Consider the following 72,089-nt stretch of genomic DNA (forward strand, 5'->3'; position numbering starts at 1 on the left):
GAGCGCAGAGCCGGAACAGAGCCTGGTGATGAGACCTAGCTGGGGAAAGTGAGTTCACAGCAGGAATTTGAAGGTGGCAAGGTAGGGCAGTAAGAAGGGTCATGTAGTCCCGGTAAGCAAGAATAGCTGGTGTAAATGGGGTTGCAAAGCAGACAAAGTCCCACTTCCCTCGAGAATACCCCCAGCAAAGAGGACTTTTCCAGCAGGCACAAAGATAATTCAGGCAGGTCTGCACCAATCCCCACATGCACTGATGCAGGAGGTGTGTTGGGGGCAGGAAAGAGTGGGCTATGGGAAGAAGGGGGCACAAGTCGGACATCCCAACGATCTACCTATTCTCTGATTGCGAACAGCCCAGTGGATATTACAGCTGGGGCACAAGTTATGGCATCTCTCTGGGCTGCTCCAACCTGCACCAGGGGCCACACTGGCCCCCAGCAGCCCCAGGAAATAGAAGTAGCAAGCCACTCCTCCTCCTTGGCTGTCTCCCACCAGGGCAGAGGATGGGAAAGGCTCTTGAGATGTAAGGGGTTGTATGGAAAGAGACAGAACTGCAAGTGAGAAGAGGAGACAAAGGAGGGGTAAGGTGCCGTGAACACTGCAATCCTGTCCTACAACGTCCTGTATTATTGCAATTCCTACACGCTGCCAGTGTAGCACCCCCTTCACTATTCCATCCCTCATTTCTGACCCTTGGAGTTTCCTTTATGACACCACTCAGAGTAAAGCGGGCACCGTTATCGCTATCTCACCACTAGGCAAGTCCAACAAACTATTACAACCATGATTTCGAACATTTCATTACCAAATGAACATGCAAATGGACAGCTGTTCATTTGCCACAGAATGTGCAACCCCTGTTCCATAAAAGGTCCCTTCTGGCCTGGAATTCATCCACAATCAGCATCAAAAAGGAACTACAGCTGATATTGCTTCTGCAGAATTGCCTTTACAGGCCCAGTCTTGCAAACTACCAGGAAGTAGTCGCATTGGAAGTTACAGGTATGTCTGAGCACCTCTCTATATTTAGCCTAATGAATGTGTTTTAGGTCAGAGCTGGTGCTGTTCTGGTTTCTTTCAGGTACAAAAGACAGAGCTGACACAATATGTGGTCATGTAGTCCCTGTCGACAATAATAATAATAATTAAAATTAATGCCTTTCACTTACATAGGGCTTGATCCTACGCTCAAGGATGCTCAAGGACTTGCATGGTGCAGAATCAGAATGCTTTTCATTCAAAAGACGGCTCGGTAATATTATTCCTATTTGACACAGGGGTAATTGAGCTAGGAGACATTAACTCCTGACTCGCCAAAGATCACAGAGAATGTTAGTAGCAGAGGCAGGAACTGAACTGAACTCAGTTCTCCTGACTCCTAGGCTCCATCCACAGTCCTCTTCCCGAAAGAGACGTCCCCATTGGTCAGTAAATCGGAAACTTCCTTTACCTAGCATAGGCACTGCCAGTGGCTGAAGACGATTTCCTTAGCTTCTCATTTTGTACCTTACACACATCAATGTGGTATGAGATTTCCATGTGGTCTGAAGGCAGACTTCATGTCCAAGACATCATTCCACATGCAGAGGAAGGCAGGAATCTAGACAGTGCAGCGATCCCTTTGGGGTGTGGTGGCAAACAAGAGAAGGCCTCTTCTTTTGTGGTGCAAACATGTAGCACACAGGCCCTGCCCCAAAGAGTTTAGAGCCAAACCAAACAACACATAACAGAGGATGGTTGTGCATAACAATCTTGCTATTTGGCTATACAAGAGCAGCTATTGTGTTCCGTAAGGCGTAATCTGCTACCACTCCTGCACTATTCTTCATTTCTATTGTTCCTCTACTTGATTCCTCCCAACCATTTTTAATCTGTCTGACATTTCTGCATCTGCTCGTTCTGCTGCTTTGCTCAGCTCTCTCTTTGGCTTTTGCTTGTTTGTGTGTCTTCCCCATCTCTCTCAGAATTGACCCCCTCTCGCCTCCTTTTGAAACGTCATCCATCATTCATATTTTAAACTTTCCAGACAGTTCCAGAAATCCTGATACAGGAATAGCGGCGCAGGAGAATTATCTGCCTAATAATCCAGTAAAACACAGTGACTGCAGTGACTGGCCTGGTCCTTTATTTGTATCACACAGACGTGGTTGCCCTGTGCTATTTACGTACTGCGTACAGCCAGCTTTCTGCTAAGTATATAGCACCCTCTTGTGACCTACATGTCAGTGGTCATTATATAGTTAAATTATATCGCTATATTGCACCTATGGCTGATTCTAATGTGCACTTTATATTCTGAGCTTCGTTTCTTCCTCTTCCAAAAACACTCCACAAAATGAAACTACGGGATTTTTAATTCATGCTGTGTCCCTTTCAACTGGCGACTGCTCAGCTGAGCTGCTATAATCAGAGAGGCATAGACTGAAATAGCTCTGCTGCCCATGCGTAATCCCTCCAGCTACGTGGCCTATCCACAGGCTGGATATCACTTACAGATGTGTGCAGAATGGGTGATATGATGAATAAAGGTCTCCCATACACTATAGCGTCTGCTTCCCTGCCAGCAGCCCCGGCTCTATGTGCAAGGAGCCAAAATTCAGGCCCACTGCAAAGCCATGCAACACCAGCCATTGAAGTCAATGGCGCTGCACTTACATTAGGCCTGTTTGGCGCACTGTGGGTAGTTCAATAACTCTCTTGGCCATTTCTTCCAGTAATTAAGACATTAAGGCTTAGATTTGGAAAGTCATCTAGAGATTTGGAGATTTCAGGTAAATGTAGAAGCATCAGATGCTGGGTAAAGCAAAACCTCAGCACTTTTCCTTTGGCCCCAGAGGCCCAGGAGTTGGAAAACAAAATTTCTCCCTCAATGAATATTCCATACTTCTCCAGAGTGTACAGTGTTCAGATGTATTTTCCATTTCTCTCGTGCCTATCCAGCACCTCCCAGCAGGTAAATCCACATTATTAGAAATCTAGCATTTCCAGGGCCAAACTTAAGATCCTCCAATTTTGAAAAACCATGTATTTTCCAGTTAGGTATATGTCATGCAAGAACCAAAGCGGCTCCACTCGACCACATGGTGAGACCGCCCCGCAACTCAAATCATCTTTCAACTTCCAGCCCTTTCAGCTATGCCCCCACTCCCAAGCTCCCCAGATGCCAAGGGGGAAAGATGGGTTTTGCAATGTGCCTGGAAGGTTTCACTTTCTTTGTCAAAGTCCTATCTTTTGAACTCTTTGAGCCAGCGACCATCACTGTTTTACTAATTACAGCATCTAGCACAATGGGGTCCTGATCCCTGATTGGGACGTCTAGGCACGACTGTCATATAATTAATAATTGTACACCAGCCTATGATAAACCAGCATAGCTCCATGCAAGTACTCCATAATAACTAAGGGGGCTATTGTGCCTAGCCCCTGTATGGACAAAAGGAAGGCACAAAGCTCCCCTGACAACCCACTTGCACTGGCTGGGCACAATGGCAGGCCTTGTGCAAGGACATGGGTGCAAATCTGCTTTCCGTGCAAGGGACTGTCAGCAGCAGCAGCATCTCCCAAACTGAACGAGGGAGGGATGAGGCCATCTATCTGTTGGTTTGTCTTGGAGTTTTACACTGCTGCCCATCACCATCTGGATATTGCTAATTTTACACCCTTTCTTCATTGGCCACCCAAGAGAGAGGAGTGGATTTTGCACCTGTGGGGAAGGTGGCATAATTTATGAGGTCCCTCTAGAAGTCAGCAGGCAATTTGCCTGCTTCACTGCCTCCAACAAGTGACTATGCCTTAAAGGTACCAGATCGCCCCAAACAATTTCAGTAACTAGCAGATGAGCAGGTGCCGCCATGTCTCAGTAATGCCTGAAGGAGACAGATATTTCAGCCAAGAGACCAGGATGTATAACAGACTGAAGCGGGGAGCTATCCATCCTAACACAAGTCCGTAAATAGTTAATGGAGAAATCTTTTTCAAGGATGTTGTTATTCCAGGCTTATTATGCTTTATTGGGTTAAAGTATGGGTCATGCCCTGGGGCTGCTATACTAGGTGTATTTGATGATCGCAAACTCCCTTTCTCTTTTTTATCATCCATCAGTAGTGTGTGCTGGGGCCCAAATGTTCAACCGTGGGTGGTCAGTTAAGAACCTAACTTAAATCAATGAATTAATGAAACACTGAAATGAATGATATTTGCAAGTGCGGGACACCTCTGAAAATAAGGCCTCTCTTATTTAATTGCCTAAAATTTTGACCCAAATTCTTCCTTCTGATGACAAAGATTCGCAACAGTTCTGGCCAGGGATCTTTGATGTTAGTAGGAACGCCATTAGACAGTTTTTCTTTTGATTTTACACGTAAAGAAACAATGAAAAAAAAAGGGAGAAAAGGGAATCTTCCGTGTCTCGTATAATTCCTAGGGAATGCTGGAAACTGTGAAGGGAATTGGAGCTTGTATCTACTGCTGCTCTACTGGGAGACAAAACATCTCAGAATTAATCAGCTTCACAATGGCAATAATTGAATTTGAAAACTTCAGACACCACAGTTCAGCAGCCAAACGAGTCCAGTAATCCACATCAGAATAATTCCATCATCTGCTCTGCAGAGAACAGGGGTTAGACGGGCAGGTGGTGACTATGTTATTAGCAAGTCCTTTAAAAGTCATACAGACATTCATGGAACAAGGGAGCCTGTTCTAGTTCCCTACCCCAAAAAGGTGTCGGTACACAACTGCCGACATGTAGTTAGCTGTCCAGCCGCTGTCACCTGAGGCAATTCGACATTCTGACCCAGTATTATCATGGTTTCAAGGGGAATTAAAGACAACTAAAAGTGGCAACTCGCCGACTTATGCGAAACACCGTCTTGGTAGCTAACAGAAATGTACGTGTTTCCCCACTGCACTGTGGTGAGCGAACTGTTGTGTCTCTGGTTACTAAGAGTTCCTTAAATCAGTGAGGTGTAGGATTGTCAGCTTTCCTGTCCATGATGTGCTACACAAGTATCCAAACTGCACTGCCGAAGCTTCCAAAGTCCAGTCCTGGCATGCACATGGCTTAATGAAAAACCTGGGAGGGGTTCCCCAAATATTGCATGACATTTAAAATACTTGTTCTCAAAATGTGGCCAGTGGACCACTGGTGGTTGGAGAAAGTTGACTGGCTTTCTTTCTGATTTCCAGCTACTCAGCTGCATTAGAAGACAGCTAAAAATACATTAAATGTTTCCCTATTGTTACTTTTCCATGTAGTTGCTTCAGAGATGTTTATGTGACTGGGACTGAAAGAGGAAATGACCTTCATGACAGAGAGAGAGAGGGGAGGTATCTATGAGAAACTCTCTCCATTAAAAGGTGCTTCCCACTATGAGAACATTTGAGAATTCCTGCTTTAAAAGGATCACTCACCATCCAGGATTGGTTTGATAAGCAGTTTGGACCATGTTTGGAGTCTGTGTAATTGGCCAGGACACCTCAGAAGAATAGGCCATCTCATGAGATTTGCAGCATCCTACATCTGGTCAAGTTGGCAGTATGGCAAGAGGCGCATTTCTTGGAGGATCGTGGTGCATCCACTTGTAGTCCTGGACATGACTTGGAGTTGCAGAGAATCGCAACCATTCAACATAATGGCCTAGGAGGGGACAAAAGATTAAATTATTTAGAACCTTCAAAAAGGTTTAAGGTTTGGGCTCCGCTCTCAAAACAGCCAAAAGGTTAGCGTGGGAAGAAAATTCTATTTTGTCTGACCCGATTTCTCCAACCTAAACTCGACCCATTGGAAGATAAATCTGGCTCACTTTTCGTCCAGGATAATGCACTCAGTCACTTGTACATCCAAGCATCTGCAGACAAGTTGCAAGAGAGCCCTAGGATGGGTCAGCTTGTAACTCAGCTCTCTGTCTATTCCAGCTGATGGCTATTGCAAGATGTCCAAGTGCCTTACAGAGATAGTTGTTTCAACATGGTTTGGCTTCTTCTACAGCAACAATCAACATTTTTCTGTTCGCTGTTAACGAATGGTTAACTTTGAACATCTCAATTACATTTGTCTGTGAAGTGCACACATATGAATAAATCTTTCCGTTTCTTTCAAGGGTATTTCCATTATTATATTTCACATTGCAGTAGCACCTAAAGATCCCACCCAGAATTGGGGCCCCTTGTGCTGTTCATAGAAGAAAAGACTGTCCTGACCCTATCCCGAAGGGTTTACAATCTGAAAAATAGCTTGCAATGAAGCACCAGTTATCTCTTCTGTTGTTTAAGTTAAAAACAGCTGTGTGAAACTTTGACAACCCAGCCAGGTTCATTGAAGGGCTCATAAAGATTTGAAAGAACGAACCCGGGGTCTAAGCTTATTCAGCAGTCAGGAGATAAATGTTTGAGTAAACCCCATGTGACTTATTATTTTCAGTGGAAAACATCTGAATCTCACTGTTTTTTAAGCAGCAGCTGGGGTAGAGGGTTGCTTTGAGTTCTGAGACTTGTTTGAACCTGAAACTCAAAGTCAATCTCAAATGATAAGAGCTCATGAGACGTAAAATGGAAAAAAAGGTTTGACTGAACCCCTGGGAAGCAAAACCACAGAGTTTCTTGCAGCTCTAGTTAAAAGTTAAATGAAAGGTGATCTGAACCCATTGTTGCCAATATAAATATGTCATGTTTGTTCCAAGCAACAGGATTCTAAGGACTTCGGGCAATCAATTTTCTCCAAGTGTAATCCTTGCCCTCCACATTCATTCTGCCTAACCTTTCTGTAAACCTGGAAACTCTTTTCAGAAGCATTCAGAGACTGACTGTGTCACTGTGATCTGGCTTAGCTACGAGTAATAGAGTATGACAAATTGTATATGTTCGGGGAAGCAGAGGCAGCAAAAAAGCTCTTGGACAAAGGAAAACAAGAAATAAACCTGGAAGATCTGGGAGACGAATTTGAATTGTTTAAGGGGAGGATATCTCATTTTTATTACCTCTCCAAGCAATCTATTCAACATTCTAGATAGGCCTCTGTGCCCTGACTCCATGGGGACTAAGATCAGCCCAGCTTGAAATCCCATTGCTCAGCTGCTGATACATTTATTTGTTTTGATTTATGAGAAAAGCCTGTCACTCTTAGAATGATGCTCCTAGACTTAGACTTTTGGGCCAAAATACTAGGTAATAGTGAAGATGACAACACTAAACTAATATATATTGATTGTTGGAAATGAAATGGAGATCAGGTAGGACAAAACATCAAAATTCCTCATGAAATTAGGTTAAAGAAGCGGATGAAGGATCTCAATGAAAAGAAAGGCTTACAAGATGCCAAAATCCATAGCTATGGGAAAGCACTCTATCACTTTAAAACCATCCTCCTGCCCCCGAGATAGACATGGAATTGTATAATAAAATAAACAAAAGAAGAATGATAAATATATAAGATATAGCAAATCAATGTATCTGTGATAAGTGGGGATGCTATTGCCAAATGTATACTGATGGTTCCAAAGAGGAAAGAACAGGTAGAGTGGGATCACCTTTCTGTGTGCCCACATTCAGACTCAAGAAAGCCATCAGACTAACTAACTTTATCTCCGTCTTTACAGCTAAGCTAACAGGGATATTGCTGACACTAACTTGGACCTTTGAAGCCAACTGCTGTGGCCATCCTGTCTGATTCCTTATCAGAGTTGCCGGCACTATGCAATGGCAAGTCTGAGAGCAGAAATATTACTGCTAATAACCGAATTTGCGCAATTGGATGTGACCACAGTAATAGCCTGGATCCCGGCGCATGAAGGCATGTAGCTGGCGATGAATTGATAGAGAAAGAGACAAACAATGCCATAAAACACAAACAAGTTGACCTAGAGATCCCCTTAAGCAAACTGGAATTTAAATGTTTAATCAAAAAGTGAGTTAAGGAAGGAATGGTGGGAACTGTGGGCACATGAAAGGAAGGGGGAAAAATTCCATGAAGGTTGCCCAACAGTTGAAGATGTTGATATAATCAAAGGCCCTGAGAGGAAGAGTGAAGTGGATCTATTCAAAATTCTAACAGGTCATTGGGAATTAAATAGTAATCTATTTCTAATAAACAAACATAAGGATGGACTGTGTGAAAAATGAAAGGTCCAGGAAACCACTGACCATCTCTTATAGAATTCTAAAGACTGTATCAGTGAAAGGAGATATTTATACAGAGAACTCAGAAGCCTCAGAGTAACAAAATTCTCTTTGCAACACCTATCCGGACTACAAGGAAAAGGGGGCCAATTTAAAAAGCTATTCTGAAATTCCTTAGGCGTACCGGGAAAAGTGACAGACTTTAAGTCATAATCTATCTACAAAGTCCAGTGAATGGCAGACTGACTACTGAAGTGAGTCTGCTGTGCCAGAAAACAGAAGAAGAAGAAAAAGAAGAAGAAAGGGGCTGTGGGGAGGAGAGGAATTTTGTAGTCATTCTTTGGGACTAGAGATGTTGTGAAGAGAAACCTCACGGACAGAGTTGGCCCTGGGATCTTCTCCTGAGTAGGAAAGTCTGACAGGAGGCCAGGAAAGTTGAAGAAGCCACTGAGGATACGTCTACACAGGAATAAAAAATCCACAGCTTGCCCATGGCTGCTGACTCAGGTTTGCTGGGCTCACACTCTGGGGCTGAAAAACTGCTGTGTAGACATTTGGGCTCAGGCTAGAGCCTAAGCTCCATAACCCCATGCTGGATCACTCATAGGACAAGAGATGGGAGCTTTTACCGTGTTAGTGGGAGTTAAGTGATGCCTAGACCTGTGCATTCTACACAGGGATGAATTTCTCCCCATGGTGAATTAAGGCTGAATTGATTTGATCAGAGGATCTGGGACCTCCAACGTCTGGAGAACTTCCAAGATCATTTCTTTTTCAGCACTCCCCTCTCTTTGCATCATTTCATTCAGCACATACCTCAGACCCCTAGGATTGCTCAATTTTTGCGTGATGGAACACTCATAGGACAAGAGATGGGAGTAAATTTTGGGGAAAACAGTAAATTAATTGAACCATGCCGTTTCAGGGCAACTGAAACTATCTGCTAATTCAGGCTGAATTCATCAAACAGCTTCAGCCAAATAAAAAGGAGGTAAACACTTCTAAAAAGTCAAAATGGTTTGTTCTGATTTTTTAAAATGAACTGTTTTGACATTTTGTTTCAGAATGAACTGTTTTGTTTCAAAATGTCATTTGGAATCTACAGTTTGTTTCAAAATGATGATTCCTTTGAGCTGAACAAAATTTTCAATTTTTTATTGCAGTTAGAAAAAACGGGGTGGGGGGCAATTTTTCAGTTTGGCCACCAAACCAAAATATCAATTACTCGCTTAGCTCTACATAGGACCTATCCCTATAAATCTTTAGTCACACAAACAGCCTTTACTCACGTGAGTAGAGTCTTATGGAAGCCAATGAGACTATTGGCAGTGTAGGAACAGGGGCCTGAGGAAATGTTTGCTGGGTGGGGGCCATACTGATTAATTAGTTCAGTTCCTGTTCTCTGGGTTAGTTTGAAATGTATCTGCAGTCCTGTACATGGCATGCTGCACCAGTCACGCAAGTATGTTCACACAATGATCTTTCCATGCTCTGAAGAAGTTTCTCTGGCTCCACAAAAATATAGCACGCCTTAGGGAACGCAATGCATTTTGACTTAATGTTTTTTGACATTTCACTCGCCTTCTTAATAAGATGGGTGAAATGTCAGGAGACATTAAATCAGTGAGTGCAGCAAACCCCCAAAAGGGGAATACTTGGAGTTCTAATACTCCCTCTGGATTTGCTTTTTAAAACATTTTATTACCCATTCCTAATTGTTAAATTACCACTTTTCAAAAATGTTACAAAAAGTACTTATCCCGGTATCTAGCAATCAGTGGTAGCACTCTTGTTCTCAGCAATTTTACATAATGTCCTCTACAGTAACACTACGCATGCACTTGGTGACACTACACTAGCACTTGTTAGTAAAGCTATTCTAATATTTGTCAGAAGTACTATATATATATCTACTGGATGTTACTGTACTATTACTCAGTAGTACTATATTAGTATTTGGTGTTCTGTACTGGTACTCACTAGTCGTCTTTTATTAGTACTTGGTGGTGTCGTATAAGTAAACATTACTAAACCAGTAGATTCTAGGGGGGAGTTCTAGGGTGTTTGTCTATATGTCTTTACTCATGTCTGGATTAACTCCTTTGTGTATCTTTTTCTTGTTGCCTTGATTTTTTTTAAAGGAGGGGCAAATATTGCAGTAGTTGGCTATCTTTACAAATGGAAAAGTAGTCACCAAAAATGGCAGAACTCCAGATTTCCATCCTGAGGAAAGTTTACGAAATTAAAGATCTTTCTCCTGGATTGGAAGCTTCTACAGCATAGTTTTCAGGTACCATCATGGTCTTTCTGGGATCCTCTCACAAGTATGGAGCAAATAAAGCTTTATTTTGGTCCATTAAAAGATATTGCCTCACCCAGCTTATCTCTCTCATATTTTGGGACCAGCACGGCTATAACAACACTGCAAACAGGCATTTAAAAACTCAGTTACCTAGGTCCCTGTCCTACATTAGACAATCCCCAGTAAGATTGCTGAACCTGGGCAAAGCCCCCAAGGAAATCACACTCATGTATGTTTACTTCTTAAGCATCCTGAACCATGCACAAACTTGAAATGTACCACCTCCCTGCTGTTGAGTCCAACTTCCAACTCTGCAAGATTTTTTATTCACACCAGCACCACTGAAGAGAGAAATGTGATCAGAAATCGATAAATTGACCTCTTATCATGTGAGTAAGCAGCAGAATTATTTGTTTGTGCTAGATAGACTGCCATGCTGATGTCAAAAATAGTTACGTAAATACCATGCGAAATGGCATGGAACAGGTGTCAAGGCATCAAACTGTCTGTCGGCTGTGCATTCCTTCCTAGTTGTTGGTCTCCAAGAAATCATAGTTTTAAAAAAGAGTCCTAGTTTGAACTAGTAGCAAAATTTCTTGTTGAATCTGGTCATCCAGGGATGCTGCAACCCAGAGGAACCTTTTGGCAATCTTCTTGTTCCATTTTCTCCATGAAGCCCAAATAACTTCACGTCACAACCTGGGTACAAACTGCATGCCTGCAGCACTGTCTTCTGAGACTGCAACTCCAATGGCTGGACTGTCCCTCCACATTCCCTACATGAGGTTCCTGGCCACTTGATCTACACAAACATACAGAGTCATAGAAATACAGGGCTGGAAAGGACCTTGAGAAGTCAGAGCAGACGTTGCATATTATTCCTCCCTATCTGTCTACCACAGCACTGACAACACTTGAATAACAAAGGAAACAGTCTGGGCTGGGGGAGGGAAAGAATTCAGCCAGTAAGACTGCTAGAGTATGTGGTAAGAGAGACCTTTGCATCGAATTCATTTGGCTTGTTAAGTTAGGCATTAGTTGCATTTTACTTTTATTTTATTGTAACCAATTCTGACTTTTGCGCTTCATTACTTGTAGTCACTTGAAAGTTACCTTTTGTGGTTCGTAAATTTGTTTGATTGTTTTATCTAAACCAGTGTGTTTGGACTGAAGTGTTTGGGAAACTCCATTTGGGCTAACAGGATTTCTGCAGATCATTTTCTATTAATAAAATGATGGCATTTATATGAGCTTGTATTGTCCAGGAGAGAGCTGGGCAGTACAAGACATACATTTCTGTTGGTCCTGCGTTGAGCAGGGGGTTGGACTAGATGACCTCCTGAGGTCCCTTCCAACTCTAATATTCTATGATTCTATGATTTCTGGCAGAAAAGTCTGGGACTGGGAATTCTTGGTGTTGCTCTGCAGTGTAATTCAAGAGTGGCTGACTATATCACTGATACAATATAACTGGGAGTAACTACATACTGGAGGCTGTGTGTGAGCAGACCAGGAGAGGTAATGTTCACTGCAAAGCAGTGTAAAAGACACTCAAGTTGGAGAACTGAGGGGACACAGCTGTTCATCAGTCCAGATTGTACCCTAGGTAATGACACACTGGATGAAAAGGGCATGATTTCAAATCAATCTGCAGAGAAGTCTACTAATTGCTCTAATTTTTGAGTAAGAGGAAATCAGTCACTATAGCTGCAACATGATTCTTTTTCTGCCCTTGAGAAAATCTGTCAAAATTATGAAGTGCAAATGTTAACATAAGTATTCAAGAGAGGCTGACTGATTTTTTCTTTCAATTTGTCTTGAGACTTATCATTGTTCAGGTATCATAGTTCATCTGAACATTGCTATTGATAGTACTATTGACAGGCACCGCTTAGCAGAGCAGAATTTGTTCATTTCTCTGTGGGGTTTTTTATTATTATCTTTAATCTTGATCGTCTCTTAAAATATGTTATCATGGCACAGCCTGCCACTTTTTGAAACATTTGAATACTCAGGCAGGTAAGTGATAGAGGACAAAAAAGCAGAAAGAATCAATCAGATTTCTGGATGCTAAATCTGGACGTTTGCCAGGCATCTATTCTGAGCCCAGGTTTCTTTTTTCTCGCTGAGGTTGACGTCTGTACACTGCACAGATCTGAAGAGCTGTACAACGTGAGTGTGATTTATAGCCTGTTCCTGCTCCCATGGCAGAAGTCCCACTGCGTTCAGTGAGACAGGGTCACTTCTGCAGAGCCCAAGAATAAACCCAAAACCTCCCGATGAAGCCATTGGGAGTTTTATGTGCACAGTTTTACGTGTGATAACATTGGGAAGAAGACATCCTAACTCTAATGCACAGATTAAACTTTCCTGACACATGGTCTGCTGCCAAACTATGAATAGTCAATTTTTAGAAATATCTTGCCATTGCTCATGTTTATATGTTACAACAGCTCTATGCCTCAGTTTCCCTTTTTCTAAAAGGGAAATAAAGCTACCCACATTAAGTACTTTACGGGCTCTGACATCTGATTATTTTTATTTTACAGCGTCCCCAATTATGCTAGGTGCCCCAAAATATAGACAAATTGCATAGGATCCTTGCATTAAGAGCATACAATCTATTTTCTATTCATTAATGTGAAAGGTACTCTATGATTGGAATTGAAAATAATATAAAAATATTCCCTCCAGGCAATTAAAAATTGTCCACATCACTTGTGTTGCACATGGTGTACTGCTGCCTACGCCTACGAATATATGAATCATTATCCCTTCATTCACTTTACTGCACTGATACCAAGGAGAGATTTACAGTCCAGTAAACAAAAAGTTCTTAGCACGCTATCAATATCTAATAAAATTACAGGGCATGGAAATAGTGTGATCCAGTGGACAGGGCCCTGGACTGGGCGTATGGAAACTTGGGTTCTATTCCTAGCTCTACCAATGATCATCTGCATGACCCTCACCTTTCTGTGCCTCAGTTTCCAAGTACCTAAAATGGGGATAAGATCTTTGTTTGTAGTGTGCTTGGAAGCTTACAGATGAAAAGTGATTTTTAAGAGCTAAATATTATTGTGAATAGACTAAATTGCCCAATCTTGCCCATCTGCCCCATGGAGGTCAGCAGGAAATTGGCTATTGTCATAGAGCAGGACTGAGCCCTATGTCAAGATGAAACCTGTTTCCATGTAGTTATTCAAAAACCCACCAGTATTTCCATTTTGAAATTCATAGACCCTTAAATATTTACATTTTGTCATTGCAACAATGCCTGGGTCTCGAGCCGATTTGGTGTGGCATGGGCTATTAAAATACAGCACCACTCTCAAAAGGAGCAGCTGACTGGCCCTCCTTAGTGTCCTTGAATTGGTTTACGCAAGACAGGTCTCGCTTGTAAATACAGGGCAAAGCACAAAGCATTTATTCGTTAATTTAAGCTTGATTTAGCTTACCCCATTGCTATAGAAATCCTGCATTTGAACTGCATTTCCATCCCTCCCTCAAGTTGCTGCTGACAAGATATTATCATATTAAATGATCACAGCAAAAGACTTTACTAATGTAAAGAGGTCTCTCTCAGTGAATATTCCACTGAGCCTTAATTGTGCCACCCCATGTCCACCCTCCAGAACAGGGAACCATCAAGTGATCCAGCCCGTCGCCCATTCCCAGCTTCTGGCAAGTTTTGGTTGGATGTGAAGCATGCTTTGCCTTTAAAAATCCTCAGATTGCTATTAACTGTTAAATTTGTTGCAGGCCCCCATTCACTCAGCATCACTACCGCAGTTGTCATTTCAGAAAAAACACAATTGTTTCCACTGTTGCCTTTTATCCACTTTTCACGGAGGCCTGTGATGTTTCATTCCCGTTCCAAAGTTCCTACATCCCGGGGTAGGAGGGGGGAGAACCATTGGTGTCTGAAGACGTGGTACAGAAGCTGCAGCCCATGAGTCTAGTTTGTTTAGAGCGTATTTGTCTGCTAGAGTGTCTTGGTGGGCTTGAGAAAACAGTATAAATAGTATAGTATAGAGAACAGTAATAGTATAGAGAAAACAAATCAATAGTGACTGCATTTTAAAATGTGCAATATCAGTAAAGATGCACCTCCCTCTAGTGGTCACAGCATGACAAACATTTATAGGCCCCCTTGTTGCTCATCCATTTAAAAAGTAGTTTGGAAATACATTGAGTCAAGTCGAATTCTACTGGTATGGAGTGTGTTGCAAAACCAGGGAAAGACACTTTAATTACCGCTCTGTGAGCACCCTTTCCTTACTGTCAAAGCTTTGCAGCTCTCTGGTCCTACATACATCATGGCTGTCATGTCTTCCTTGCCTCTCACATTTGTTCCAGCCACCTCTCACTCCTAGCTGCTCCTTTCTCACCCTCCTTTCATGTTCATCTTTGCACCTTCTTCTATGATGGCATTTATCCTGAAACATTCTTTGAATCATGGAAGGAAAAGAATCCACCATCTCTGTGTCATTTCCCTGCTTAGAAATGCCCGAGTGAAGTCAATGTTGGTTTTGCCATTGCCTTCCGTGGGGCCAGAATTTCACACACCACCTTCTTCTGCCCAAAGAGGGACTAGTGCTTAGTGATTTACAAAAAAAAAACAGCTGCTCCACTATGCACCATCTCCCAGCGACCCTGCGTGAATTTTACCCCATGCAGATGAAACGGAAAGAGCCTATGCAAAGGACATAGTAGAACTTAAATGGTGTCTCGACCTTATGCTGACTCTGCACAGGGGTGAATTACAACCCCAGTGATTTATATCTGACTGGCTTCCTCTTATATGCCTCTGTCTGTACACTGTCAGCATTCAGCACATACCAATTAATAACAAGAATGAAGATGCCCAAAGTCCTAATGACAGACCTTTGCTTTAATACTTTCTACTCACTTTAAAACACTGAAATTGTATAAAAAGAACAAGCATGTACTGATCCATTCTGTACATAATAGCTCTGATGAGGGTGAATACATAGGATATGTGTCTGGCGTCTTCTTTTTTTTGTTCCCTTGCTACGCTGCTTTCCATATTTAACTGCCCTAGTTAAATAATCACCCATGGCCTAGGAGAAGCTATGTCAACATTGTAATTTTTGGTTAAATACATGATGGTCATCCACAGATTTAAAATTAGCAAAGTAAAGTAAGGCGTGAGCTTTCCATATTTAATTCTGAGTCAAACTATTGTATGTCACATAAAGCTAACTGCTGGCAAATGCTGGAAAGACATTTTTTTCTGGATAAAGTGGCAAAACCAATTAATGTGCATCCTATTGTGCATTGAGCAAGTCCTCACTCCTGGTAACAGTCGTTACCGAACATAGTCCTATTAATTTCAACGTGACTAATGTTTGCAGGAACGAGCCCTAAGAAAGAAGAATAAACATCCGCATAAACTCTATTTTATTTTCTAATGTAAAAAGGGAATTAGGGGAAACAATGAACAATGACATTGCACAGTCAGTGGGACTCCTTTGGTGAATAATTTGAACTGGGTTTCCTTGACAAAAGATAATCACATCTCAGACCTCAGGATACAAAAATGATTGTCACAACTGATCCTTTCTGACCCCTCGATACATTTCATGACTGGCTTCATGCAGTCTTTTCCCCTTAGTCTAAAATATCAGGTATTGGCCACCGTGATAGCAGGATATTGGACTGGATGAAATGATGGGTGGATCCTCTACAGTAGTGTGCATCATATCTCCCCCTCTGCTGCAGAGGCTAGACCTCATGGAGTTACCAGACAAGTTATCAGTAATTGGTCCATAGGGTCAAGAGGTCCATGCTTTGGTACAGAAGTTCCCAGATTCAAACCCTGCTTCTGGCAAGGACCCTACAGTAAGGAATAGGAAGAACCCAGGCTTGGAAATACCAAAAGCAGGAGATAAAGTCACATTAATGTCATAATTTGCTTTTGAAACACCATATCCAAGATCAGAATCTTTTATCAGGTCAACAAATTGGTGGATAAAGCTGCTGTGTGTTCATCCCCTCCAGAATGGACTACTGCTGGATGTGAGGGCAACATGGAAAGTCCAGCTTGTGCAGATTGCAGCCACGCACCTTCCTAGCATGCAACTACACAGACACTCATCGCTGAGTCTAGTTCACTTTGAGTGTCAATTCAAGGCCCTGAGCCCTCAGAGGGTTGAAATCTGGCTACTTCAGAGATTGTCTCTCCATTAACAACCCACCAAGACTGCTGTTAGTCCAGAGATAATGCAGCTGACAGTGGTCAAATCTTCATTGCAAAGCTAGCCTGAGAGATCGACATCTGGGTCTGAGCAGCTGGGTTATATTAGCGTGGTGTGCGCACCCCACTACAAAACCTTGCCTGTGTTACTTTGTCTGCTCTGTTTCTGGACACATATAGCAATTTGTGTACATGTGTGTGTGTGTGTGTGTGCGTGTGCCGAGATGCTGTAGGCCTCTTTCTCAGTCAATTGGGTCAATTATGGGAGAACTTCTCTCTCCTTCAGGGAGCATTGTGGGAAGGCATTGGAGGACTATCTGAACTTGAGTGATAGAGCCTACTTCCTCAGTGCAAAGTGGGTAGGTTCCAGCCTGAGTTAAAGCAAAGCACAGGCTCTAACCTACAACTTCAGCTGGGTAAGCTAAATCATCTCCATACCCGAGTAAAAGGTTTTTGTGTGTGGACAGCAGAGGGGGTTGGATTAACTCCTAGGTAAGTGAACACATATACTGAAGGGAAAACATACACTCAAATGTTTGCCTGAATATAGTCTCATGAAGGGAGTCTCAGAGACTGCAGTCCTTCTTTTATCCCCACATCTGGTCTGACACAAATTAGTGCGTGCTTCCCCCCAACACACTTTCACTTGACCAAGAGGACCACCTCCATGGCCCGTTCAATCCTTGGACTTTGGATTGAGATACACCAAACTTACCTTATACAGTCTACCAAAAAGCTACTGGCTTAGGCTAAAAGATGATATAACCCATCATAAACCTCCTTAACCATCTTCTTCTTGTCTCTTGGGGTTTGCCAAGATAAAGGAGGTACGTTTTCTCTGGCACTTTCCTTCCAGTTTACCCTGTTGGTTTTCCTCTCAACTCATCTGAAATACAAGGGAAAAATGTATTACACATCTTGACTTCAGACCCTGCAGAGTTCATAGCTGAATTCCTGTAGAAGCTTCGTACTCTGTGTACAGGCTTGCTGTCACATTCCACGGCCCCTTTGTGGAAATGATAGGCTGCACTCTGTTTTTGTCTGAGCCCATGAATTTCTCATTTATAGGAGCAGGAAACATTCTCGCTTTTTTGTTTCGGTCTATGCATCATGGGCCAGCTGGTGCAGACTTGTATAGCTGCCTTGACTTCAATGAGGCTATGCTGATTTAGATCAGCCGAGAATCTGGCCCCTAACCTCTAAAACTGAGGAAAATTAGGAATAGTTGAGACGTAAACTGGGATTTACTATTCTAATTTAAGACCTCCATGGCCAAGCACTGATTCAATTTTCTGATTTAATAATCTCTCTGAACTCTACATCTGACAGTCACAGCTGGGCTGACAGGCCTGAACACATTATTTTACGGTCAGGAGCATTAATGTTCAGGAAAGGACATTTGATTTATAATTATTTATCTTAAGAATGGGCTACATAATATACAGGTTTATGGACTTTCATTTCACATCAGTGAAGTGGAAGAATTGAGAGTCACCAATCCAACCCTGTAGTGGACATTTCACATTTCAAAACAGTCAAGTCCGATAGCCTCCCTGTTTTATCTTCCTCATATTTATCTGCTCAAAATCTGATTTCACATCCAAATGATTGTGCTGGTCAGTCAGGAGCTGACATCTGTTTTTGGGGCCCTATGATAAAACTACTATGAAACAGAAAATGGAAAGAAAGGAACACAGGAGTTTCATAGCAAACACCTTCACATTCTTCCATTTCTTAATCCTTGTCTGATGGAAAATCTTTTGGATTGACATTCTTACATAAAAACGGCCATATTGGGTCTGACCAGTAGTCCATCTAGCCCAGCATCCTGTCTTCCGACAATGGCCAATGCCAGGTGCTTCAGAGGGAATGAACAGAACAGACAATTATGGAGTGATCCATCCCCTGTCGTCCACTCCCAGCTTCTGGCAGTCAGCGGCTAAGGACACCCAGAGCATGGGTTTGCATCCCTCTATCTTGGCTAATAGCTAATGATGGACATATCCTCCATGAACTTCTCTAATTCTTTTTTGAACCCACTGATACTTTTGGCCTTCACAACATCCCCTGGCAACGAGTTCTATGGGTTGACTGTGCACTGTGTGAAGAAGTACTTCCTTATGTTTGTTTTAAACCTGCTGCCAATTAATTTCATTGGGTGACCCAGGTTCTTGTGTTATGTGAAGGAGTAAATAACAATCCGTTATTCACTATCTTCACTCAATTCATGATTTTATAGACCACCAGCATATCCCCTCTCTTTTCCCAGCTGAAACATCCCAATCTTTTTAATCGCTCCTCATATGGAAGCTTTTCCATACTCTTAATAATTTTTGTTGCCCTTCTCTGTACCTTTTTCAATTCCAATATATCTTTTTTTGAGATGGGGCAACCAGAACTACACACAGTAATTCAAGGTGTCAGCGTACCATGCATTTATATATACAGTAAAAAATTAGATGTTTGACTGTTTTGGGAGGCTGGGGGGGACACGGGGGGGGGGGGACGGGACGACACGACACGAATAAAGAATTATTGCTGCAAGTCTCCGAACGTGAAAAATTCCACAATGATATTTCAAAACTGAAGAGGTGTAAATCAACAAAAAAATTGTCCCTTTCACTTCATTTCCTGCACAGCAACAGAATAACCATCAGAATACCCTGATGAACTGGCTAGTGCATATGTGCACTACTCCTCTATAGGAAATGGACTCAAATGAAAATTCTCACATAGCTTGAGTGGCAGGGGCCTGGACACTTGTAAAGGGAGACTCCAAGTTTTCTCCTTGCTTTCCTCATGAAATTTCAAGTTGCCAGGGCATGCAGCATGGAGACAGCCATGAAGTTTCTGGCTGGCCCCAGACTTCTGATAGCATTTTTTTTTTAAACAGTCCAGACCCAACTACTGCTAGACTTTCTCTTTCTGCAGAATTAGCCCCAGTGCAGTTGGAACCCTCTGCCCTTGAAGAGATTCTCCATAAACCCCAGTTTATAGATGCACATCTCCAATTCCCCAGCACCAGAAAGTACACTGGAAAAGAGCTACTGAAGCCTACAATTTGTGATTCTTTGCAAAGCTGCTCTATAACTAAAACGAACTTGTCTTTTTCTGCTGCCAAATTTCCTGTTTCTATATCCTGGGGCAGCTGTGTGCCCTGAAAAATTGGGTCAGAAACATAAAAACTGTTTTCTTCAAGCTTTATTAATTTTCAAGTCATTTCCTGTTTTCCCACTGCAGCCAAAACCACTCCTTTGGCAGGTAGTGAACTATGAAAACCCCTGATTTAGATCTGTGGCCATTGAGTAAATGGCCTAATAGTTGAAAGAAGAAGAGACCTGGAATGACAGCTACAAGGTTTCATTATTCTGCTTCAAAACGGCAATTTTGTTTAGGTGTGAACAAGCCTCTCAGGGAATCACATCTACTCTCCAAATCCCTGTCTGACTTTTTAAATCATCTCCTAAACAGAACCTTGGCTCCAAGCTCCAAACCCCTGGAAAACTACCAGGGAGGCTCTTCCCTTACACTGAATGCAACCTTTTGAGAATGGAAATAAATCATGTATTCCATTTTTTGGGCTTGTGTTTATTTATCTTACATCGATATAGCACCTTCAGCTGGGATGGAGCCATGAAGTCCTGAAGCTTCAGAAGTGGCCTCTGATTTTGGATGTCTAGTTTGAGGCACCATGGCTCTGATTTACAGAGGTGCTGATCACCCCCAGTTGCAAACAAAGGCAATGGCAGATGTTCATGGTCAGCTCCTCTAAATATCAGGGCCACGGTGTCTTGTGATGGGAACTCCAAAAATAGAGACATGCCAGCCTGGGGTCACTTCAGATAATATTGACTCATAGACTTTAACGTCAGAAGGGACCATTCTGATCATCTAGTCTGACCTCCTGCACAACGCAAGCTACAGAACCTTACCCACCCACTCCTGTAATAGACCCTGACCTATGACTGAGTTATTGAAGTCCTCAAATCATGGTTTAAAGACTTCAAGGGACCAGTTTGGGGCTTGACTCACAATTTGCATCTCCTTGTGCTAGCAGAAGCAGCTGTAATGCAGAGGGAGATCATCCCAGAGAGAAGGCAGGATGGTGGTACTGCTATTAACACCCCCTTGGGATTTCTGCACAAGCAAACTGAAGCTGCATCTGCAGGTCCACAGGAGGATACTAAATCAGCCTATCTCCCAGATGTCATTGCCAAGCCTTCTCCGTGGCTGGTTCTGCTTACTTGCTGGGTTGCACCGGGCCCCTGGCAGAGTAAGGATTATGGATGCCTTGTGCAGAGGGGTCCCCAGTCCTTCAAATGGACTTTGTGCCACGGGGATCTGGATTCTTTCAGAGGATATGAATCAAGCCATTAATATACAGCAAGGGATTATTTAATTCACCCGAGAAATACAGCCAACTCTGGGGTGAAATATGCCAGTTGTGATGGCACAAATCAATACTGCACAAATGTTTACAACAGGGAGTTACAAAAAAAAACCCAACTAATGAAACTTACAAGGGAATTTGCATATGAAGAAGGTACAGCAGGGCCAAATCATCTGTGGTAAGCTCAGTTAACACAGCCCCAGATCCACTGGCCACACCCCTCCGTGATTGTGTGCAGAGAGAGCCCACATGCATCTGTGCTCCAGGGGTGGCAGGGATTCTGGCCACCTGTTTCATGCTCATCCCTTCCTGCACAGCAGAATCACATTGATTCATCTGGGGTCAAGCCCTTCCCCATCTGCAAAGTTGGAAGCACTTCACTGGAAAATAAGCTCTGGAGTCCGGATTTTATGCCCCGAATCTTTCCATTGACTCCAGTGGTCTTTGGATCAGGTCCTTCTTGCAAAACCCCATGATTCAGAAGAAAAACAAATGATCCCAGATTTCGTAATACTTTTGTTGCTAAGACATTAAGCTTTGCTGGATGATCTCTCTCCACCTCCAGCGTCTCTCACACTCTACACTCACTAAATCAGGGACAGCCTGGCCTCCCAGGGGGGCTGTGTAAATGACTGATAGGGTCAGAAGGAAAGAAGAGATTATGAAATGAAAACAAAAGAGCTGCTTGTGTTCAAGGCTCTGTCTTCCTCCCCCACCCCCAAAGCATTGTGATTAAAACCTCAGGGAGCCACCCAATGCGAAAGCAGGCAGTTTTAAAGGGTGACCTGCCCACTCACCGCCTGGCACATGCCAATCTGATGACCCTGACTGGCAAGGCTTTAGCTGAGTCTCCTTAATAAGGTTGTTAGATATGGGACAGCATTGGCAATCATCTGCAGAGATCCAGGCCCCAGTTCAGCGAAATATTTACTCACATGCCTAAATCCATGCCTACTCAGCAAAGCACTTACCCAGGTGTGTACACTGAAGGATGTGCTTCGGGCCTCTGAAATAAAGTAGTTAAGCGCATGGTTAAGTGCTTTGCTGAATAGGGTTGAACGCGTTGAATTGGGGCCTGATTTAGGGATGAACTGAAGACTCTTGCTCCCAGCAATTAAGCCTCAACTAACAAAACATTATTTCTCTCTATTTTTACAAACTATATTGGCTAGATTAGGAGAATAACAACATGTGGTGAAATATGTTTTCACAACGAGCTCTGACTTCAATGGAGTTATACTAGGGATGAATTTAGCCTATTATCTGGTTTCCAACTTCCTATTCCTTATCCCAGGTGAATGTGCATACAGAAGGAGATTCCCCTCCTGGAGATTATTCTTTAAAACTGTGATTTGGGTTTGGGTGGGTTGGGGCTTTTTGTTTTTGTTTTTGTTTTTACATCCCCAGGGCCCTAAAATGGCCCCGAATCCTAAATTCCTTCATTTACATATTTCTTAGGAACTTCTCCTTCTGTTCTCTCCCTTGGATGTGAATGAACAATTTTCATAAACATTATGCAAGGGAGCCATGCACACACACACCAATGGAAAGACAGAGCCTAGAGAAATAATTTGTCGGAGATAACCACTGGATGGGTCTCATTAGCTAGTGCTATCTGAACTGGAAGGGAGGCCGTGTACTACACTGATTAGCATGCTGGATGTGGCGTTCAGAGATCTGGGGTCTCTTCCCAGCTGTGCCACTGACTTGCTGTATTTTCTTAGGCAAGTTCCTTTCCATCTTTGTTGTGCTTGGAAGCTGAATTTATAAAATTCTTGATAGACAAGTAGATAGAATCCTCTAAAGCCTTTTTTCTGATGAGGAATTGGCTGTAACTTACTGAGTTACTGGTCAGAAGAAATTGATACATATTATAATAGGCTTAGGCAAAAATGTTCAGAAGTAGCCACTGATCTTTGGAAGCCTCTATTTCTTGAAAGTCCAACTTGAGACACTTTAAAGTCATTTAATTCTATTTAATAGAACAGAGAGAATGAAGTTATTTAACCCAGCAAATCACATGTCCTCCTTCAAAAAAGATTCTCATTCTGAAGCCCACAAGAGAGACATCCATGCATCTGAGAGCAAATTTGACTCTAAACAAGCAAAGTTCTAACGGTATGTCTAAATAGGTTCATTGATCAAGGGGGAAAACAGGGCTAATGTCCTGGAAAGTCCCTCTCAGTTTTCCTGACCAAAATTTTTGACGGCCCAAAAAGCCCTTCAGTAGAGCAGGTCAAAATTCCACAGGAAATACTGACATTTCAAAAATTGATTTTTGTTCCAAATCAGAATAGAACCAAAACATTTCAAATTCTTCTATGTAACAAAATTTTCAGCTAGTTTTTGTCCTATACAAAGAGTTGATGAGCTAATGGAGATACCACCAATTAAGATCCCCGGGGGATACAGCAAAGGTTGCAGAAGATTGAAAGGGAGAATAGAAGACGAGATGACTTGCAACCAGAAAGAACAGGGGATAGGACAAAGAATCGCACCGTTACCAGGAAAAGGCAGGTCTACATATTGGGGATTCCCTGCTGAGAAGAACAGACAGGCCTGTAACCAGAGCTGATCCAGAGAACAGAAGGGTGTGCTGTCTGCCGCTAAGATACGGGATGTGGACCTGAGACTGAAGAGGATCCTAACGGGAGCAGGAAAGAATCCATTGATTGTCCTTCATGTGGGTACAAGTGATATAGCTAGATTCTCACTGGAACGTATCGAAGGAGACTGTGCCAGGCTGGGGAAGACTCTTAAGGAAATCGAGGCTCAGGTGATCTTCAGTGGGATTCTGCCTGTCCCTAGAGGAGGACGACAAAGGCATGACAAGATTCTGATGATCAACAGATGGCTCAGGCAGTGGTGCTATAAGGAGGGCTTTGGGATGTATGGTCACTGGGAGGCATTCATGGATAGAGGACTGTTCTCTTGGGATGGACTTCATCTGAGTAGGGAGGGAAATGCACTTCTAGGATGGAGGCTGATACAACTGATTAAGAGAGCTTTAATGTAGGGAGTTGGGGGACATGGTTGGGAGATGCCCAGGTAATCTCCACACCTGATTTTAGCATTGAGAGGGAGGAAAATGAAATAAGAAAGGACACAGCAGTGGGAAGCAGAATGGACATTAAGAGGAAAGGTAGTGTAGATACCAGTCTAATAGGCTATATTGACAGTAGAATGACAGTGGCAAATCAGGTAAGGAATGTGAGCAAAGCCAAACAGCAAAAATTAAGATGTTTGTACACCACTGTGGGGAGCCTGGGTAACAAAAGGGAGGAACTTGAGCTATTGGTAGAGGAACTGAAACCAGATATTAAAGGGATAACAGAAACATGGTGGAATAGTAGTCACAACTAGTGTACAAGTGTTGAAGGGTATGTGCTGTTTAGGAAAGACAGAAATAAAGGCAAAGGTGGTGGAGTAGCATTGTATATCAATGATGAGGTAGACTGTAAAGAAATTAGGAGTGATGGAATTGATAAGAAAGAGTCTGTCTGGGTAAAAATCACATTGGGGAAGAAAACTACTAGAGTTTCTCCTGGGATAGTGCTTAGGCTGTGCTACAGACCACCAGGATCTGATCTGGGCATGGATAGAGACCTCTTTAAGGCTTTTAATGAAGTAAATACTACTGGGAACTGTGCGATTATGGGAGACTTTAACTTCCCAGATATATACTGGAGGACAAGTGCTAGTAATAATAATAGGGCCCAGATTTTCCTGGATGTGATAGCTGATGGATTTCTTCACCAAATAATTACTGAACCAACAAGAGAGGATGTCATTTTAGATTTGGTATTGATGAATAGTGAGGACCTCATAGAAAAACTGTTGTAGGGGACAACCATGAGTTAATTCAGTTCAAACTAAATGGAAGGATAAGCAAAAATAGATCTGTGACTAGGGTCTTTGACTTCAAAAAGGCTAACTTAAAAAAAATTAAGGGAATTAGTTGGGGAAGTGGACTGGACTGAAAAACTCATGGATCTAAAGGTGGAGGGGGCTTGGAATTACTTCAAGTCAATGTTGCAAGAACTCTCGGAAGCCTACATCCCAAGGAAGGGGAAAAAATTCTTAAGCAAGAGTTGTAGACCAAGCTGGATGAGTAAGCATCTTAGACAGGTGAATGAGAGAAAGCAGAAAGCCTACAAGGAGTGGAAGATGGAAGGGATCAGTAAGGAAAGCTACCTCTTGCAGGTCAGAACATTTACAGATAAAGTGAGAAAGGCCAAAAGCCAAGTAGAGTTGGACCTTGCACAGGGAATTAAAACCAATAGTAAAAGGTTCTTTAGCCATATAAATAGGAAGAAAACAAAGAAAGAAGAAGTGGGATCACTAAGCACTGAGGATGGGGTAGAGGTTAAGGATAATCTAGGCATGGCTGAATATCTAAACAAATACTTTGCCTTCGTTTTTAATGAGGCTAATGAGCTTGGGGATAATGGTAGGGTGGCTAATGGGAAAGAGGATATGGAGGTAGAAATGACCACACCTGAGGTAGAAGCCAAACTCTAATAGCTTATTGGGACTAAATCGGGGAAGCCAGATAATCTCCATCCAAAAATATTAAAGGAACTAGCACATGAAATTGCAAGCCCATTAGCAAGGATTTTTAATGAATCTGTCAAATCAGGGGCTGTACTGTATGACTGAAGAATTGCTAACATAGCTCCTATTTTTAAGAAAGGGAAAAAAAGTGATCCAGGTAACTATAGACCTGTTAGCTTGACTTCAGCAGTATGCAAGTTCTTGGAAAAAATTTTGAAAGAGAAAGTAGTTAAGGACATCGAGGTTAACGGTAATTGGGATAAAATACAACATGGTTTTACAAAAGGTAGATTGTACCAGACCAACCTGATCTCCTTTTTTGAGAAGATAACAGATTTTTTAGACAAAGGGAATGCAGTGGATCTAATTTACCCAGATTTCAGTAAGGCATTTGATACAGTTCCACATGGGAAATTATTAGTTAAATTGGAAAAGATGGGGATTAAAAGGAAAATTGGAAGGTGGATAAGGAACTGGTTAAAGCGGAGACTACAATGGGTCATACTGAAAGGTGAACTGTCAGGCTGGAGGGAGGTTACTAGTGGAGCTCCTCAGTGATCGGTCTTGGGACTAATCTTATTTAACCTTTGTATTACTGACCTTGGCACAAAAAGTGGGAATGTGCTAATACAGTTTGTGGATGACACAGAGTTCAGAGGTATTGCCAATACATAGAAGGATCGGGATATCAAACAGGAAGATCTGGATGACCTTGTAAACTGGAGAAATAGAAATAGGATGAAACATAATAGTGGAAAGTGCAAGGTCATGCATTTAGGGACTAATAACAAGAATTTCTGCTATAAATTGGGGATGCATCAGTTGGAAGTGACACAGGAAGAGAAGGACCTGGGCATATTGGTTGATCACAGGATGACCATGAGCTGCCAATGTGATGTGGCCGTGACAAAAGCTAATGCGGTCCTTGGATGCATCAAATGAGATATTTCCACTAGCGATAGGGAGGTGTTAGTACCGTTATACAAGGTGCTGGTGAGACCTCATCTGGAATACTGTGTGCAGTTCTGGTCTCCCATGTTTAAGAAAGATGAATTCAAACTGGAACAGGTGCAGAGAAGGGCTACTAGGATGATCCACGGAATGGAAAACCTGCCTTATGAGATGAGACTCAAAGAGCGTGGCTGGCTTAGCCTAACCAAAAGAAGGTTGAGGGGAGATATGATTGCTCTCTAGAAATACATCAGAGGGATAAATACCAGGGAGGGAGAGGAATTATTTAAGTTCAGTGCCAGTGTGGACACAAGAACTAATGGATATAAACTGGCCATCAGGATGTTTAGATTTGAAATTAGATGCAGGTTTCTAACCATCAGAGGAGTGAAGTTCTGGAATAGCCTTCCAAGGGGAGCAGTTTCTAGCTGGCTTCAAAACTGAGCTTGATAAAGTTGTGGAAGGGATGGTCTGATGGGACAGTCTAGTTTAGCAATTGACTGATCTTTGACTACTGGTGGTAGATATCCCAATGGCCTGTGATGGGACGTTTGATGGGGTGGGTTCTGTGTTATTACAGAGAATCCTTTCTTGGGTGTCTGGCTGGTGAGTCTTGTCCACATGCTTAGGGTTTAACTGATTGCCATATTTGGGGTTGAGAAGGAATTTTCCCGTAGGGATGATTAGCAAAGGCTCTGGAGGTTTTTCGCCTTCCTCTGTAGCATGGGGCATGGCTCACTTGCTGGTGAATTATCTGTATCTTTATAGACTTTAAACCATGATTTGAGGACTTTAATAATTCAGTCATAGGACAGAGGTTTATTACAGGAGTGGGTGGGTGAGGTTCTGTGGCCTGCATTGTGCAGGCAGTCAGACTAGATGACCATATTGGTCCCTTCTGACCTTAGAGTCTATGGGTCTCAAATCAGCTGAAACATTTTGTTCCGATTTTGACTTTTTACATTGTATACGATATTATATTTTATAAGATAATATGAAATAGAGTCCTGAACAAAAAATCTAACCAAGTCTGTTCTGATAAGGTCAAAATGCTTTGTTTGAATATGTTTTTAAAAACATGAAATGTCATTGAAATCAACATATTCCTGTGAAAAGTTTCAGTTTCAACAAAATGGCATTTTCCATCGGCAAACATTCTGTTGGGAAATTTTTGACTAACTCAGCCTCTTACTAATCCATCCCAGGTTTTATAGGAGACTCAGAACATGCTGAAACTCAGTCCTTGGATATATTTGTTTAGTTATTTACATGAAGACAAATAATCCAGGCAGGTTATAGTCAAGAAAAGCTGCGCTCTCTTTATATCAACATTGAGTCTTAGCGTTTGATTCTAATCTCCTTGGGATCTGAGCTTCAACAAGGAATATGTGGCGATAGGCACCTAATTTACTGGTATAGCTAAACCTTTGGCACTGAATACAGGATTGCTGGAAAACAGATGTGTCATTGCTCGAAAAACAGAATGACAAGTGCTGAGACATCAGGCCAAATTCATCACTGGAATAAGAGGATCATCTCCATTGAAATCATTTACGCCTAATGAACTCTCACTTCTAGAAGGCCTCTCCTTTGGAAACAATCCCTAAGAAGGCTGTTACAACAAGTTGAGTCAATGGGCAAAAAAAGGGGAACCCTTCTATTTGTTGTCTCTAGTTAAATACACCACCACATTCTCCAAAGCCAAATTAGTGCCTGGAATGAATGGCACTGAAATCGAGACGTTGGTAATTTTGATGCATAGTAGCGGAAGATATTGTACGTCATTTCCTATGGGGTAATTGATTAACATTACATTGTGCAGAGGGGAATCAACAGCATTGATTAAGGTGCCTGATAAGTACTGGGAGGCAGGGAGAACAAACATAGGTTTTTAATCAGTAAAATAACAAATGAGGAAATTTCAAATAGAATATAAGCAAAATCTTTTAAGTAAAAGATGCTAAAATAAATAAATAAACAAATAAGAGCCATGTGTTTAAAAATATCATTAGATTAAACAAACCAACCCCTTCATTTTTAATCCAATGGCCAGGTGAGACTTTTGTTCTGAACGCCATAGACAAGACAGACTTAAACTGCTGTGAAGCACATGGCCCCCAGCCCAGCAGCTCTGCGGCAACCCACAAATGCAACGTGTTTGCTTGAAAAAAAAACCCACCAAAAGAATTCTGTTTATAGCAGCTTTCATTTGCAGTTCTTTATATACACATTCAATTTTAGCCTCAGTTTACTCATCTGTACCTACTACTTAAGGGTGGTGTGAGCCTTCATTAATTCATCTGCGTGTGTGTGTGTGTGTGTGCGTAGCTCCTGCCAGTCTGGGGATCCAGAGATGCTGCTTCCACAAGGAGAAGCACAGAGGCAAAGACTGAAATGGCCACTGAGACTGCCTGCTGGTTGCCTGTGGTGGAGGCAGGTGTGGCCCTAGCTGTTTTGCCAGCCAGAGTGGAAAATATTTTTGGCCTCCCCACTGCCATCCACCACTCCCCCAAGGTGGCCAAGTGAAAAAGAAAGGAGTGGGGGAGGCAGCATTGGAAAGAAAGAAGCCCACCAGTGCAGCAGGATCATGCCGCCTGGAAGCTGGCACCCAAGGCAACCACCCAGCTCGCCTGCCCCCACATCAGTTCTGTCCATTCCCCCTCAGGTTCCCTGCTTATGACCCTGTGACTGTCACTCCTGATCCTATTTGTCATTAGTTGTCCTACAAACTCGGTTGACCCCCGGGTTCAGTAGCTCCTCCCCTTAGGCTGGGGGAGGGGCCTTCAGAACTCGATAGGTGCCGCTACGTGGAGGGAATGCCCCTGGAACTTGGTTGGTATACCTGGTGAGGCTCAGTCCGAGGGACCGTATGACCAGGGAGAGAGCCTTTGGGGGGAAGGAGGCTGGTTGTGGCTCCGTCGCCAGGGCAGAAGGAAAGGGAGCCTTTTTGGCCGTCCCGGGCAGAGGGCCTGAGTCTGACCCAGTGCTCCCTGCTCCACAACAGCGAGACCGAGCCCCCAGAAGCTGCAGCAACCGCAGTGCAGCCAACCCCAAAGGTTCAGGAACCAGGAGGCAGACCCCCAAAATCATGAATTTAAAAAACAAACAAACAAACAAAACCCATTGTACTGTGATTTTTCGGTCTGTCTTTTGATTTTTGGCCATCCCTGCCCCCCCCCATCTGCCCATCTCTCCTGGATTCGTTGGGTAGGCGGATTCTGGCCCCACCACTGGGACTCTCACCCCAACATCTGCCCAGCAATTAATCCTGCTCCCTCCGGTCCCAGTTCTGCCCCCACATTGGTTCTGCCCATTTCCCCCCCATCAGCCTCTCCCCAGCCTCACCACTGCGTCTCCTGGGATTCTTCACCCTCCTCCCGCCCCCAGCCCTGGGAGGGCTGCAGCAGGTGCTCTTCATCCCCTTCCAGGCCTTCCAGGCCGCAGGGGGGGCTGCTGTAGGGACTCGTCTCCCCCCTCAATCCCTGCCCAGGCTGAGTGTTCCAGCAAGGTTGGGGGAAGAGCAGAGGAGCTGTCCTCTTGCTCACGGCAGGGCAGGGGGATGCACAGCCACCCTTAGGGGCTGGGGTCTTTTTGCTCCCCTTCCTCCTCCTGTGAGAGTGGCACTGGGTTGCTGACGGGTGGGGGAAGAGAGCTCTGCCCTGGTCCTGTGGCAGGCCTTCTTAGTGGCTTTTCCCAAGGACAGGGGCAGGCAGCAATCCCCCCAGCAGGGCTGCAACTTCTCACTTCATTGCCAGATGGGATCCAAAATCCCATGACTCATGGGAAAATCACAGCAGCTGGCAACATGGCAGTTGGAGGGAGGCTGCAGACCAGCAGAGCCCATAGGCCCCCCCCAGGGACTGGGAGCTCGGGCTCCATCCTGCTTTGGATGCCATCCTGTTGGACTGAGAGTTGTTAGCCACCCAGACACAGATACCAGCTCTATATCCTCAGCTCCAACTCCACGGCCCCCTTCTGGCCTATTGATTTCTTTTTGCTCTTTCAGTTGTTGTTACAAGACAAGTTGAGGCCTTATTTAGGTCTCATCCCTGAAACCCTTGCCTCTTCCCATCTCCTCCTTTCAGTTTAGCCCTTTTCTGTCCAAGGAACGAATTGTCATTTATTTATTTGGTGTTCGATTTACTGTACCAGTTAAGTAATATACTAGTGGTCATAGGAGTGTTAGTCATTCGTAGGGTGACCAGACAGCAAGTGTGAAAAATCACGACACTTTTTTGGGGGGTGGGTGAATATAGTTGCATTTATAAGACAAAGTCCCTGATCAGACAGTCCTGATAATATCAGGATATCTGGTCACCCTAGAACTCCTTTGTACACCCGGCCACTAGGCAGAGGCACCAGTTGGTAGGAACGTAGGGCATGTTGCTCCTAAAAAGGGTGTGGGGGGAGGGCCGATGGTCCTATAGTAGGTAGGACGAAAGGACTCCACTATCCTGGGGGATCAGAGGTTGCTCTGTCTATCTATCTGAATTAATTAAGCCTCACAACACCCTTAGGTACGGATCAGTAAACTGAGGCTAAAATTAAGGTACTTGCCCCAGGTCTCAGAGAGCAGAGTGCTCTCAGTTCTTGCTAGTGCATGGACACACCAACATGTAAATGCTAAACGATGGCTAGGATGTCACTTGAGGACACGCAGACATACACACACAAACAAAAAATCTGACTGTTTACTACCAGCATCAAATCCTCTCTTCTACAACTATTTCAGGACACCACACATTCACACTCTTTCCCTCTCCCCCTGCCCCCGTACACACACGAGCTTACTGCAAAATGAAGAAAACGTCAGTTCACAGCTGGAAAAAAACAGGAAAAATTACACTTCACCTTTGATCCTTAAATATTTTTGAAAGGGCACATTATAGAAAGGAGTGAACTCCCTGCTTACCTCCCTCTCCCTAAATTCCCCTCCCCCTTCACTAAATATAACTGTCTCAGGCATCTTCTAAAAATCCTATGCAGATCCTGTAACTTTAAACCTGAGCTGAGATCATAATTTTAGTGCTGGCCAAACAGAATGCAGAGGGCGGTCCCAGCTCTTTTTTCCAAGACCACCTTAGATAGCTTCTCTGAGTTAAAAAAATGCTGACTCCATTCTCAGTTACTTTTCTTTAGCTAAACCGTATCACGCTGGGAAAACCTACCCCGCTAGCAGTCAAAGGAATATTTGGAACCCCCAAGTTTTTCCACAGTGATTTCTGATTGTGATATCAACTTTCCCCTGCCCTGTCTCTAAAATAATCAGAATTTGGAACTATTTGAGCCCAGGATTGGAAACCTATTCTCTAGTCTAACAGAACTATCAAAGATGTTTATTCAAACTCAACTCCTCATCTTCCTCCTAGGGAGCATGCCCTTCAGGGCATTTGCTGAAGAAGGTAAGAAGAATCCTCTGATGAAATTATTTCCAATGATTTGCTGTAATTAACACAGATAGTGAATTTGCAGTGAATTTGTGTTGTCTATTAAGTTCTCCCTTTTTAATTCTTAAAGCTGTTTTTGAGTGTCTAACGCATTGTATCAGGAGAGAGACGTGTCAAAGTTTTCAAAGTGATGAAGTTTAGTGAGGGTTCAAAACCAGTGTTTGTGCACGCTGCCGTTTCTACAGGAATGCAAGGGAGCAGGAATTATTATAAGCACTTAGTAAAAGCATTACATCGACAGCCCTTTGAAATGTCTCCAGTTTACCATGTACTATGTGCAAGAGCAATAATTTAGTGTAATTTAGTGTAACTGAAATTAAACAGTGGGACCTCTCAACCAGTCATTTTTATTCAAAGAACAAATTATTCGTTTAAGCAGAGTGCATTGTATAGTCCAGTGCACTGTAGCAATGTACGACTTCCACACTGCTTCACTATCAAGGGCGTTTGCTACTTCTGACTTCACTATAGATGAGTTTGACTATACTTCCATATATACAAGTATTGACTGTTTTGAGGGAATGTATGAAATGGCAAAAATTATTGATTAAGACAGGTTCTAAGCAAATGTAACTAGACTCTGAAATGTGCTCTGTGCCTGCTCAAAGGGAATTCAGGGCGCAAACTATATCTTTTGAATTTTATGTCTAAGCAGCATGAAAAACTGCATTTTTAGGGTCCTTGGATTTTGTTATCCAACTAAAACATATAGGGGTGGATCTGATCCACTTACACTGAATGGTACCTTTAGTCCATGGTGAGTTACATTGAAACTGACGGAACCACTCATTGAGTAATGTATTATTCAATATAAATCAAGAAATCAGAATCTGGCCAACAGGCAATTCACATCAATGGGGTTGCAGTGGTGTAATATAGCAGGCTTTTGTCAATAGAGTTCTGCATGTCACAGCATATTTTTATGAAATGTGTAAAAAATGCCCAAAATTTTCAAAAGCGGAAAATTATTTTGCAAGCTTTTGCTTTTGGGAGGCTACTTAAAGCGTATGATTTAAAGACAGCAGCCAATGCAGACTGAGCAATGGGGAATATCAGCAAGGATACAAACAGGGCGATGAGGAAAATCTGTGAATCCTGTGGGAAAAGCCAATAATAGAGAAACATTCTCAGCCCATGGACACTCTAGGCTATGTCCGCATTTGAAGATGGAAGTGTAAATTCCAGCTCGCTCGATTGAGGGACCTGTGGCAGTGCAAGAAGTGGGAGGAGTTAGCTGCCCCGCATACATATCTAGCATCTTGGACAGGTACTTGGCATGGCCAACCCCTCCCACTGCTCACTCAGTGCAGCTACACTAGTGAGCTTGCATGATTAAGGGTATGTCCATGCGGACAGCAGCAAAGTCTCCGCCGTCAAATCGATCTTTCTGGATCAATTGAGCGGTCAGCGTAGACCCGCTCAATTGATCAGGAAGTCGACGCAGTAAATCCACCCCCTCAAAGTGGTTCCCGTCGGCGCAGTGCAGTGAAGACGGCGCGCAGAAGGGAAGCCCAGCAGTCGACAGGAGTTACGCAAGCTAAGTCTAAGTCTCCATGAGCTGGAATTTACACCTCCATCGTGAAGCGTAAACATTCTCTTTAATCAACAACATCCACGACAATGAATAAAGAGTCATATTAACTTTTCCTTTGGGATTTGTGCCCATCTAAGTATCCGGAAAAAAATTCCCAGCCAGCTAAGAAATAGTCTCCCAATGGAAGGGCAGAAGCCCCACTAATGGGGCCATTTAAAATGGGACTAAACAAAGCCATAGAAAATGTATGTATTGATGGCAAGCCAGTATTGATGGACGGGAGGAGGAGAAGAGGAATATTTGCCTTCATAGGGCTTTTCCCATCTCTAATATGATTCCCAAATAAAATTAGGCCTTGTCTACACCAGAAAATTAGGTCGGCATAACTACGTCACTCAGGGGTGTGAAAAGTCCCCAGGAACTCTTCCGTCGACCTAGATACTGCCGCTCAGGGAGGTGGAGTATGTGCATTGAAGGAAAAACCCTTCTGTCACTGGAGGAAGCATCTACACTATGGGTCTACAGGGGCCAGCTGCACCACCATAGCTGTGCCACTGTACCGGCTGTAGTGTAGATCTACGCTGAGACAACCTTTCAGAAGGCAGTTATAAAGCCTCTCGGAAATAAATGTAGAGAACTTTTGAGTAACTAGTTTTATTAAAAGCATCAAGTCTCCTTCAGAAAGTCTGGCAGCATTCTGTCCATTCTAATGTTTTGCCCTTCACATAACTATTGTAACTACTATAAATTATTGAAACTGAGCATGACAATACACAGGAAGTGAAAGGAAATGTGTGATAAGTCACTTGTATTATGAGAAAGAAATGGCACCATGGTTATTTGATTATTCTTGCAGCTAGAGGACTAAGTCCTAGAGGTCTAGCTCAAGGATCTTCTAAGGATGTTTTATCTGAAGCTGATTAGCTGACAGACGGATCTAGTCACATATGGCTGCAACTTACCTTTGAGCAGAGAGCCTGCAAGTGGCTTATGCATCGCTCGAGTCCTACCGTAGTCCTAGTTTTGGGAACCTTCTGCTGATCTGCTGCATAGGGGTGAATTTCACCCTGATAAATATTCATATTTTTCACAAAGTCAGACAATGAAAAAAAAAATCCTAGGGGTGGGATTCTTCAAAAGCACTCAGCGAAGACCTGACTCTGCCCCTATTGAAGCCAGTGAGAGTTTTACCATTTACATTGACAGCAACTGAGTGAGGCCGAGACTGAGTACTTTTGAAAGCCCCATCCTATCATTGCTGGTAAAAGAAAAAATCAAGCAAGCAAACACAAACATTTGTGTCTCTGGAGTGAGGGGGAACCCTTGATGAAAGCCTGTGAGGTTCTGGGTCAGTGAAGGAGGTGACTTAATATTTCTTTAGAACACTTCACAATGGGCGGGTTGCCATTCTGGTGTCCTGACTCAATTCAGCTGCGTCTAGCTAGAATCTTGACAGAGAATTCTTTGCTTTGGGCTGCATAGCTGGGTGGTGCAGACAGAAGGAATTATCCTGCAGATCACAGAGTCCGAGAGCTGCTACCCAGGAGCTCTTGCAGCCTCTTCCTTTGCCTTGCTGCGTGGTGACACTGAGCATGCGCTCTGCACTGACTCGCCAAATCCGCACCCCTTTCACACGCCATGGCACATGGTGTCCTTTCTGCTGTACAGCCCTGCACAAATGCAGGGCAGCGAATGGGACGTGCCCCATTCCTCCTCCACTAACGCTGCTGCTCACTTCTTGAAAAATTGCCACCTTCTGCCCCAAAGGCGGCTGCCTCCCAAGCAGCGGGCAAAGAGATCCCTGTGTATGCGGTCAGTTTGTAATGTCCGCTGAGCATTTTGAGATCTCTTGTGGGGAAGGCGCTGTACAAATATCAGCTATCATTGTTAGCCAGGAGAGATTGCAGAGAATGGATATCATTTGTTTTGGTCTCCCATCCAGGTCTCAAAACCTGAGAGTTAAAATTAAGTCCACGAGTCTGTGTAATTTTTCTGGTGAAGGAAATTTTCCCATTTAAAAGATCCCAAGAAGTTCTTTCATTTGCTGAAAGTGCATCATGAAAGGCTAGATCCTCAGCCTTTATAAAACTACATAGCTCCATTGGGTGCAGTGACTTACACCAGCTGAGAATCCAGTCCTAATAATTTACCAGCAATGACAAACAGAGTGGCTGGCACCACAGCTGTGTATCAAAGAGACAAAAAGGACCGTTACGGATAATCAGAAACACTTACAGAAAACGTAGTCCAGAGCAAATGGGTTTCTGGACTCCGCCTCCAGGATTCAGTGTACTTCCTTCTCGCGTTATTGGTTTAAGCAAGCCACACACTCATACTCGACAGAAGTGACAACTGTTTGCCCAAACCTAATACATGGGGCATTTCAGCTGCACACTGGCTTTGTGGGTTGGTTTGTTTTTGTCTGGATGTGGTCAGTGACTGCAGGATGGACCCAGGAGGCTGCCAGGCCCCAGTATCCATTGTGCTGCAGATGCAGGCTGAAGACAGATAGCATCTAAAAGAACCTCTGATGATTCACACAAACACACACACACGCATGCACACAGAATTAACGCAACAGCAGAGCTCTCTCAGCTGTTTGGTGCATGCAGTGTTTCTCAGCAAGATGAAGGGCTGGGGGGAAGGTCTCACAGAAGGGAAACAAATGAGAAAACCGGTAACACATGTTTACAATTTATTTCAAACACGAGGCCTCAGGTGTCTGGCCAAAGGGCCTCAGAGGGAACAGCAGCAATGAACCGCACCCATTCCCACACTGTTTTATGCTGCCTGCTGCTTTTTCATCTCCCAAATACCTGGAGAGCCTTCCCGTTGCTAACAACCACCACTAGAAATTACATTTGAAAGACTTTGGGTCTGTCTACACAAAATTCGCCGGCAAATTCGCCACCGTCAGATCGATTTATCCGGATCGATTGAGTGGCAGTGAAGACCCGCTCAATCGATCCAGAAGTCGATTTAATAAAACCACCTCCACAAAAAGCATAGCACTACGTCAACGGGGTATGCATTTCCCATCGGTGCAGCACAGTGGAGACGGCGTGACAAACGGAAGTTACGAAGTCGACAGGAGTTGCGCAAGCTGCTATGCGTAGCTTGTGTAACTCCCATTGACTGCTGCCGAATTTCACTGGCAGTGTCAACCAGGCTTCTCTAAGGGCAAAAAAACCTATGCAGTACCTCAGTCCCACTTTTACCCTGATGTGAGGACTTCAGAAGCATGTAGGCCTTGTGCTTACCCTCTGCAGGGACTGAATTTCATGCTGAATGCTTTCCAGAAGGGCTTTCATGACTTCGAAACCCATCCAGCTATTAGCTAGTATATGTCTGTGTGAGACTGAGCATATATGGGTGTGTCTTGTTGACTATCTGGAGAGATACGTAATAAATAGCAATAAATCTTTGTGAAAACCAAATTAACATCCAAATAGTTTTGAATTTCTAGTGTTTAGCGTACGTTCAGAGAAACCAATACAGATGGACATTAAGACCTGCTTCAGGAAAGCATTTATGCATGTGCTTAAAATTAAGCATGTGTTTTTAAGTGCTTTGCTGAATCAGATATTTGGGAAGGAAGCAGTTCCAGGAAAGGCTTCTTTTGTTGGAATATCAATGACTCTTCCTAGCCGTGGTTTCCTCTGTTTTCCACACTCTTTATTCTGCTTGACTTGTGCATAGATTTAGTCTACCTCCTGCTATGATACGAGCAGTGTGCTGCACACCCTGTAAGGGAGGCTGACCCGCCGCTCGCGTTTGTACGGTTTGCTTACGTACTTGTCAAATTCAGATCCCTGGGACTACCTCAGCACTGCACTCTGCGTTCTGGCTGAGCACATTCTATTATTGTACTGTAGTTTCAGATGCCAGGTGCATGAAGAGGCTGATCTAAGATAGATTCACACCCAGCCTGGACCTGGTATCTGCAGTCTTGGTGAACTGCTCAAGCCCCAGAAAGCTGTGTTGCCTGGCTCCTCTGGAGGCTGAGATATTCAAAGGAAAAGGGTACTGCGCCTATAAACTCTACCAGGCCTGCAGATGGGACAGTTCTTGCAATCATGGGACAGCAACAGGAGTGGCTTAGCTAAATGCTACAGTCATTGGGCATCAGTTAGATGCTAGGTCAGATGCTACATTCATGGGACAGCAGTATTGAAGGTAGGGGGCTTACTGGACACACACAGGAGACTCAGGAGGCAGCATGATTGAAGGTTAAAAAGTCCAGATGACCCGAGAGGTCTTTTTCCATCTCTAACTCTGGAAGGAATATATTGTAAGGAACCAAAGCAACGGCAGCTGGAGGACTAGTGGACAATATAGGCCTAACATCTTTGGTTCTATGGCTAGTTTTCTGCTGTAAAATAAAAAAGCTGTAATCTCTTTTTCCCCCATGGCTTTACCTCATATTCATGGCTACTGGTCATTTACTTGATAGTAGTTCTCCAGAACTCTGGTCATTTTCCTTTGCATTTGCCCCAATTAGAATATTACTTAATTCTGGAGGCATCCTTTATATGAGCAAAGTTAAGTGCAGTATTGGAAAGCTCAGAGGATAAGTGATTTATTTAGAATCAGCTGTTTCTTTCCTAGCCGGCACTGCGGGATCAGACTCAGAGATGGAAAAGTACTGGGCTCGTTCCTCTAGCTAGGCCAGTCAAGGCAGCAGAAACCATCTGCAGCAGGGTGTGGTGGCAGATACCCCAGTCACGGGAAATGTTTCTGACAGTTCAGCAAAATGTTGTCATGCCGAGTGAACCACACGGAGCGGCTGGAAGACAAAGCAAGTTGCAACATAAATCAGGCCCCAGTTGGATCCCATTTTGTGCATCAGGAGTTTGTTTTCGACAGGAAGATGCTTTCATAGGTTCACAGTGTTCTCCCATTCACCTGCCTTCAGTGCCAAAAAAAAAATCCATACATCAGGGCATGTATTGGACACCAGCATCAGGCTCTCCAGGGTTTAATGGACACAGACTGAATCTTCCTAAACAAAATCAAGGCAGCACCTTTCATAATGTCACTGCACATCCATGTGGCATGCCATGATTTTCAGCCGCAAACTACCATTAAGAATTGTTGTAAGAAAAAGGAGCCCATGGTACTCTGAAAACAGCCATGCAATGGTTCCACATAGTCCAGTGTTGCCATCTCTCAGGATTTTATTGTGAGTTTCATGATATTTGATATTTTTGTTAAAGCCTGAGCTGCTGGAGTCATGTGTATTACGTGAAAACTTCAGCTTTGTTTTTAAAAAGTTCCTAGTTGCAGAGAAAAACTTTAAAATGTGATCCCTAACAGCCCAAAATCCAGACAGTAAATAAAAAGAACCCCAAATGTATTATTTTTTTCAAAAGGCCACCATTTTTAAGCTAATCTGATGATCATTTTGGGGGCTGACCCATGATTTTTCAATGCCTGGGACTGGCAATAGTGTGGAACCAATCCAGTGGGCTACAGATTCTTTCTACTTAAACTCTTAAACAGGTGTGATAAAAAATGAAAGTAACACACTGCACATGTAGAGAGAGGTGAGCAGAGGTAGTGGGGCTTGGATCTTGTTGTGGATTAGGTTGAAATTGAGGTTGAAATCAAATTCTGGACAGGAGGAATTGGATTTGAAATCTAGAGAGCTGCTGTTGTGAGATTTTGTGCTCAAATGTCAGAAACCTCATGAGGTCAGGCGTTTTAGTGAGATTTCCACCACTTTGAACTTAAGTCTCTCCAGAAGTGGCTGTATTTGAACAAGACCCAGAAGATAGGATCCTTGTAGATTTAAAACTCAAACAGTAAGGACAAGGGTGGGCCCACATTCAGGAATTTGAATCTCAGCCTCATGGAGGTTAGATCTGGGATTACTTTGCCCTCTACCAAATGGAAATAGTCTCTGGAGTAGAATGAGAGAGTTGCATATAACACATTAACACAATGCACACAATAGTTTACAGCAAGAATTGAAGAATGCTGCTTCCAAATGGGGTATTGCAGTATGGAGAATGTAGTTACTTGGGGTGGAATCTGGCCTGGACACTTGGGTGAACGCACTCAATCCAACAAACAATGCCATGTTGTCTTTAACAGCCACAGGTACTCAGGTGATAGGTTTTTTACATTTCATCCAAGTAAAAGGCACCTGCAGCAGCCCTAAATAATACGCTGGGGACATTGCTTCAGTGCATTGAATCAAAGGGAAGAGGGTCACAAATTCCACTTACTACAGTTTCTTGTTACTCCTGAGAACTCTTCCATCCAACTACTTGCCTAATACTTCTTTTGAGGTTTGGATATAGTTAACCAAATTTAAAGTTCCATTTTTTCAGCATGAATTAAATCTGTGGTCGGATACATAAACTGCAGTGTCTGCAAAGCAGTGTACCACATGATATTTAATTATAACATGACAAGATGGAGAGCTGTTGCTTTGGCTCTGGTTGAACCAAAAGCACTCAGTTAGGTCATAATAGTGGGCATGATATGTGCTGAGCTCTCTCATTGGCCTATATGAAGATTCCACTATAAATGCCACCGGGGGTATTATTAGACACAAATAGATTTTCCTTGGTCTAACTTTCTGATCCCACATCATTCGTGGTGGCTTCTCTCAAACATCCATCTTCGATGCCCCCCAGACTTAGCCCTCTGGTAAAGAGCATTTTAAGTAAGAAGTGACTTTGCTCCTAAATTTGAGAATAAACCCTGAACACCAAATTCTCTGCTGGCATAAGAAAAAAGATGATTAAGCCAGCAGAGGATTTGGCCCTGGATTTTGATGACTTTCTACTTTCAGTGGAAGCATGGCCAGCGGTAAAGATGAAGTTAACCATGTTGTAGGACAAAGGCTGCTCTAGATTTTCTAGTACAGCCCAGTTCTTAAACCGTGCTGTTTTAGGTTTCTTTGCTGATGTATTTGGCTGAGAATCCCATAGCTGAATCCCGCAATATTTTTTCTAAAGGCATTTTTATTGACCATAAGGTCTTTCGTTCCAGGATCAAAAGCCAGAGTCGTTTAGCTCCAGCAACATATGACTCAGCAACTAATGTGTAATCTGCCAGTTTTGCCCTCTCCACCAGTTTTGCAAATAGGCTTTTCAGGACCTAAAAGTTACAATCTTTTGAATAGGAACAAGAACTTTATGTGCAGGGTGAAGTGTGAGCCCATGGAACTTGTGAAGCAGGTGGCCTGCTTGCACCCAGAGCTTAAACCCAGGGCTTGTGAAGTGCCATCGAAACTAAAATAAAAGAAACTGATGAGTTTTGCACAGCTCTTGTTGACAAAAATGTTCTTCAAAAGCTCCTGCTCTTCTCCCACTTGTTCCTAATCAATCTTGTACTAGTTTGTATGCAGTAGGTAGCAATTACTTTGGGGATGAAAAGAAGTCAAGTTCCCTCCAAACTTAGGGTAAAATGTGTCGGTCTGGACACCCAATGGCTGTCTCGTAGTTTTCGTGAAAATCTATTCACGGTGTGATGCAGTGTGGGCTGCGCATCTCATTGTTTCCTGATGTGATATACCATAGCTTGATAGGATTTGACACGGTGAATGCACATCTTACTTTGAATTATAAAACAGAATAGGTGTAGTAAATATTCTGATGTGGTGGATCAGTTACTAGGTACTAGATGTGGAGGAAGGTTCCGACTGACAGCATTATTTCATAGGGCTTCAGTAATTTATCTCAGCCCTTTAACTTCACAAATATAGATTTGGGACATTACTCAAAAAGGAGTGCATTAAAGAGAGTGTAGATAGCAGTACTGTTCTGCTGCTATGTTAACTTCCTTCCATCTATCATCTCTAATGGGAAAGGCATGATATGTTGTATGAGACATCCCCAAGAAATGTACAGCTATGATCAGCTTCTAATTTATGTATGGCACTTTGGCAACACCCAAGTACAGCTGCTGAAAAATAGCAGTAGCAATAGAAATTGTGTGGGGAAATCAGTGAAATACTTGTCTAGTTATGTGTAGGTACCAAGCCATTATTTCTTCTGGTGGATAGAATACCATGTCCATTATAAGACAAATATCTGCTTCTGGTATTTCCTACCAAAACCGACAGTGGGTTTCTAATCTGAAAAGGAGCATTGGTGTAAACACATGCATTAGCCTTAATCTGAAATCTCAGGGCTCTGCCTGCAGTACAGCTACGGGTCCATATCCAGACTCAATAAAAGCAGGTGCAACTTGGATTGAAATCAAGTGAGTTGTGCCCATTTCTGCTAGGTTTGAATTTGGTCCCCCGACTTTGAAACAACCCACCTTAACTGGGTCAGTCAGTGTTGACATCTGAGGCATGCTCAGTGGTTTCATAACACTTAAAATTCAAGTTACTTTGACCCTGACAAATGGTCTGATGCTTTCAAATCCTGAGAGTTAGTCACTTGGCAATGACTGCCGATTTCAATGAATGAATGTGAATAAAGTAACTTGAATTCGAAGGTGAATAAAGTAACTTGAATTTTAACTTGAATTTGCTGGCTGTTTTCTGAGTGACCCAGGTAAAATGTTTGTAAGGAGTGTATTCTCCTTTATATATACCTGGTCAAATGCAGTCTCATGTGCTATTACATCAGCATATGATATGAATAAATCCATGCAATGCATACACAAAATCCCCTCTGCCTTTACAATACAGAATGCTTCTTTTCAGATGGTATATTCTGTACTTGAACAGAGGAAAAAACATGGAGAAGCCTCTTCCAATTCTCTTACAGCTTTTACCTAAATATTCGCATTACTCACAGAGAGTGAAACTCACCCTATGAAGAGGGGCAGCCCAAAGTACACTCCCCATTTATATCCTACTTGAACCCTATTTTGAAGGCTGAAGTGGGGCGTAGGCTGCGTGCTGGCTTTGCACACAGGGATCTCATTCACTCAAGCTGCAGGGAAAGTCAAAAGGTGGTTGGTATTTTCCATCTTCAAAAGCTTCTTTGTTGTTCATGGAGAGACAGGCTAACTGACAACTGTTATGCTCATTCTACACCACAGGCCTACTTTGAAAGTAATCAGAAGAGGCTTTTCCAGTAGGTTGTCACGCCATGATAAACAGTGAGCTGTGAGCTCATCTTCTCGTACGTCTAAGCATTTGAAATATTTTCAAAGCAATATTGAGCTCTCAACGACATTGTGAGACATTTCAAAGACATCTTGGTGTGAGAAGTTGCAATCTGAGCGCAGTTGGGGACTGTGAACTGGAATGCGCCCAGTTAGAATGCTCTGATTAATTGACATCTGCACCACTCTACAACTGAAAAAACAATGACAAGCGAAGAGGCGGTGGTAGGGAGGGAGCCAGGGTTCCAAAGGGAAAAGGTTCTGTTTACAAATGGCTCAGAAATAATAATGGAAACATATGTCGAACTGAACTGCTGCTTTCTGCTGTGGTTCCCCCTAAAATCTGGATCAGCTTAGGTGAAATTTACCTCTGTACACATGGTCAGTAATGGATCAATGCCCATGCACGGCTTAAATCCCAATTAAGCCCCCTTTCGAGGACTTAAGTGATGCATGGACTTTGTACCGGACACTTGCATGGGGTGAATTTCACTCCCTGTGAAGATCACTTCCCCCAGATTCATTCAAATAATATTTTAAACTTTGGAAAGTTTGAAAGCAAAATAAGTTTCCTTTTCCAAGAACATTTTTTCCTCTACTGTGTACTCACATGGGTTTGTAATCAAAAGATTACTTGTTAGTGTCAGACTACACATGCTGGTTTATTACTGTAAGAGCACTCGCAACCTCTGGACCTTCTACACTGCTTTTATTACTGTAGAGATGCTCATAAATACCGGGCTGCACCAGTTACACAAGTTTTCTCCAGTACAACTGTTGGGGTGAAATCCTGGCCCCATTGTAGACAATGAAAAAAATTTTCTTTGACTTCAAGGGGGATAGGATTCCAGGCTTGCTCTTTGCGGACTCACATGAAGCACATTCTTTGTGTACAGTAGAATACCTGAGGGAAATGCATTTAACCATGTTGGTCGCTGTGTTTTGAGAATGAGGTTGACAAACCTGACAGACTATGAGGTTTTCCACAGCACTATTTTTGGGAGCCAGAGTCAGAGTCTGCAAACTCTTTTTGCTTGTAATTGAAACCCAAAAGTGAATAATAGGTTTCAAGGCCAGAAGGAACCATTAGATCATCTAGTCTGATTCCTTTATAACACAAGCCAGAGGATTTCACCCAACTTCCAATGTACTGGGCCCAATGTTTGATTATCTGCCAGAAAGACATCCAGTCTTGATTTGAAGACATCAAGACATGGAGAATCCACCACTTCCCTTGCAGTTTGTTCCAATGGTTATTCACACACTCATTCACTGTTATAAAATTATGCCTTATTTCTCATTTCAATTAATCTGACTGCAGCTTTCAGTGATTGGTTCTTGTTCATACGCATTTTTTGCTAGATTAAAAAGCCCTTTAGTTCTTGATATTTTCTCTCCATGAAGGTACTTATATACTATGATCAAGTCACTTCTTTATATATATATATATTATAATACACACACACACACTAAACAGGCTGAGCTCTTTAAGGGTCTGCACTATATAAGTAACTAACGCAAACACACAGACAAAGACAGATTTCCTATACTACTTTTGGCATACAAAATCAGATTTTTTCACTGCCCCTCATGTTTCTCTTTGTGAGGCTCACTAACGCTCTACCCCTTTGTTCTGCTGCATTATTTCCTTCAGGTGCCCACATGATCACATCATTCTTCAGGGCTGAAAGCCAGTGCATTGCCAACTGTATAATTTGCTTCCTTGAATGGGTTTCTTGTGGTGCATGTAGTGAACTTCTTCCACTTCCCATGTGGGATTTTCTCCATTCATTGGTTTTCTCCATCTGTGCTTATTCTCTGACTAATGAATAAAGGATGTTTTTTCAGTTAGGACTGGGATTATAACTTGGACTCTCAAGCAGGTGTTCCTTGGTTTACACTGAGCATATACAGCAACACAATCCAAATATTGTCATTTAAAGGCATTACTCTGTAAACCCAGAGAGAGCCAACGACTCAAAGTATTTTATTCTGTATCCACCGTTAGACTTTTTTATGTTCAGTAACTGGATTTTTCTTTTTAAATATTTGATGTCTGGTAGACATTGCAGACCTGGAGAAAATGCCTTTCTTCAATTTTTTATGGTTTAGAACTGCTCCAGGGAAACATCTCCTATGTATCATTTATTCGCTCTTTTAGAATGCCTTTAAAAATAGAAGAGAAAAATAACCAAACACAGTTTAAAAAAATTAGATAGCAAAAGGAGTTTTTTTACAGTAGTTTCCTACACAAGAATGATATGATTAGATCATAAGCTTGCTGGGGCAGCTCCCTTTTGTTATGTGACTACAATACCTCATGCAAAGGAGCACTGATCTTTGATTGGTGGAGGTGCTACCGCAATACAATAATCATATACACTATTCCATAATGCCCTGGCTCACCAGAAACAAGTATTAAGCAGTCATTCATTCACCTACAGCAAAGAGACCTCACGAGGTAAATAATTCTTCCATGCAGAATAAAGAGAAGGGGAAAGGATAATTCATGGGATGGATAATGAGCTATACCGCCTTTCATATACATAATGTAAGTCCAATTCACTCTGGTGGTAACTGAAAGCTGTTACCCTTGATGGCTGATTGGGGCCTGTGTGAAATTGCTTCACTGATCTTGATCCACTTCCCAGTGGATAACAATCCACATCATAGAAAAGTACTGCAATTCATGCACATATTAACTGTCTCATCAGAGAGACCAATCAGTAAACAAGAATCAGGACTGAAGCAGTCCATCTTTCAGGTCCAATTTTTCAAAAGTGATTAGTGATTTTGTTGTTTCAAATTTTAGGCATGCAAAATGAAACAGCTGAAAGGAGCCTGATTTCCTGCAGTTGGGGGCTCAGCACTTTCGGAAAATCAGACCCCTTCATTTGTCTCCCTAGGGGTAGCTGCATGGCTGCTTCCCTGCTGCCCTTGTTCTGGGCATTTTTATAGGAATTTAGGTCAAAGTGTTCAAAACTGAGAGTCTAGTGTTAGGTGCCTGAATGTGAATTTAGGACCCAAATAGAATCTGTCAGCCTACATTTAGGCTCCTAAATCTATATTTAAATGTCTAAACGGAATCTTCTATATGTTCCTGAATATGGATTTAAAAACCTAACTTTATATTCTAAAATTTCAAAATCTTGGAGTAAATCCTCATGGCTGTCAAGGCACTATACATGCCTACACAATGTCATAAAGAAAAACTTCTCCCTGAGCTGCCACCTTAACATGGTGGAGAAGCTTGCACGTACTAGACCATCAGAGCGATGCCGTCGGGAGTCTTGCGCTCCTGGTAGGGTCCCTCGTGGCAGTAAGGTTGAAGCAGAGGTACGTACCAGACAAAGTGCAGCCAAACTCAAAGACCTCAGCGGCAGAGCAGGGGGATGAAGCGGGATTACTTCTCAATGGCTGCGAAGGCGGATGAAGGCCACAATGGAAGAGAAACCCCTGGTCATCTTGGATTTCCCTGCCACCGGACTTCTGCCAAGATTTGAGTGACTGCTCATGCACAATGGCTCCCCCATATTAAACTACTCACACCCAAGCTTCTTTCACAGGATGATGAATAAAGAAAAAATAGTATGTACATTAAATCAACTCTCCTATAAAACCATTCCAGAGGAGAGAAAGAATAAAGCAATAATCTTCTAATGTCAGGCACACAAGAGGTAAGGATACTATTAAGATAATCAAATAAAAATTGGGACAAATAATAAAAATAGGGTCTAATATTTAATATTCATAGAATGCATATTTAACATTTTATTTCCCCTAAATAAACTATTAAAACTACATGGTAATCCCTGCTTGCTAATAGTGTCTTGTGAATAGCTGCCCTCTGTGCTTACACGCATTCACTGCAAATACATCACCTGTCACTTTGTAAATCACACTGGGCTATGAAAGGTGCTGAATAAAACAATTCTACTCATTAACTGCATTGCAGGAATACTGTGTGATAAAAATTAGGCAGTGAGAGAAGCAAATAATCAGATACTGATTGTTCAGAATACACAGATTAAGAACAAGAATGGTTTTCAGATTTTTGAGCCCCTCGGTAGATTGATCTAGGGAGAACCCATTCTCTGTATCTTCTCCCACAACCCCTTTCTTTTTTCATGCCCTTCCCAGGCAATACATTTAGCCAACATCAGCTGTATGTCAAATTTCAGCCTCTCACACAAGCTGCTTAATACAAGGTATACACCATGCCCGAAGTGTTCCATAAGCATCTCTTTTGATTAAACTACATGTGTCTTGATAAGAAAACACTAACGCCAACAGTTCCAAAACTTGCGTGTTTCGAATTTGGCACCCACTATATCTGTACTTAGGTCCAATGATTTCAACGGGACTTCTCTTGTGCTTAAACATACATAATAGTTTAAGTGCTTTCCCGGATCAGGGCCTTGGTACCTCAGTAGGTGTCCTGATTTTCAGAGATGTGAGTACCTGCAGCTCTGCAGAATTCAAGCCTTAAATCTTTGTACAGTTGAAGCTTTGTCACTGCCTACCCATCCAAAAATCATTAGAAATATATGATGAATTCTATGGGAAAAGCTAAAGTTACAAAGACATTGCTAATGTTGCGGGGGCTCAGAATTTGACCTATTTTTTCTCTTTGATCTCTACCATTTTGCATCAGAAAGGCCTGAAACTCTGAACATTGCTGGTATTCAAAGCCTTGAGCTGAGAACTTCAGGCAGAGATGGGGACACTCAGCGTCTTACAGGAGTGGGCCATTATTTTGCTTTCCGTTCAAAATAAGATGTTTAATTGATTTAAAGTATATATGGTGACAAATAGATCAATTGTTTGGATCTCATCGCTGTGGCATTCCATTGTGATCTAGTGAAATAGTGAGGGCAAATAATGAAATTATTTCCTGATAGAGAAATGAATAATAAATGCACTGCAGGTTGGACTGAGGAAATACATTTATAGATATAGATATATAGCTGTAGATATAGATATATAGTACAGTACGTATGCAAGGAAGCAAGAACTGGATATGGAAATCAGCGAGTAACCTAGAGATCACTCCACAGCACTTGAAATTTTGTGCAGAGACCAGATGCACGTTGAGCACCTCCATCAAGTGTTTAAGAACGCCATTCACGGTAACAGGCACACCCAGTCTAATCAGGAATTAAACCATATCTGATTAAACTTGCTTCTAGGGACTTGTCTTTGTATTGTTCTTAGTGGTAAAGGGCAAAACCTTCACAAACATATGCCTTTGAGAATCCTCTTCACAGTTCAGTGCTCGATCAGATGAATTCCAGTGGCATAACACAGCATCTGTTCATTGTTACTTTAAATCAATCATAGTTATGTACTTTTTCAGCATCTAGGGATCTCTCTAAAAAGCAAAACCCTACTTCTTCCATATTAAGCAGTCATCACGAGTTCCATTTATAGTACATGGTTGGCTCAGCACCTCTGACTAAAACTCTAGACAAACTTCAAACGTTGTAAATAAGGGATATCTCAGCTCATGGCCAGGATCCTTAATACAAACCAAGAACCTAGGCTACAAGGTTAATCCAAAGTATACTGCTAATGTGTGTGTGTAAACATATGCATACAGATAGGTAGATATGGCAGTGGAGGTAAACTATCTGATGTTGAATACACTTAATTTATAGAATGTTTAATTTTGCCCTGATACATGACCATTAACTGAATCCCTAACTCATTTTCTATGTTTTATTCAGCAAGCACTATTCTACAGGAAGATGAAAGACTAACAACCAATTTCAAAGACAGAAATGACTCAGCGTTTGAAGAAATGCCAACTCTGGTGGGTATCTCTCTAAACTGAGGATCTTCAGACCTACCTGAAACTGCATTCCTTGTATTGTCTTCTTGCTTTGTCTTTTGAGCAGTCAAAGTTAGAGCTGGTGACTTTAATCATGAACTGATATGGCAATAAGTGATGATTTGATAAATTCCAAAATAAAGGATAGCCAAATACCAGTTTTTTGCTTTGCAAAAGTTTGGGTGGAGGGAGATGAAGCTGACAATAATTATGACATTTGCTGAATTGCACAGAATATTCAGGGCCTGCTATGCACTGTTTTATACCAGTTCTACACTGGTGTGCCTCCACTGGCTTCAGTGGAACTGCTCTGATATTGAACTGATGTAATACCGTGGACAAACTAATCTGTAAACTTCTGTGAGACTGGATAAAACTTCCCTTTCCCTGCCTCTGCATTGGCAATGTTTTGCTTTTAGTGATCGCTGTAAAAAACCGTTCTAACTTTCAGTTGCATTGACTCTTGTTTCTTTATAGTAAAGTTGAATAAGTGAAAATGAACAAAAACCCAAGGATTTAAATTTTCCATTAGAAATGGATGAAATGGCATGTTGTGCTCTATGCTGGAAACATCTCCCCACAGTTGCATTCCTCAAAGCTGGGTCTCATGGTGGACATAGCTTATTACTGTTCATTAATTCAACATGTGCTGTTCACACTGCAAATCCAGATAGTCAGATATAGGTTTTCCTTTCATTATTAATTATTATTATTATTAAAACTTGTAACACACACAACAGCCAAACAGGGCTGTTTTTTCTCTGTCTGTTTCACACACTTCTCTCTTGTGTGAAAGGCAGGGCTTGGTTCTCAGCTGATCCTGGGCTGGGGAATAAAAGGTACCTGGTTGTGATTCCCTGATCATGTGGCTGCTTCTGCACCAGTCCTGGGGTAGATCAGAGCAGCATAGCAGCCTATGGATTACTGGACTGCAGCATAGTCACACTCTGTCCGCATTAACCCCATACACAGGAAACTCTGCAGGCAATTGCATAAGAAACTGCTATTCTTTCTATATGCACACAGGAGACTCCCAAAACTAGGGCAAGTTCCCAGCAGGGGGAGACAGGGTACCTTTTCACTCCCTCTGTGCTGCAGGAATAACACAAAAAGAGAAGAGCTGGCCTCATAATCTGGACGTGGGACTTTATGCAGGCGAGGAAATTAAAGTTCTGCCTTTATATATAAATTTTAAAGAGATTGGATCTTACTTTGTCTTTTTCTCTCTCTCTTTTTAAACATTCACTCCTCCTAGTTGCCCACAAGGCTGCAGGACATAACAGAGCTGGTCCCCCTAGAGGAGTTAATGACCACAGAAAGTGCACTCGCCACTAATGAAGATGGTGAGAACTCTACTGATCCTGATGTTGTCGAAAATTCTGAAGGTAGAAGCCTATCCTTGTGATTTTTAGTTTTACTAGACTGTAAATTACTTCTCTGATTCGGATGCTGCCCGCACGTACTAAACACACGCCCTTGAAAATGTGCCTACTGTGTTTGCACTGCTCTCAAAGTTGAGATTTCTGTTAAAAGCGAACTGCAAAAGTTCTGTTAAATATGCCTTAACGAAATCACAGCACATCCTAAATCGGTAACAAAACGTGTGCACTGAGGTGAGGAACTCGCCACACTAGTACATTGCCCGTTTAAATCCAGCCCAGGCCAAGAGCATCTGACAGCGTCTCATAGCTCTTCAGAGGGTCTGTGCAAAGAAGAGTTTGGAGATTGAAGCTCAGCTCCTAGCAGACAGCTGTAAACCGACAGCAGCAGTTTTGGCTAGCAAGATCAAACAGCAAGATCCTAAGATAGTGAACACATGAGCGTAATGGCCTGATTCTCCCCTGCTTTTACACAAGCATGTCGTTCTTGACATCCGTGGAGTGACTCCGGATTGACTGTGATACAAGAGAGAGGAGGATCAGACCATGGTCTCTGGATTGCAGCAAAATGTTCATGTGGGACAAATTCCATTGTTTGTGCGCCAGTCGGCAGCAATGGTGAATAAGCACTCCCCAGCAGAGGCAACGCGTGGGGGGAGCGAGGCATGTGGGGTCATGTGCGTCCCCAGATTTGCTGCTTGGCTTGTACTGAGCATGCTCCACTCACACGGACAGAGCATGTCAGTAATACTGCTGAAGCCGGCTGCCCTAACTCTGCCTCCCACTATGGGCAGGCACGGGTCATCTTTGCCCCCTCCCCCAGCCTCAGCCAGGGCAACTCAGTCTCTTAAAGATATATATGATTGAATATAATTAAATCTAATTTAAAAGGGTCAGAAGAGCAACTGGGTTTCCACATTTACCCTGCCTCGGTGGCTATTGGACGTGCTCTGTTTATGAATGAAACCATTTTTTTTTTTTTTTTTTAATAACTGGCAGTTCTGCAAACGTGGCCTGGCATCTGACTAACTAATCCATGTTGTCTCTGCTTTATGCAACACTAGCAGTCATCACCAACCAAAGAGATTCGGAAGATGTTGGTGGGGGGCTGGTCAAAGATGCACAAGGGAATGAATACAGCTCCCTCTTCGCCAATCACATTGGTTCTGCCACCGCCAACATAACCCGAATCAGGTGTAGGTTAGTACAGTGAGTAGATACAGCCTAGGAGACAGTGGTGGAACATTTGTGTGTAGTCGGAAAATGCTGTTTTCATGGAGTCGCTTTTCAGCCTCATTTTAAGGCGATACCTACCCCATAAGCTCAGAGTGTGATTCCCCTGCCTGTGTACACACACTCACTCTTACTGTCATCAAACTAGCATGATTATAAATAGCAGCGTAGCCATGATGGCAGCCGCAGAGCCATGCCCAGTACATATCCACCAGTTCCAGGTGAGTTTGTACTTGACCCAGCTCAGCCATGCCTCTGCTGCCACTACCACTGCTAAACTGCTAGTTATACATGTACGCGAGCAGGGGACTCACCATCCCAGCTCATAGCATAGAAATAGACTAAGAAAGATGCCAATGTGTAGGGGAAAAGAGTGACACCAACAAGAAAAACAAATTCAACCATTGAACAGCCATCCTAACCACTGCTCTCCTGGGCCTAGATGTTGATCACTAAAGATGTATGAAATGTGTGCAGTGAAATCCAAAACCGCACGACTTTCCCCTGGTTTCAGGTTTCATTACGCAGCTCAAAACTCAGGCCAGAAGCTTTATTGAAAAGTTCCCCGAGGTTCATGAACCTGTCAAAGCCAAGCTGGGCCCAATTAAGGGCTTTGCACTGAAATCCCATGAATTCCAGTGGTTGCAACTGAGTTTTGTTCTGTCGTGTGAGGTTTGTTTCTAAATGGAAAGTCAAAGCAGAACTGGGTGGCACTAGTATAGCCTCTGTATGAAACGTTTCCACAGACCCCTGCAAAACAAATTTCATACAGTTGTCTGGAGCAGTCTGGCCTTGGACTCTGCTTTCATAAGTCCCTGCAATCCTCCACCTCCCAAACTGCTGCTACTCATGCAGGCAGTTATTGGAGATGTCGCTGCTCCAGGTCACTCCCTGTCCTACCTTGATTTTGGAACTGGCTCTATCTGTTGATAAATAAGAAGATATTGAGTTAACTGAAGTCCTCAAACAAAATTTCTCTCTTCTGCTGCCGGTTTCTTTCTCTGTGTCACTATGTTGCAGCAGTTTCATATCCCTGAATAGAAGATCAAACACGATTGTTTAAAAATGTATGTTCTTCTTTCTCCTCACCTGAGTCTTTGTCTCTGCTGTCTGTCTGGGCATCTTTTGATTTTGTTCATTATTAAATAACAGAAGCAGTGGTAAACAGCTCTGAATTTTAGAGAGGGAGTTTCAGACTCATTTTCTAAAGTACATGTGGGTGATTTCGGACCACTTTCCTCTAGTAAAGAAAACAGCAATCATGTTTCATCTACTTTTGGTTGCTTCTCAAGTCAGGAGTCAATAACAGTGGCTAGAGAAAGATTGTACAGCCTTTACACCACATTCACACACACAAGCTCCGACAATGCATTGCAGTTCCAATCTGCAACACACTTGATAGTCCAGACGTAGTTCTTTATTAAGTAGAGACTGTCACTTATGCCAAATTGTAGGAGATTATGGGTGGATGCAGGCAAATGACTACTAGAAATTAGTATATGGCCACCAAATTATCTGGCATGACCCATTCAGAATCTGACCCCAAATTTCTGGAGTTGAAAGCAGTTAAGTGTTAGGGAGTGTAAGGGAGTTGAAAGTGTTAGTTAAGACAACACAACACAACGTTAAGTTCCTGCCATTTTATTTATATACACAGCCACTTTTTAATTATTGAAAGAGGAAAAAAAGTTGGTATCAGTCAAATATGAGGAAAAAGGCTGTAAGTACAAGATAGCATGCTTTGATTGCTACACAAAGAATTTCTATCATTTAGGTCAGAACCCTTTTTGTACTAAATATCTTCCAGTCTTCAAAATAAAAGCTCTTTCCCAACAACCAGCTCCACTCGATAATAATTATATTGTGCACAGTAATGTTCACTAAATACTGCCGTTCAAGGATCTTATAGTGCTTAACCTTAATAAATGCACAACTCCCCTAGTGAGGCGGGTAGTATTATCCCCCATTTTACAGATGGGTAAACTGAGGCATAGAGCAGAGACATGACTTGCTCAAGGTCATGCAGAATGTCAGTGGCAGAACCAGGAATAGAACCTGGATCTTCTGAGTCCCCAGCCACAAACCATGCTTCCTCATAACAGCTCCAAGACCTTTGCAGGCAATCTCACTGGTCACCTAAAACAGAGAACTCATCAGGCACAGCCAGAGACCTACCAATTAACTGCGGCATGATATCCGGACGCTGCTCTGTGACACTGGGTCAGTATTCGAGAATGCTGCATCTTTGGCTCCATTTGATGATGAAGCAGCCATTTAGCTTTCCCCACCTCTCTTCTCCATTGAGAGAGGCACGGTCTCCTCTTTCTCCCCTCACTCCTTTGGACACAGAGGAAGGAGGTGTCCTGTGTCTTCACAGCCGAGAGGGAATAGGGTGGGTTTCTTCTTTCCAAGCTGCTGGATGGTAGGGATTGTTTCTCCTCTTTTTCCTTCCTTCCTCACCACCACCCCTTTCCTGGCTCCTGCCAAGGGAGCGGGTACATTCCGAGGGGGAATGCACTTCCTGGAAGCTCTCACACTGTCACTGAGTTTGATCAGTATCCCCCCTCCCCATTGCCTCCTCAATATTAGGTTCACAGGTAGTGTCTTTATAGTCAATGTCCTAAAGGCCTTAGGGGCTCCATAAACATGGCATTCAGGGCTTTAAACACTCATGAATGGGTTATCACTGATCAATGCTATTTTTATTGGTCCCTCTCCTGTTAAGACTAAGAGGAATGATTAAATGCTCAGGAACTGCAAGAAGGAAAAGCTCATGCATTTTTATAAGCATTCTGAAGCACTATAAAATATTATGCTTGTGCTGAGCTGTCCTAGCCACCAGTGCCCAGTCTGTGCCAAAGAACAAAAATATCTTCCCAGTTTCTTCCTTTTTCTGTCAAAAGACAAACAAAGCCATCCTAAAAATTATATATTGCCCTTAAAACGTTGGCATTGTGTCATAAACCATCCTACTACTGCACTGTCAGATTGCAAGACAATAGCACGCTGTATGGTATAAACTCGGGGGGGAGGTGGAGGGTGCGGGCCCCATGGAGTGCAGAAATGCAAGAGATATGTTCAGATCAGACAAGCTCACAGCATCCAAAACAAACTGGTGCCTAACCAAACAGGAAGGCAAATCTATAGCAGAATCTAAAACAAATAATGAAAGATTAATGTCTCTGGGCTCAAACTTCAGACAAATCATTCCAAGTTTGACTAACCCACTTAAGCCTCCAATGTAGGAAACAAAATTAGACACCAAAGAAACTACACTAGTGTTAGTATCTGGAACAGTCTTCACTTCCCCTGGCGGTTTGTTGTCAGGATTTACCAGGCAGGTGTCACTCTGCAGTTATGTTAGCTAAGTTATTGCTATTCTTTATGATACAAAAAATTGTGTTAAAAGAACATTAAGGTTTCAAAGTCAAGCACACAAACGTTAGGAAGTGCCAGAATTAAGGTTATCTGTGTAATCTAATTTACTGTGGTTTTACACCAGTGTAGCTTTTATGATCTCAATGGGGTTGATCCTGATTCACACCAGTGCAAGATCAGGATCAACTCTTTAGATTTCAGTTTGTCTTTGGACTGGCCTATACTGAAAAGTTAGGTCGATCCAGCTACATCATTCAGGGGCATGAAAAATCCACCCCCCAAGTGACATAGTTAATCCTTGGTGTAGACAGCGGTAGGTCAATGGAAGAACTCTTGTCAACCTAGTTACCACCTCTGCGGGAGGTGGATTAACTACAGTGACAGGCGAATCCCTCTCATCACTGTAGGGAGAGTCTACATTGAAGCATTACAGCAGCATAGATGCAGCTATAGGGTTTTAAGTGCAGACATAGCCTTTATTTCAGTCTTGGATGCTCAGTCCCTTTACAACTCCTTCCACTCAACACTCTCTCTGAGCTCCCTATTTACACTCACTCACTACCCAGTTTACACCGTATTAACCTACCCACCTGTAGTGGTTTCATTCTCAGCTCGCTGCACTGTAGTTTTATAACCTCCCTTACAGTATGACATCATGGCATGAAGACATAACAGTCACCATATTCAAGAGTTATTTTGGTTCTTTCTTTCCAGATGAAGTGGGTGGAGAGCCAGAGACTCCAGAGGAGAAAGGTAAGTAACAGAATTGGTTGTAAAAGGATTAAATGCACTTAAATCCCAATAATATACATCTCTGAGCTTTTAAAGGCTTTAAAGTGCCTGATCCAAAGCCCGTTTAAGTAAATGGACAAACTTTCTTTGATTCCAACAGGCCCAAAGGAAGAGAGCAAGCAAGGAAACTGTTAAACTTAAGTGGCGTATTTTCAAGTTGTTTGCAGTATTGTTGTAGCCATGTTGGTCCCAAGATACTAGAGAGCCAAGGTGCGTGAGGTAATATCTTTTACTGGACCAACACCTGTTGGTGAAAGAGACAAGCTTTCGAGCCACAGAGCTAAAGAAGAAATCTGTGTAAGCTCACAGAGTCTCTTTCACCAACAGATGTTGGTCCAATAAAAGATATTATCTCACCCATCTTGTCTCTCTAAACCTAAACTTTAAATATTTTAAAGTTCACAAGATTCAGGGAAGATTCCCAAGAACTGGAATGTAGCAAAAAGAATTCCATTTTATTACAGAGCATCAGTACCTCTCACTATCTGTCCCCATAATAAATGGATTACATGGGAAACCCACTAACATCCTATATATTTCCCCACTCAGATGGCCTGGAAACAGTTGCACTGGTTGGAATAATCGTTGGAATCATAATAGCCATTGGAATAGTTGTTGGAATCATCATCGCCGTCGTGAGGAAAATGTCGGGCAGGTACTCGTAAGTAAATTACTAGGCAGGCTCTATGGCTGGAGGCTGCTCTGTCTCCAGTTTCAGTGATAGACAAATTTCATGAGGGGTTTGATTCAACATCAAGTGCAGTCTTTCCATTGATTTCAAAGGCTGTCCAATCATGCCCAAATTGCTGATTGGATACATTCCAGAAAAGCAGCCAAACATTCAAATAGCTTATCTGAACCACAGCAGAGAGTGGAAAGTTCACAGGAATGGGCCCTAATATTTCTAGCATTTCCACTTATGGACACAGCCAAGCATAGCTTGGGGCTACCCTTTATTGGGGAATTCAGTGCTTCTTATTTCTGTCTTGGCTGGAAAACAGACGTGAAGGGGGAAAGAAGAGAGAAATATCCAAGCTTTAAACAAGTTTGATCGATATCCAGTTCCAGATGTTAAATCATAGAATCATAGGATTAGAAGGGAACGCAAGCGTCATCTAGTCTAACCCCCTGCCAAGATGCAGGATTTATTATGTCTAAACCATCCAAGACAGATGGCTATCCAGCCTCCTTTTGAAAACCTCCAGCGAAGGAGCTTCCACAGCCTCCCTAGGCAGTCTGTTCCATTGTCCTACTGTCCTTACAGTTAGGAAGTCTTTCCTGAGATTTAATCTAAATCTGCTACGCTGTAGTTTGAATAATTTACTTTTTTATTGGTGGTGCTGAGGGAGAGTGTGTCAGTTTCTTTCCTCCACTCTTCCAACTGGGTCATCCACAATCCTTAATAATGTATGCAGTAGTGACACAGTTAGTCAGGTGGTGGAGAGCAGGGACAAGAAAATGTTCTCATTCGCTGTCCTGCTCCTTGGGACAGTCAGTCCCCAGCCAAGGAGCCTTAGAGAATGATAAACTGGTGCTGTCACAGCTCTTGGACCAGACACACCAGAGTCAAATTCAGACTGAGGCATGCTTCTCTGGAACATGCCTCGAACCTTCTCTTTAATATCTGTGCTGTGTAGGTTTCAATAAGTGCATCAGTGTGTGGCAGTGTCATCTATCTCATGCTAGTATACACACTTTGCCCTCTTTGCAACTCAATTCTCCCTTCTGTTCAAAGGGGGCACCTACCATACCTACCCCATTGAATCAACTGCAATCAGAGCCTCCTCCCCGTTCCCATGGTACTAAGCCTAAGAAAACAGGTGTGGCTTTGTCTGACCCTGTGGAGTTAGGAGCATTCTTATTCCCCAGCCTAAGGAGTCACTCCACAGCCATTACAGCAACCTCAGGCCTGCAGAGCAGTTCACAGCCCGTTCACCCCATACGCTGGCAAGAAGGTCCCTGGAGTCAGACAAGCCATGTCCCTCTGCCTCCAAATGCCCCTTAAGACCGCCTACATAATGGCTCAAGCGGCTCTTTAATGGAGTTCAGCTCCATATTGCAAATTTTGTACCTGGGAATCTGTCCCTCTTCTCCCTGGTATGGCTGTGGAGGAGGAGAGAGAATTTGCCTCTTATGGTTTGTAATGCACATTGAAACACTCCAACAGAGAGTGCTCTAACAACTAAGTGTTGTTCTTATTTCCTGTTAGGTTTGCTGTGAAATGGATATGTATCTAATGCAAACAGATCCTTTTCATTTCCAATTTCTGCTCCACTAGACACCAGGAAACAATATTTCTCTATACGTTGTCAATGGACTCTGTACATACTTTCCATCATCAATATCATAGACCATCACTAATGAATGGCCAAACTGCTTTTAAAGCATTTAAAATGTATGTGACTGTCTGTATCAGACATCCCAAGTTTCCAGAGCTCCTTCAAAATGTCCAGCTCTGGCGGCCATCTGCCTCCTTCCTGCTTTTGGAAGACAGTCTTCCACATAGGGGTGGCTTCAAATGGAAATGCTATCCCTTCCTCCACTGGGATGTGCCACTCAACTTTCTACTGACTACAGTTCTCTCTCTAATCTCTTGCCTCATGTTACCAATTTAACATTGGGAGAGACGGTGCTACAAGGAGATACCACCTCTACAACAGGACAATCAATAGTAGAGCTGGTGAAATGGTGGGGGGATAAAATTGCAAACATGTCATGAATATTAGGACCGCCGTTCAATTTTTATCAGATCTGAGCCCTTACACCATGTTAAAACCCATTCGTGAATCTGCATAGCTTTGAAACTGCTCTGCATGATTTGGTTGAACACACGTGTTCATGTGCATCAGTGTTTGCAAAGTGCTCAGACGCTATGATGACAAGGCCTTCTAAGGAGATACAGAAGATGATATTTTCAAAAGTGCCTGACTGACGTGTGATCTCATTTAGGCGCTTTTGAAAATCCCATCCAGCTACGGTGCTCTGGAACAGCACATGTTCCCATAATAGAGTTTAAGGAGGACTTAAGTAGCATTCTGCTGGCCACTGCACAGGGGTGAGTTTCACCTTAAAATACTAGGGTGACTGATTCTAAGCCTAGAATACTGAGAAACAACACTGGATACTGCATAGGTTGTCATTTGTTCATTTGACATTCTTGGAATATATTCTAGTACTGACAAGATATACAAGCAGCAAGATCAGTCCATGAATGCTTTGCAAAACTGAAAGAAAGAAAGAAAGAAATGTATTGAACACTGTATTTGGTGAATGCACTTCACCCTGCTCTGGTAAATGGCCAGCAGAAGCAAGCTGCACTGGTGATAGACAGGCATGGGAAAGAGGAAAATATTAACTGGGAAGGGGAGGAAAGAGGCAGCAGGAAAGGCAGGGAGGAAGAGGCAAGAGATGACAAGAGAGAAGACAGACAATGAATATATTTGTCTGACTCTGGGAGCCAAAATAGTATAACGTCACCCCATTTTTCCATTTGTTTTCACAGGCCCTAAAAATAAGTGAAGAAAGAAATCATGTTGTTTTAAGCCGGAAAATAAAAGTGCTTCCTATTTTACAACCGCTAGAGACTCTGTTCCTGCGTTGCTGTGAGAAGATGATCCATGGACATCGTGAATTCAGAATTCCAAATCCCTGGGGATCCCACAGAGCTTTCCAAAGGGAGGTCTTACAGACTTACCAGAAATGCAACAATTCATAGGACTTTGTTAATCTAAAGTATTTAAGAGGAATGAAAAAAATGCTGTAGAAAAGAAAAACAAGCAAAGCTACATGCATCTGAAAGGTGGTTTACAAGTAGTATAAATACTATTGTAGATAGGCGTTAAACCATGCCAGGAAAAAATAGTCATTTCACACTGCATCCTATTGGTTCCTCTGACAAGTTAAATCCAGATACTTTTCTGTTATAAACTCACTGTGAAGTCAGAAAGCCTGGTGTATCCTTCCGTGCTATAGATGTTTAAAACCACCAGTCCTTGTAGGATGTTGATCTACTGAATCTGTATTGTTTAGCAAGGTAAGAAAGTAACTTCACCCTAACAATCAATAATTGACTTCAGAAGGAAACAATATTTAAATTATGTAAGCAAATTACATTCATGGCTTGGTATGTAAATCATTCTGATAAGTACGCTTCACTTCTGTACAGTAAATCATAGTGGGCCCAGCTGGAACTGACCTACCAACTCATCTCTCTGACTGTTATGCCAATACTTCCTGCCTTTTCTGTTGCAGATTTGTGCAGGGGTTGGAATATAAATCCTAATTTAAGAGATGCTAGGAATATACCCACTTTTGATGGGTCACCATAACCTATTACTCAGCAAAGGTTGGCTCTGATGTGTAGACAATGTCTGAATCAGTAGATGGCATTCTTTTTGTACCTTTTTTTTCTATTCTTTTTTTAATTGCAGGGCATGCTGAGTTTGGCCACACACTGAGCAACATCAGATTAGCGCACATACTAATGAGGTATAACACCTCTCTGGACACAACATAATTTTTACCCTGGCATACATAATGCAGTGGGACAGGATGTGATTAAGATTTTGAAGTAAAAGGCTTTAAGTGCCAAGTGATTGCAAAATATTATGTTTTCTAAGTGACTATTCTCAAACATTTGGAGGAGATTTACTGGAATCCACCTCTTCAATGTGGACTAAACATGCCAACTTTTTCAGATTTACTCTTCCGTTTCCTTTGTCTGCCATGATCTATCATATAGAGCTGAAGTTTGAAAATAAAAATGATGGTGTCTCTCATGTCAGATTTTACAGCAGTTGGTCTTTATTGTCTTTTATACTATATATAAAACCACTTAAATTCTTATCTTCCTGAATCTTTCTTCCTTCTGTTACGGCCTCCCTGCCCTGGATTCTTTTGGTCTTTTACAGACTTAGGCACATTTCTTTTATTAAAAAAACCAAGTGTATTTAAAAACTCTATGTTCCAGTCTAGTTTCACTTGTCAGAAAAAAAATCATTCAGAAACTGTTTGCTGTGAAGACCTGGAACTTTTGCAGCAGTGAATCCTGGTCTCCGGGGACTATGAACTTGATACATTTATGGAGGGGATGGTATGATGGGACAGCCTAATTTGGCAATTAACTGATCTGTGACTACTTGTGGTAAATATGCCAATGGCCTGGGATGGGACATTTGATGAGGTGGGTTCTGAGTTACTACAGAGAATTCTTTCTTGGGTGTCTGGCTGGTGAGTCTTATCCACATGCTCAGGGTTTAGCTGATTGCCATATTTGGGGTCGGGAAGGAATTTTCCCCCAAGGCAGATTGGCAGAGGCCCTGGGGGGGGGGGGGGGGGGGGGTTCGACTTCCTCTGCAGCATGGGGCATGGCTCACTTGCTGGTGGATTCTCTGTACCTTGAAGTTCTTAAACCATGATTTGAAGACTTCAGTAACGCAGTCATAGGTTAGGGGTCTATTACAGGAGTGGGTGGGTGAGGTTCTGTGGCCTGTGTTGTGCAGGAAGTCAGACTAGATGATCCTATTGATCCCTTCTGACCTTAGAGTCTATGATGTGCTCATAGAGAGAGTAGGAGATGAAAGAGACATTCTAGTGATCAGCAAATAGTTTAATTGAGCGGACTTCAACTTTAGGGCATTTTATTATGGCCTCCGTCATATTCAGCCCTGTGTTTCGTCAGTCTCAGCTTGTGCAAACTTTTTCATCTACAGAAGGGCCCAAATTGGGGGGGGGGGGAGGGGGCCCTTTGTGGGAAAATAATCAAAGCTGGATCTGGAAGTTGCCATATTCTGATATGGGTTTTTGCTCTGGCCCATTTATAGAGTCCAATTTGCAGAACTGGGATTTCAAAAAAAAAAAAAAGAAAAATCTGAGAATTCAGACGTTTGGATAGAGGGTTTTCGTTTGGGGCCATATCTATTTGCTTCCACAGCCACTGAGAGGACATTTGTAATGTCAAAACTGGAATGTAACATTCTCTTCTTTATCAAAAACTAATGATAAAGGATGAATTTCACCCCATACAGAGAGTCGGTTCAAAGCCAATGCACTACAAGGCTTAAATGGGACTTACATGATGCATGAGGCTTCGTGCTGGCCCTCTGTACAGGGGTGATGAAGTTCCCTCCAGAAGAACTAATATTACCAGAATATCCTTAAAGTTTGAGGAGCCTGACTTAGAATAAAATGACAATATGTCTTCCTGTCTTTATTTTGGGTGACTGCTCTCATAAAAATATAATCGATACTGGTACATTGAAAGTGAGCTGTTTCTGTGACCGACAAGATGGAATTTATAGTTACTTGCCTAGGACGGTGATAAGCATAAAACTGAATTATTGTTGTTCATTTGTTGTGAATTCAGGACTGCTGCTGTGCAATGGAACTTAATTATCAAAGTGTTACCACTCAATTGTTCTGAACAGTTCTCACAACTTAGCCTTGAATTGTCTTTTAAATATTAAGGGCTGTCCATTCTTCTTCTGGGTGAACACCTCTGGTAACATGCAGGTGGGATAAGGGAAACTCACATGTGCATTGAAAAGAAAATATGCCCTGAGATGAGCACCTCTACAGAATTCTTATTCCATGTGGGTCAGCTCAGATACAGACATTTGTATTTCTTAATAGTTTAAAAATAAGTTGTTTGCATTCCATCCTTTCCCACGTATATCCTTTGTTTTGTTTATTTCTCTGCACAGTTATATCTTGGAAGTTTGATGGAACTAGTTTACTATCAGTATCTTGAGAGGAGGAGGGGGATCCATATTTATCACTGGTATTTTTAAAGGGTGATTATGTACCTGTTTGTGAACCTCACATACATGACTTTCCTATATGATTTTAGCTTATGTGACCTGTTTGAAGTTGCTGAAATGTGTGTAAATCCATGTGAAAGCAGCAAAGATATTGATTTTTCTTCCTGTGGCAAGATATGATTATAGGAAGAGTAAATTATGTTAGTCTAGACTCTGAAAAATGTCTTATGTCTGTACTAGAAACTTCACTGCCTGGTGCACTTGATGACCAATCAAATGGATGCCATATGGAATGACAAATTATCAGCCTTACAGGGAATATCACTCATTTCACCAGTTTGCACTGCACCAGCTCAATTTGCTGCTGCTGGCTTGCACTTGCAAAAAAGAAAATAAATCCTTTCCTTTCCATAGTGGTTAGGCCAGAAGTAACAGCACACACTCTCCAAAAATAGCATGGTAGGAGGTCAGGCAACCTTTATGGATTGCTCTGAGTTCTCCTTGATCATTCACAACATGCCTGCTCAATAATAAGCACCAGCATCCTTATAAGATGCTTTGTTTTTTTGCCAATAATTCAGAGATTCTCACTAAGGGCCATAAATTACCCATATTCCATGCATGGAACTGCCCCAGGTATTCTGAACATAGCTGTGCATTCTGGACTTAGCCCATTAATTCACACAAATAAAGCCTTAAATCTTAAAGGGTGAAATTCACCCTAAGCAGATGGCTAGCTCAAAATCTGTGCATCAAAGTCCTGTTTTGAAGGCTTGTGCATTATATAGGCTTTGTGCTGACCCCCTGGTCAGAAAGTTTACTAAGCATAAAAAGTTTTACTATGTAAAACATTTGTCAAGGTATATCACTTACTTTACTGATGGGCTTCAACTCCTGATAACACTTCAGAGTCAATAGCACAGCAAGCTGGATTCTGTTTTATTTCAGGCACCATCACCCAAGTGACCAACTGCATTTTAATTAACAGGATTTTTATCAGTAGTTTAGGCGTGAGCAGCAGAAAGACACCGCTGAATAGCAGAGCTGGGTGAAACCTGTTGGATGAAATACAGTGACATTTAAATGTTTTATGAATTCATGTTGATTTCTCTGAATTGTTTTGGTTGACAACAAACAAAAATTGAAACAATCTAAACATTTCGTTTCAACTTTTGCTAAACAAAAAGTTTTGATTTTTCAGCTGGAAACAACTTTTCATTTCAAAAGCACCTTTAATTTTATTTTTAAAAAATCATAAGACATTTAAAAATGACCAAATTCAAAATAATTTTGTCAAAACTAAACTTTTCATGTAACCTGATCTGAATGTGTTTTACTTTTCAAGTTGCTGAACATTTCAAAAAAATTACATTTTCAGTTTGTCCTGGAAGTATTTATTTTCCATTTCTTCAGTGAACTGAAAAATCCATTATTCACACAGCCCTACTGGATAGTTACGCACAGGACGCCTTTGACACCAGCTATGAAAAAATCAGCCTTTGATTTATGATTTGCTCTGGAAGTGAAGTTTTAGAGAAAGGATGACCCCTGTTACAGAGTCACTTTTCAGATTCTAACAGCACTTTAGGAGTCTGATCCAAAACCTGCTGAAGTCAATAGACTCTCATTGACTTCAGGGGAGCTGAATCAGGCCATATATAAAGAAACTAATCTATAGAGAGGAGATTGTATATACCAAGTATATTACCGAATACACAGGTGTCTAGTGCCAGATATGATCAGATTAGATCTATTCCTGCTGCCAGACTCCAGATCTCATATTCCATCCCATGTCCCCACCTTATCCCAGAAGACAGGCTGAAAGGACAGAGAAAACAGCAGTGTTTATCTGATTGCTTGTGTGTTTCGTAAAGAGGGCCTGACTCTGATCTCACTGACACCAGATTTACACCCATTATAGCTCCACCTCCATTGAGACTTATTCTCCTCTCCCTCCAATTTTACACATACTGATGTAACTCAGTTGACTTCCATGGAATTGCTCCTGATTTAAACCACAGTAAGTGAGATCAGAGTCAGGACCAAAGTACAGATCTACTCTGAAAAAGGTGAAATCCACACAAGTACTGAGCACCACTTACATGCCACTTCAGGGCTGATGTGGTGCGTAAGCTTTGCAGTGACTCTCTGTATAGAGGGGTTAATTTCACTCGCAGTGCCTGATCTTGCAAAGTTCTGAGCACCCTAAATCCCTTCTGATGTCAGCTGGAGTGGAGGATGATCAGCACTTGGCAGCAGGATCTCAGCACTTCAAAGGATCGGGGAACTTCTCAGTTTCCCTTCCTCTGCATCAGTTTTTTTCTGCCTCCACCGAAAGAAAGTTCCTTCTCCTGCATCAGTTCTATTCTCCGCTCCATATAAGCATCGAGACACAGCTTCTTTTGCATGAACACCTGCAGTCGTATGTTTTTCCTTTACTGGAAGTTTCCTAGTTAAATCCCTTTTCTAAGTTTCTTAGTAAAATCAGTGAATGTAAGGAAAGGTCCATGATCAGTGCTTGAATGACCACAATACCTTTTCACTAGATGGTTTCTTTCATTGTTTCAACACACTGCAGTGAGCAAAACAAACCCTAAACCCAACCTCCTATTACAATGAACCTCAGTTTAGAAAAAATAAATGATTGTGAGAAGAAAACATGACTTCACTCCAAAGGTTTTGCTGTATTCTGTTAGGATCTGACCCAGACTGAAATCAGTGGGCAATGCAGGGGCTTGTTACATGACAGGAAATGCTCTTAGCACCTTATATGATCAAGCTCTAAATGCTTTGGGATTATAACCAGCTCTATAAAAAACAAACAAACACCCACATAGAAAAGCTTGTTTTGTGGGTTAAAAAAAGAAAGTTGATGAAGAAAATTCTTGATTTAAAAAAAAAAAAAATCAGAATAAATTAGAAATTGAAGTCCCACTCATGGTTATAACAATCTTTGCAACTTCCTTTCTAAATGGGTACAAATTAAATGCATTATTTGAAAGAGGAAAAATCCTTTCGTTTGTCTTTTGCTGCATCTGCAGTCCATGGAGAGAATGCATTTAGCACAACTGGGTGGGGGGGAAAAAAAGTAAAGTAGGAACAAAGATTTCCAACTTTTTTACTACCCTCCAGCTATCTCACTGTGCTGCATAGCAAAGAATGGCTCCAGCTGAATCACAGAAATTCCTTGCATGCAGGGCTGTGCTTCATGTACAACGTATTTCCATTGCTCTCTTTCACCTATTCTTCCTTTCCTGTGTTAAATTCTAAGCCAGACAAACACACAGGTTTTACTCTGCCGGTTTAGACGCCCAGATATATCCCAGTCTCATACATGTGCTACATGTGTGGTGTCAAAAGAATAGTAAATTAGAAATGGAATGTACTTATTAGGCTCTCTGATCCAGCCTCCTTCCAGAGTACACTTAGTAACGTAATCAGTCTACTTTTAAATTCTTTCATACGCAGTTACTAGTCAGTTCCTGGTTTATGGCACCAGTGTGTGTTTAGGCCAAGTGATGGTTGTGAACTGATCGTGTAATAACATACAGTGTTTGTTCTGGTTGTTTATTCAATTCTCGACAGAAGTTCAGCCCGGATATAATACAGACAATCCTTTCTTTTTTCCAGCTCAAGGATGTCATCCCCGTCTTGTTTAGAGCTGTTAATTGCAGACATCTGAGAAAGCCAAGGCAATAGCAATGAAATGATGGGCAGCGTTGCCGAGTGAATTTGATCTTCTGAGCATATGGTTTCTGATTTGGGTTTGGCTTTCTAGATATGAATGAGGAACAAGTAAAGGAGGAGCTGCAGAACAATAGCACAGTGTGTACAGTGCAGAAGTGTCAGTTCCCAAGAGGCATTGCCAGGACTGTGAGGCCTCCCAGCCCTAGTTCAAGTGTGATTTTTCGCCCCTGGAGGGAAACCCCATTGCTCCCTCCGATGGAATAGAAACATGTTGAGAATCACAAGGAAATATGAATACATATAGGGATACAAAGACTCTAGCATTACCAATAAAACATAGCCTCTTCCTAGTTCAGAATCTCATTCCAGTAAGTACGGTGCTGGAGCCTTAAATTTCCACCAGTCCTGCAGAAAGGGGATGGATTTTTTCACAGGAACTCATTGGTTTTCAATGGAATTCACTGGCAATAATGCCCTTTAGGATGAGAGGAATTTTAAGATTCCCGGCTGCTTAGGTCTGTGGGTTAGATCTCTGGGGGAGGGCATTTTGTCTTTTGTTGCGGGTTGAGTTCTGCTTTATGTTTTGAGCTTCCTGGATTCTGGGCTGCTCCCGGGCCATGCTCCCAACATAAGCTGCAACATAAATTAGCAGCAGGTGTTACCTGGGCCTATGCTGTTCCTGAACTAGAGAAGTTCCCCTGGAGGTTATTATGACCCCTTTATATGGCTATGTTATGGTGCAGTAAGCCCTTGAATCTGGCCCTATAAATGCCTCTGTAAATTGGGCTATTCCCTAAATATTCATATACATATTGTTACCCCCTTTTGACCGGAGCGAAATTCAGGGTCAATTTTCAAGTCAAAATTCAGGGTCTGAGGGACGTTCTGGTTGGGAGTAGAAATTGATGATGGAGTCTGAAATTTTCTTTGATGCAACCTTGTTTGTTTACAAGGAAAGTACAAAGTCCTGCTTCTCTGAATGCAGAAGGAACCAAAACTAGGGAATCGCTTTGCCTACAGCCCAAGCTTCTTTCACCCAGCACCCCCGATTCAGGATCTTCATCTATGCTTCTCCTGGGGTCACGCTGGGCTTACAGGCTGCTGCTTAACTTTCTTGCTGCCTTTGAGTATCTATTTCTTGTCTGCCCCCATTAGACTTCTCTCTCCCACACACACACACGAGCAGAACAATACCCAGTGGAACACTCCATCCACCTGATGCCAGTTTCTGGTCAGACTCCCTTATGCCTCGCTTTAGGTAGGGCCCCTTAACTGTCTCTTGCTGAAATTTTAAGTGAAGGGTGCAGTCACACATCAGTTTCAATGAGGTTTTATCTCAACCCATAACAAGGTTTAACACAGTTCATAACAATAACATAAATATATATCGTGTGATGTTAGAGTAATTAGCATTACTATTTCACCCACAGAGGACTAAATGCTGCTCTGCAATGTGCTGATACATAAGGTTGATGTAAGGAGTAATGGTACAGGGAGCTTCTTCCTGCTGTGCAGGGAACCAGGTAGTATCCCTCCCTAAGACATAGAAATGCAGTAGGAGGTATGGTCCATGCAGCGTACTACGGTACACACCGTATCCCCACTGTGGGTTGATTAGGAGGTATGTCAGCTAGCGCATGTTATACCTTGAGCCAAATGCCCACACTGGGTGTTGAACTGGGATTATTCTGCCACCAGCAGCAAGCAGCAGCCAGCGGATGGGGATGCACGTTGCTTCTTGTTCAGAGGAGGAGCACATTGTCCTGGGCCAGTCTGTGAAATCCTGGATTAGGTTTGCAAAATTGTTTGCAGGATCAGACCCCAGGTCAGCTGGATTCCTGTAATCGAGCGCACCAGGGAATGACTCTTCCCCCACCAGGACTTGTTGGCCACGTCAGGATTTCATTCACAAAGAATAACACTTCATATTTCAACACTTACCATTGTCAAGCCAACACCTCCAATTCCTCGTCAAGTTCACAGCGATAATGCTCCCTTTGCAGCTTGGCGTTGGGTCATTCGTGTGACTCTCCCTAACAATGGACAGGCAGAGACCAGATTTCCTATGAGAAAGCCGGATGTCACTGGACCTTCATAAATATTGTCATCCCAGTTTATTGGTGTCTGGGAGGAAGACGGTGAAATGGAAATGTACAGTAAAGGCAACTGTTACTGCTTAAAAGCTGCAGAAGAATCGGTACAATAAATCTTACACATTTCTGCCATTGATCATATTTACACTGTAATAATTTAAAACAATTTGCTGGGCATATGCTGAGATGTCAGAACAATTTAATAAAAAACCCGAACTTTACTGTATCCATCATAAAAACTCTTAAGGCGCTCTCACTCTAATTTTTAAAAGTCTGCAAATCTTTTACATTAATAATTAAAATCAAAACAAGAATCCAGTGTTTGCCATTAAAATGAGGCTATTTACTATTTGAAACTAGTTACCACTGCATATTATCTTAACTGTATGGTAAAAATGGCTAGATAATATTTTACACATCAACAGCTCCTTCTGTATTAGATTTTCAAAAAGCTTAATTATGCATTACCCCTGTAAGATAAGTAAGTGTTATCCCCATTTCACAGATGGAGAAAGTGAGGCAGGGAATTTAAACAACTTCCCAGGGTCACACAGTGAGTCAGTGACAGAGCTATAACTAGAACTCCAGGAGTCTGGAAGAGCCAGTCCGGTAACAACCAGGCCACATTACTTCACAGATGACGTTATGACTTTCCATTACACATTTTTATATATAACATGATACTTTGATCCCCTTTAATATGGTGGATATACACTGTAACTAATGGTACAGGAAACAGGGTAACTTGACACATATACCAAAAATCGTGAAGTGAGAAACGTCCGCTCTGGTGATTAATGTTAATGCTGTGACAACCCACTCAACATCTAAACTAATCCCTCTTGGACCATCTGATAGTCAGTGGCTTGCTGTTATTTGCAATGCAACCTATCAGCTATCACAGCTGGCCCTCCGTATCATTCCTGAATAGACTGGCATAACTATTCATATTCTCTTCCAGTCAGCTCAATTAAATATTAGATTCTCCGTCAGCATCAGCACCCCTCATTGATAGCTTCTGAATCACACTGAAGTCTGCAGCATCAAGTGTTGTTAGCGATCACCCATAGTTATTAGCAGAATGTAGAAAGCAGTGGTGGGTGTGTAACTTAACACTAGGTGCCATAATAAGAAATTTGAATTACTGCTTTGTACATTTCTTGCAGCTGAAGCATGGAGCCATTTATGTATAAATAAACCCGGCATCACACTAGCCATGTGTCTCTTTGTCTGGGCCTTGTAGATTTAGGCGTCAGACCAAACCCACAGCCCCCTGCTCAGCAGCAAACAGTTGGGGTAGGACACAAAGGTCCTCATTCAATCAAGTAGCTTGTTAGGCTTCTCTAGGCTGGAGAGGGTAGATTTTCAGACTCCAGTAAATGCTAAATTGGCAAGTGTCTTAACAGGCAAGGAGCCCTGCAGATGCCATATATTTTCAAGGGTACGTATTCTGTTTCCAGAAAACAGTTGGCAAGAATGATTGATTAATTACAGAGAACTTCAATAGAAACAGGAGATTTTTGAAAACGACAAATGGGCAAGAACCCTCCTGCGACATTAGAACTGGAGATGTTCCGAAAAAGGGCAGAGCGGGAGAAGGAGAATCACAAAACTTGAAGTTTCTCTTTTTGACTGAAATTTCATTTTCATCAACCATTTCCATACAGCTCTAAAAGAGCTAGTGGGCCATGTAGCATGCTCTTTTAATATAATAATAATAAATCATCATCATCATATAATCCTTTGCATTTATGCAACATTTTTCATTCTAAAAGATTCCAACGCTCTTTATGGGTTACAGGCTCCATTCTCAGACAGAGGCATCTAAGTTGGAGAACTCATTTCCATAGCTGAGTGCTCAAAACAGCAGTTAGGCAGCAAAGGTGTGAGCTCCTGTTGACATCAGCTGGAACTGTGAAGTGCCCGGCACCTTGAAGCATCACATTTAAAGCACTGATTTCAGCACCCAAAAGGCAAAATTGGTGCCCCGGAGTTAGGCAGCCAGCTTTGAAAACTGGGCTCTTTGCGGAAATCACTTCACCAGTCTCTGAAATACAGTCACTGCCCAAGAGAACGTGGTGAACACATACAGCCTGCAACACTACACCACGGCTGGGGAACAGGAAGCGAGGATTAACTCCTCTATTTGGACCCACAGGAGAAATTTGGGTGGGCAAAAGGTAATCGGACAAGAGTCACACACACACAGTGGTTCTCCCCTGTAACACCTGCAGCACTTGGCTTTGAAGTTATAATCCGATAGTTTTGGGAGACATTGTTCTGCAAAGATGTATACTCTGCAAAGTGCTTTTCTTCTTCATTGGAGTGTCACTTCTTATTGCCTCAGCTGCAAAACCACCTGCCAGTGGAGCTTATAGCTATTCTACAAGAAGAGGGCCGGCAATAAGACATGCTAACTTGCACCCATTCTGAGCTCCCTTGCTGAGCACAGACATTATATGTGACACCGATGCCCTAGAGTCAGCAGGCCCCGTCAGGCATTCCTTGGGCAGTGAAAGCTGTCACAGACGGCAAGGGGAATTTTGGATGCGCAAAGAATGCAAGTTTGATCTACCCCACAAACTGTAAGTCAGTTTCTATCCCATTTTAAATTCAGACCTTTACTATTTAGAGAGAAAACACTGGCTCGCATTCACCCCCAATGAGCACAAAAGGGTGCAATCTCACTTCCCTGCCTGGGGGAGCTGTGCCAGAAGGAGGATTCAGTCACCCCTGGGGAAGAGTAGCTAAATCTGTTCATTTTCCAGGTGACCTGAATTGGCTCCCTGTTAGCCTGACTCTCTCCCTGTTGAGGCTGGACCCGCTGGCGGCAGATTCCTTAGTGTCGTGGATGCTGTGGGCAGCTTGGAATTTACTATTGCTAGAGCCCAAACCCTGGGCTGCAGCAGCAGAGTGGACCAGGCCCATTTTGTTTGAACATTAAACATCAACAGGTTTCGGAGAGCAACATTTTGATTTGTCTAACTAAAGCTTTTCCTTCTGCTTTCCTCTGTAAGCAAGATTAGGCCATTATGAGCAGTTTAACATCCGGCAGGAGTTTAACATTTTTATCGAGCTAATGGGTTATTTAAGACCGACCCACCCCCGTCCCCGCTGAGATAGATTTAATGTCCCATAACCCCTACCTGGTTTATAGCATGTACAGATCAACAAAATCCAAACGACGTGTTTCTATTACACAGCCAAGTTTCAAACACGTATTCACTTGCAGGCCATATGCCCTTTCGAGTAGATTTTGTGTATCTGCTGGATTTCCATTGGCATCTCTTTGTGTGTGTGCCCTGCACACATTGATAAACTGCATCCCTAAAAACTAAAATAGAAACCCTCCAAGACTAAACAAAAGCTACAGGCGTGCTTTCTTAGATCCTCCCGCAAAATGAGCTGATGGGTAAGAGTAAGAGCATTTTATATGCCAAGATACATAGTTTTCCCTGTGTCTTTTCTGTACTCCTTTGTTAGTACAGTTCTGGTTATGATTAGGTTACGTTCCTGTTGCTGAGTAGTATCTGTCAACCTGTATGGATAGATGTAGACTAAGAATGCCTTCGTGTAATATGATGCATCTATAGTACACATAAATAAATGATCCCACATGCTCTTGTTCCTCTCTAGCGTTTCTCTTTAATACTCTCAGCAAAAAGTTCAAGATTTATTTGAGGACACCAAGTTAATAGATGCTCCAGTCCAACAAAACACCTGCACATGTGCTTAACTTACAAGTAGTCCTGCTATTGCAATGGAACCACTCACTTGCTTTACTTCAGTAAGTAGTCCATGCTTGACATGCTTCATTTTAGCACACGCTTAAATGCTTTGCTGGATTAGGGGCAACAGGAGTTCCTTCTAATCTGCTCAAGGTTTGCCCTGTATCCATCACGAATGAGTGTTGGGTTAGTGGAATGTCAGATCTTCTTCCTTATCTGCTCTCTCTCATGAGCCTTTATTATTTTTGCAGGCTCCAGTGGACTAACAAATCTCTAACAAGTAATTCTGAAGAAGGGAACGTCACCACCTCCATCTTTGCATCGTTATAATATTCACATTGCATCCCAAGAGGTGCTGCTTTTTCTATTAGTTCTGCCGTGGCTTCCAAATCACCAGCTTTCAATACTCTAGCTAAAAAGAATCCAGAAGTGGCATCCCGGGAGAAGGAATTAAATTATTGCTATTTGTCTCCTAGGCATGCTGTCACTTACTGTGCCTGCCAAAAAATCAGAGTAAAAGACTGATAAATGGCAGGTCTGCCCAGTAATCTTTTCAGTGCTTGAGGTGTTGCTGGCAGGCTTGTTTTGTTTTTCTTTCAGGTTTCACACACAGTTGCAAATAT

At 42.5% G+C, this 72,089-nt stretch overlaps 1 protein-coding gene across 3 annotated transcripts; it reads left to right on the top strand.

The window, feature by feature from the left end:
• Window positions 1-31,682: 31,682 nt before the first annotated feature.
• Window positions 31,683-60,048, top strand: PDPN (podoplanin). 3 transcript variants are annotated; one of them, XM_067566844.1, is made up of 6 exons: window positions 31,683-31,934; window positions 48,315-48,400; window positions 49,674-49,803; window positions 55,123-55,161; window positions 55,750-55,861; window positions 58,703-60,048. In XM_067566844.1, the coding sequence occupies exons 1-6, from the start codon at window positions 31,865-31,867 to the stop codon at window positions 58,707-58,709; spliced, it is 444 nt and encodes a 147-aa protein (XP_067422945.1). In that variant the 5' UTR covers window positions 31,683-31,864; the 3' UTR covers window positions 58,710-60,048. The 3 variants fall into 3 exon arrangements, with proteins under 3 accessions (XP_067422945.1, XP_067422947.1, XP_067422946.1); XM_067566846.1 differs by having other exon boundaries at window positions 55,750-55,855; XM_067566845.1 differs by lacking the exon at window positions 58,703-60,048 and having other exon boundaries at window positions 55,750-55,865.
• The last annotated feature ends 12,041 nt before the right edge of the window (window positions 60,049-72,089 follow it).

This window comes from Emydura macquarii, unplaced genomic scaffold (genome assembly GCF_026122565.2).
Source record: "Emydura macquarii macquarii isolate MOO-44397 ecotype Brisbane River unplaced genomic scaffold, CSIRO-AGI_Emac_v2 contig_2768, whole genome shotgun sequence".
Lineage (NCBI taxonomy): Eukaryota > Metazoa > Chordata > Testudines > Chelidae > Emydura > Emydura macquarii.

Bases quoted from the DNA above. Each gene is read 5' to 3' on its own strand.
- PDPN (XM_067566844.1), top strand. From the start codon at position 31,865: ATGTTTATTCAAACTCAACTCCTCATCTTCCTCCTAGGGAGCATGCCC. The intron at 49,804-55,122 runs GTAGAAGCCTAT...CTTTCTTTCCAG, and splicing joins TGTTGTCGAAAATTCTGAAG to ATGAAGTGGGTGGAGAGCCA. The intron at 55,162-55,749 runs GTAAGTAACAGA...TTCCCCACTCAG, and splicing joins AGAGACTCCAGAGGAGAAAG to ATGGCCTGGAAACAGTTGCA.